This window comes from Nymphaea colorata, chromosome 5 (genome assembly GCF_008831285.2).
Source record: "Nymphaea colorata isolate Beijing-Zhang1983 chromosome 5, ASM883128v2, whole genome shotgun sequence".
Classification (NCBI taxonomy): Eukaryota; Viridiplantae; Streptophyta; class Magnoliopsida; order Nymphaeales; family Nymphaeaceae; genus Nymphaea; species Nymphaea colorata.
In genome coordinates, this window is record NC_045142.1 from 7569451 (window position 1) to 7620976 (window position 51526).

At 37.7% G+C, this 51526-nt stretch overlaps 4 protein-coding genes across 5 annotated transcripts; 3 read left to right on the forward strand and 1 right to left on the reverse strand.

Moving 5' to 3' along the window:
• The first annotated feature begins 8086 nt into the window (after positions 1–8086).
• Positions 8087–14355, forward strand: LOC116254807 (protein NRT1/ PTR FAMILY 2.6-like). Its single transcript, XM_031630390.2, has 4 exons — positions 8087–8256; positions 8386–8603; positions 12289–12830; positions 13512–14355. The coding sequence occupies exons 1-4, from the start codon at positions 8130–8132 to the stop codon at positions 14323–14325; spliced, it is 1701 nt and encodes a 566-aa protein (XP_031486250.1). The 5' UTR covers positions 8087–8129; the 3' UTR covers positions 14326–14355.
• Positions 14356–21165: 6810 nt separating this feature from the next.
• LOC116253901 (40S ribosomal protein S23-like) lies at positions 21166–25302 on the forward strand. The gene is made up of 4 exons (XM_031628893.2): positions 21166–21328; positions 24493–24648; positions 24745–24871; positions 25008–25302. Exons 1-4 carry the CDS (start codon positions 21324–21326, stop codon positions 25146–25148), a joined length of 429 nt encoding a protein of 142 aa, XP_031484753.1. The 5' UTR covers positions 21166–21323; the 3' UTR covers positions 25149–25302.
• Positions 25303–29872: 4570 nt separating this feature from the next.
• LOC116254786 (cytochrome P450 89A2-like) lies at positions 29873–31612 on the forward strand. Its single transcript, XM_031630359.2, has one exon. It carries the CDS (start codon positions 29944–29946, stop codon positions 31477–31479), a length of 1536 nt encoding a protein of 511 aa, XP_031486219.1. The 5' UTR covers positions 29873–29943; the 3' UTR covers positions 31480–31612.
• Positions 31613–32780: 1168 nt separating this feature from the next.
• Positions 32781–42710, reverse strand: LOC116254092 (putative GPI-anchored protein pfl2). 2 transcript variants are annotated; one of them, XM_031629173.2, is made up of 11 exons: positions 42404–42710; positions 40802–40987; positions 40437–40715; positions 40277–40311; positions 40106–40198; positions 39763–39916; positions 38988–39601; positions 38114–38899; positions 37882–38014; positions 36338–36477; positions 32781–33545 (listed from the first exon to the last, which is right to left on the reverse strand). In XM_031629173.2, the coding sequence occupies exons 1-10, from the start codon at positions 42552–42554 to the stop codon at positions 36380–36382; spliced, it is 2529 nt and encodes an 842-aa protein (XP_031485033.1). In that variant the 5' UTR covers positions 42555–42710; the 3' UTR covers positions 32781–33545; positions 36338–36379. The 2 variants fall into 2 exon arrangements, with proteins under 2 accessions (XP_031485033.1, XP_031485032.1); XM_031629172.2 differs by having other exon boundaries at positions 36338–36483.
• Positions 42711–51526: the final 8816 nt, after the last annotated feature.

The following is a 51526-nucleotide window of genomic DNA, read 5'->3' on the forward strand; positions in this document are numbered from 1 at the left end:
ATATAATATCCATATAATGTTGTCAAAAACGAAAAATAACAACTGAAGTAAATAACAAATGTATAAATAAAGAACAATGTGAAATACTGTTGTCGATACTACATCTTGGGATCCGTGGGCCATACCAAAACAATATATTACTTAGAACACTGTGCAACGAAAATCACATGAATTAATTATAAGTCGGATGAACACACAAACAATGAAAAATAAATAATAAGAACTGCTACTTTTCTTTATAAGCCAATGGGAACAAAATGATCAGCAACAACCCCGCGGGAATAGGCCTCTAACCTTTTATTTCAATAACAAAACATATGTACAACAAAAATTAGCAGTTACTCTACAAAAGGGGCTAGAAGGACGAGCCAAGAAACGAAACCAAACAAAGAGAACACCAAAAGCTGAAGGAACCAAATTTACATTGTTTGGGTTAAAAGAAACAAAATATCATGAGAAGTGACTATAGTTGTTATATCAACTCTGAAAAGGCCAACGTCCTTCAAACATAACCCGAATCAAAATGATCAAAACCAGAATCTAACAAGAGAGAAAGCAAGCTCTGCTAAATGCAAGAATGCCAAGAAAAAACTAATCTTTTCAACAATATGCTAACAAAAATTTTTAAAATGGAAAAGAGAGGGAGAGGTGGTGATCTTTATTTGGAATAAGTATGCAACTAAGAAAGGCAATTGTCAACCCAGAAAGGAGACAAAAAGAGAGAAATGAACTCGTGGAGTAGCCTCACGAGATCCTGATCATTGTCTGGTGGTTAATTGAAAATTTGTTAGTCATATATATTTAGTGTCTTTTAAAAAAAAAAATTCTGACTCCACCGCTGGGTCATTCTCTCATGGGGCCGAGATCGCCACATTGATATTCATGGGAGAGTGGAGAGAGCGTTCCAAGGGACATTTACACGCATTAAAAGTGTTTTCATGTGTGATGTGCTCCGAAGCCCACCCTTAACGCCTCATAGCATGCAACATTGCTCTCGGCCGAGCAAAGTTTTGAAAATTTTCCGAGTCAAGATCGAGTTTCGTTTTTCTAGCGACGGCTTCTTTATAAAAATTGTGCACGTGAGTATGAAATTATCAAAAACACCTCTATTCGAAAGGACAAAAAGAAAAAATGAAATAAAAAAGGTTAAAAATTTAAAATATACATTTCTTTATAAAAATTTTAAAAATACCCCAACCTTCTTTTTCTTTGCTTCTTTTGGGGTGGCGTGTATTGCAGAGAGTAGAAGCTAGCAACCATTATAGAATTTTTAATGGGTTTGTTTTGGACTTCGGTGGGCTTGATAACGGTTTTTTAATGTATATTTTATTATTATTTTTACATATAATTACAATATTTTATTATGATTTTTTATATTTATATATTATTTTATATTAAAAATATATATTTTATAATTTAATCAGGCCGGGCCTAGGCCAAGCTCAAGCCAAGCCCGACCCAAGTTTCGGGTGTTGGGCCTGCCAGCACCCAACTTCTTATCGGTTCAGGCCCACCCAATGCCCAGGCTTAATGGGCTCCATGAATTTGCTGGTTTTTCTAGGTTCCCTATTTTCTGTTTATAGAAGATCACCTTCTGTTTATAGAAGATCCCTATTTTCGTGTTTTTTCGGACATTGTGAAAAATATTTAATTGAAAACTAGCATAAAGGAATTACTTTTCCATGGTTTAAAACCCGGCGTTTGAAGGGCTGGAATTTTTCCATCCCATCCACTTCTGTGCTTCTGTTCAGTGGTGGAGGCAGGTATGGGCATTGTGTGGGCAACTGTCCACACTGACCAACAAAAAATGTTTACTATTATATTGCTACTTCATGATAATTTTTCTTATTGGTGCCTCTTAAAAATGTAAAATTTTATAACTAATGCCCCTCGGCTAGAATTTCTGGCTCCCTTCGGGATTCTGTCCTCCAAACTTTTTGTGCATTATCTTGTTGGATTGACTGCTGGTGTTAATCATGAAGCCATATAATGCATGGGCGATGAGTGAGTTTATGAGGAGTTGTTTCTGTTTAGAGAAAACTTGGACGTGGTCTTTTTTCTTAAAAGAACCATAGGCTGGTTTTAGGAAGTATAGGCTTTGACCCAATTTATTTTGCTTGTGATTGTCCAAGGCAATAGCAGACCTACATATAGGCTAGTGTAGGCAACTTTTCATGCCAGCAACAAAATTTTTATTAATTTTTATATACTTTTACATAAATGTTTTACTTTTATTTACTTATTTATTTTCACGCCAGCAACAAAATTTTTATTAATTTTTATATATTTTTACATAAAACATTTAATTACTTATTTATATATGTTGTCCCTTCAAAAATGAGAATTTCTACAATAATGTCTCATAGCAAAAAAATTTTTGCTTCGGTTGTTAACATATTGTTCACTCAAAAGTAATAAAATGTTCAAACACCATAATTACTAGTAAAATTTGTTTGAGACTATATACATTCAACTTGACACCTCTGGCCATAGTTTGAGACTATATACATTCAACTTGACACCTCTGGCTATAGTAGAGAAACCTGGTTGTATGCACCATACTAGTATTGTTATTGACTAAAATAACTTTAGTTCACACTGAAAAAAAAATCATTTGTAAAGACAAAATTAAAAATGTAAAAAAAAAAAGTAAAAAAACTATGAAGACATTTCTTTTTAATAAATTACCAAAATGTTCTTCCCTCCGTAAAATGTTTATGATCAATGCATGTATCTCCACTCTTCATTTCCATTATAATACTCCCAACTTGTACCCTCAAAGCTAATAATAATAATAATCTAAACATAAATGATGATAAATGAAAATTTTAAATGTAAAGTGTTTAGAAATTAACTTTTTTTCCATGCACATGTTTTGAAAAGTTCAAAATTTTGCATGCCATGTCATTAGTAAAACTCATTTTTTCACGTCCACTTGACAATATGCTGTCAATTAACATACTTCGTTTTGGTTAATTTGTTCATTATTTGACATCAAGGAGGTCATAAACAAGGAGGCAAAAGGGGGTCGAGTAACATGAATGGTCAACAAATAAAAGTTTCGATGGGACTCATAGGGTTGTAGCGCATTGGGTGGTAAGAGGATCTACCTCATAGAGGGACTTATGATTAAATTCTAGGGTAGTCGTTGTCATGTTCCAGTGCAGTCTTCCTTTTGACCATAACATGTTATAGAACAAGTTATGTGAACCTGACGGTAGAAGAGAGAGGGGTAGACAGCAGTGACCTCTCTTAGAGGCGGTGCAATGAACCATTCACTCTTTAAAAAAAAAAAAAAAAAAAAAAAAAAACTCTTTTAGAGGGTATATGTTATTGGTAAAAATAACCAAAATGCCCTTTTTGTTAAATGGAAAACCCTTATTTTTCTAAAAGGGCAAAAGTATAATCTTAGAAATTTTTAAAATTACCAAAATACCCTTACAATAAAATGAAGGAACACGTCTTCCCATGTTAACGGCAGAACATATAATGAATGATTGATCAACCTATGCTGCAAACATCGATGCGTATGGAATTGGGGTATCAGCAAAATATGTGTTTTTATTGGCTCTTTCCAGCAACACGGAATGATCTGATTCATACTTTATCAAGAACCGGTTGAACCGGTTGAGGTTGATTAAAGGTGAAGCGACCACACTTAAAGGGGCAGAGCATAGCTAGTTGGGTGGAGACAAAGTGAAAGTTATGTCTTTATTTTGATTTCGATGGAACTGATGCTCCTGGGCCATATAGAGCGGGATGTGATACCTAATTGATGTTACACATTGGTTGGAGGAGCATTAATCCAAAACTTCCATGCTTGAAGGGACATTAATATACACAAATAGACAAATATTTGGAGACAGCAATATAAAAATAAAAGTTTTTTTGAGGCAGTGAGGGCAATTGCCCACACCAGATCACGTTTGGCTCTGCCATTGCGTCTAGATGCCCACACAAGTCAATACTTTGAGGGTAAAAGGGATGCCCTTGAGGGTGTTATGCCTCATGCGCGCAACATAAGTTTTGAAGGAAAAAGAGTGACTTGCTTGAAAAAATTGTTTTAGACTGTCATCTAAACACCACCTAAAATGCTTCTAGATGCTTCTTGAGGACAAGAATGTGCTCAAAGAACTCACTTGGGGGAGAGAGAGAGATAGAGGTGGTGGAATAATTATGCAACTAACAAAGGCAAGTGATTGTCGGACATTGCTAGCCAACAACCACCAACTGAGGAAGGAGACAAAAAGAAAAAAATGCCGATAAAATGGAAATGTATATCAAAATTTGAGAAGAAAAAGACAAAAAAAATGAATGAACTCACTCGGGTGTGAGCCAGAGAGCTTACTCCTTGAAATGTTAATTTAGTGCACATGAGTATGAAATGATCAAAATACTTTTATTGGGTATAAAAAAGTTTTTAAAAAGAATAAAAAATGAAAATATAAAAAGTTAAAAATTTAAAATATACATTTCTTTATGAAAATTTTAAAAATACCCCAACCTCCTTTTTTTTTTTCTTTGTTTCTTTTGGCGTGTATTTGTGCATGCACCGTGTGCCCTGGGCACGCAACTCGACGTCGTTGCAGAGCGTCACCTCGTGTGTTCATTTTAGTAGACGCTAGCGGCTGTATAGAATTTGATGGGTTTATAACTTTATATTCTGTGTTCGGGTGAGCAAGAGGTATTAATCCCACCGCCCGAAAAAAGCCCGAAGGCCCCCCCATTCCCCCTGCCTCCGGGGTCCTGAGCTGCGTCGGTGTCAGCGATAGCAACGGTGCATCCTTCAGCTTAGATGTCGCGCCCTACCGCCTTAAGACACAGGAACATAACGCCCACGGGAATCGAACTAGAGACCTGCCTTAATACAGGCCCCTAGCTCAACCAGCTACGCTATGCCCCTTGAGGCGATATTCTGTGTTATAGGATGTTGCCACCATGAATACGGTGGTTTTTCTAGCCTCTAGGGTTCCTTTTTTTCTGTTTATAGAAGATCGCCTTCTTTGTTATGTGCTTCTTGGGATCATGGTTGATTTGGACGGTTGATGAAGGGATCTTTCCGGCCGACTTGAGTCGGCTTGATGTGAAATTTTGACAGAGATTTAATTGAACTAGCATAAACGAATTACTTTCCATGCTTTAAAACCTGTCGTCGTTTGAATGGCTGGAATTTTTCTGTCCCATGCACTTATGTACTTCTGTTGACGGGCGGAGGCAGTATGGCATTGTGTGGGCAACTGCCCACACTGACCCCAAAAATGTTTATTTTCATATTGATATTTTATGATTTTTTTTTTGTTTAAATATTGATGGCCCTGTCCATGCTTGGGTTGATCTCCCAACTTTTTTTGGATTGACATGAATCATGGTCAAAAAAGGTTACCTCGTGAAGTTGCAGCGTATTAAGCAGTAAGGCAGTCCACTTCTTAAAGGGACTTGGGATTTCAAGGAGACTCGCAGGGCAATGGAAGGAACCACTCACTTTAAAAAAATAATAATAATAAAAAAACTCATTTGGAGGTTAAATGTTATGGACCAAAATGACCAAAATACCCTTTTGTGTTAAATGAAAAACCCCGACTTTTCTACAAGGGCAAAAGTATAATCTTAGAAATTTTCAAAATTACCAAAATACCCTTATGATAAAAGGTGGGAACATAGCTGCCCATGTTAACCGCAGAACATAAAAACGCATGATTGATTAAGCACTGCTGCAAACATCGATGTCTATGGAATTGGCATACCGGTTGATTAAAGATGAAGCGACCACGCTTAAAGGGCAATGCATAGCTAGTTGGGTGGAGATAAAGTGAAAGCCACCTATGGGACCGATGCTCGTGGGCCATATAGAGCGGGATGATACCTAGTTGATGATACACATTGTTCCTGCATCTAAACCGTGGCGGAGCAGATTTTGATTGGAGGAGCACTAATCTAAAACTTTCATGCTTGAAGGGACATTAATATATATATATATATATATATATAAGACGAGTGCCGGCAATTGCCCACACCAGATCACATTTGGATCGGCCATTGCTTCTAAATGCCCACACAAGTCAAGACTTTGGGGGTGAAAGGGATGGAGAATCTCTCATGCCTTTTGAAAACCAGGTTTTTACAAAAATAGTTTTTGAAAAAGCCTGATTTTGGTGTCATGCAAACACTTAAAAAAAAAAAACTGTTTTGAAGGCAAAAGGCTGACTTGCCAAAAAAATTTGTTTTAGAGTGTCATCTAAACACTACCTAAAGTGCTTCTACATGCTCCTAGAGGACAAGAATGTGCTCAAAGAACATGTTGGTTGCACCACCCTAACTTATGCAACACACATGTACCAAAGGGACTTTGGAGCTTTTTAACAATTCCTGAAAATGAAATAGTCTGCTTTTTGGAATTTTAAGTATTTTCTCTAATTTTCCATATTTGTTCTTATAGGGCTTTTCTCACACTTAGATCATTTTGCACCCAAATGCACCAACAAACTAAGTCACTGAACTCTTCTATTTTATTGCCACACCCGAGTCGCATCGAGTCAGGTGCGCACAAGACATGGTGCGGCTCCAACTCATATTCGAGCCCAGTTTGAATGTTATATTACTAAATTACTTATATAATATATGTTGTTCCGATATTTTCCTGTGCAATACAATTAGTCAAGTATGTTATATACATTAATAACTAAATTGTAATAATAATATATACATGTTTATTTTGATATATATATATATATATATATAAAATTTAAAATAATAACAATAATAAAATACCCTGACCTCACTGCCGCACCTAAATTTTTTAGGATGTGCTGCTTGGGCGCCCGCACTCGCACCCCGCACTCTGGTGACATAACCAACAAATATAAACCGAGTATAACCAGATTCAGTATGTTCTTCATGTGTTCGAGGGGCCAGACTGAAATTTTACTTCAGCTGTGGAGGAAAATGGAATTTGTCTAAATCCTGCGGCTGCCATTGTTCACCAACCAAACTCGGGAAAGGTTGGTGGTGAGGATGAATTGCAGATTATTGTAAAACAAGAATGTCCGTAGTATCATTAGGTAATATGTCATTTTCTTCTACTTCAATCATATTTATTTACGGGCATGTACCGTTGCTAGAAATTTGTTTGTCAGCTATTTCTCAAAATGTGTATAGGCGTCGAAAATGAGTTTTTTAAAATCTTACAGGAGCCAAATGAAAATTTTCAAAATTATAACTTTAAAATTTTCTTTTCTTAAAATTTGAAAGGAATACCATGACCCTTGCCTGCCCCTGATGTTATGGTCACTATAACACCATAATGCTCTAAAATGGTTCCCTACTGAACTAAGACATTATTAGATGCCAAAAATTTTGGTTATCTTTTATTGAATGTCACCATTCCACCATTTGCTTCTGATCATGCATGGGTTTTAAGAATGTCAATATATTCACGTTGAATCAAGTATCCAATCAAACCATTTGAAAAATCATATATGGAAAAAAAAATTAACGTCTGATCAGATCGTATTCAATTTTGAATCACATTTAGTTTTAATTAAATATCATATATCCAATGCTCTTACATCTTGAAAACCCGTCATATTCGGTTCAAATTCAGATGTAAATGTCAAAAAAGGATTCAGATTATGAAACCGAATTTTTTTAATTTAGATTCGACTATGATATTTATTTGTTTGTATTTGAGCCTGAATATGTGAATATTGAAAGAAGTTTATATAGTTAAGGTTATATCTAATTCAAATCTAATCCGTTGACATCCTTAATCGGCCCACCAAACTCTTCTGCATGACAGAGCGCCCTTGTAGTTTCCCTCATCCCTGTAAGAGGGCCAACGAATATATATATATATATATATATATATATATATATATATATATAGAGAGAGAGAGAGAGAGAGAGAGAGAGAGTAGCAATAATTTTATTCTTAGATTCAGACTCATTTTGATGATACTGCTTTCGGATTGGAATGTGAGTATTCGACTTTTTTTTTTTTTTGAAACTATGTAAAAGGCAGGCCGCAAATGGGAAATTCTCATAAATCTATGCATGTCACCAGTCATATATATAGATGTCACCAGTCATCCTGCTCCTTCATGAGTTGCGCGCTGTGATCAGCACTTGAAAAAATGACGACCGCGCAGCCCGATTTCTCCGAAGCGGGCCCTGACTCGCTTTTCCTCGAGCCTCCCGGTAATGGCGGTTCGCAGTCCGGCCGGAAAAAGGGTGGGTGGATCACCTTCCCCTTCATCATGGGTGAGTTCACCTCCCATCTTCCTTGTTCTCAGGCAGTAGATCAGTTCGTTGATCAATGCTTGCAACATGCATGTATAAAATATAATTAAGCATATACATGTGGCTGTGTAACTGTGTTGGTGGAAGCAGGAAGCAGTGCGATGCTGGGGCTTGCAGTGAATGGTTCATTTGCAAACCTCATCGTCTACCTCATCCAACAATTCAATGTTGATCGGATCGCTGCAGCGCAGATCTTGAACGTATTTAATGGATCAACCAACATTACGCCTGTTGTTGGTGCCATCATCTCAGATTCCTTCCTCGGGGCCTTCATGGTTATCCTGATATCTTCACTCATTTCCTTCATGGTTAGCCTATTCTATCTCTCTTACACACACACACACACACACACTCTGAGTCTCTCTTTCTCTCTTAAATGGTCGTAGCATAGCTCTGGAGGTGTGTCTCCCATGTTCAGCTCTTCTGATGGTATTAAGAGTTGGATAAATGATTATGGCATAAGATTATTAGTTGTTCCCGTGCTGCGCCGCACCATCACAAATGTCTTTGCTGCTTTAAGATTGATGAACTGACTTAATGGAGTGTTTGATAAGGCCAGAATTGTGGAATTCTAAAATTAAAATTCTCAAAATTTTGATTCCAGAATTATAGGTTTGATCTTTGGAGTTGTGATTCTACCTTTGAGGGTGGGATTAAGATTACAGAAATTTAGAATTTTTCATCTCTCTTTATGACACGTCATAGTGGTTTTCATCAATTCTAAAATTTTAATTCTTTTTTTTATTAACACAACATTTTCAAAATAGAACTGGAGTTTTCATTCCAATTCCAGTTTGAGGTGGAATTTTGTTTTTGGAATTTTAATCATAAAATCAAAATTCAAGGCAGTCAAATGACCCCTGAAAGTCCAATGTCAAAATTATCACTTGGCTTAAGTTAGAAGAGTTCTTATAACAGCCCTCAAAGTCAGGATTACATTTCTCATAATTGGGTGTTGCACATGGGGAGTAATGGCTAACTAGAACTAGAAAGGAATAATCACACAAATATGTTAATTTGTAATGGAAAATATCAAAGTAAATAGAGAACTCTTACTATTGTTTGGCAAATATACCAGCCAGTCTTTATCGACATATATGTACGATACGTAATTCCAATTACTGTAGTAAATCTCAGCTTTGTTCTCGTATTACTTGAACCAAGGAAACCAATGCATACGGGGCGGTAAACATTGACCTCTATCGACCATAGAGTTAAAATCTCAAGTTAATTTTTTACGAAGGAATCGATGCATATCTATCTGCCAATAACGGCCAATGTGGGCAGACTTTGAAATATGTCTGGGTTTGGTTAGATATGTTTGGAATCAGCAAACAAGAGTTGGATCTGGTTTGGTTTCATGGAGGTTGGGGTGGTGTAGGTAAGAAGGAGCAGGAAGTGACTTTCTCACCCTCTTGACAGGGAAACTGTACATTTCATATGGAACTATTTTATGAAGCAAACAGGTTCCAGCCACCAACACCCAATCACTTTCAAAACACACAAATAGTTGGTTAACTTAACTTGTCAATGGCGGACATATGAGATGGAAACATGCATGTAATTGCAATCACCTGCTCTCATGGCTTCTTGTTGTGACATCGATGTCTCCTTTTCCCTTGCTCACCGGTTGTCATGGCTTTCTGTACTCATGCCTCTTCTTATATATATAAGTAAAACAGACAATGAAAAACCCTCTAACAGGACAAAGTTAGAAACTGAATGATTATCTTTTTTGAGAAAGATCGACAAAAACGCCCTTTTAAAACGAAAAAAAAAATACCCAAGAAAAAAAAATGTTTGAGGCTAGTAGCTGAGCTCGCGGTTAGGTGATTCAAGTGCCTCTTAACAAAAAAAAATTCTAGCTTCGCCGCTGCCCTGACACATTACGGATGTACTGGTAATAAATAACTTATATTTAATTAAAAAAATTATTATTATTAATTATATTTATGCATTATTTTATATTTAAAAATATCAATCCAGCCGGATAGGTTCCAAACTGCAGTCACGGGATGTGGCTTGCGCCTACTCTTTATCGGGCCGAGCCGGGTCAGGCCGGCCCTATGCGTTGAACACCCTGTTGACGTTTGAAATGTCTTTTTAATCCATCCTCTTTATTTTATTTTTCAGTATTGTCCATCGTGTAGTAGGACCAACGAGCGCCAATCAAACTTTACCTTAAGGATAAGAATAAGCTAAAAAGGGGCTTTATTTACTCTCTTTTTACGCTTGCCCGTATGAAAGAGATCACACATTGCTTTGAAAATGTGTGTCTCTAACACGTAAAATAGAAGCTTGCAGGGAATCTGTCACAGTTTCGTTGTCAGCTCGAAAACCTTCTCTTGTAACAGCTACTGAAGCATCACATACTCAATTATTACCTTTTTTTCCTTTGTGGTACGAATCATGTTCTTTGATTAGTGAACGTTGGCCGGTGCTTGAATAAGAGGATGCATTTTGATCACCTTCAGGAAGAAGCCATTCGACATTATAGATCTTTTCCTTCTGATGCCCATATATAGGAGGTTACTTCTCATCTTTGAGTGTGCAAAGCTCCAGTCCAAGGAATTCATGATTCATTTTGCTATGTAGATCTGATGTGATGCCTCTCAAACTTCCTTCCTTGTAAAGACGGGCCTCCTCTGAATTTCTTATAGCTTGCATAAGACTCTTATCATGTGGCATCAAGTAGCCAGCCTTGGTCTTCTAATCTTCCCTCATGATTTTAGCGCATTCTTGACAAAGCATCCACAACTGCTTGACCAAAATTTGAAGAGGGTTTGAGTCGTATGTGGGCATGTGTGGATAGTTGCTCATCCATTTTCACAAAATTTGGTTGTTTACACTTCAGTAAGCTTATAAGATTGTTTGTTATGGAATTGATATGTGTGGCAGTGGAACCAGCCACATATAGGCTGGTGTGGGCAGTTGCCCACCCCAGCTTCTCAATTTTCTTTCATTACATTAAGATCGTTGGATATTTACTTGTTTATACAAGTAAGTGCCCCTTTAGGTATGAAAACCTGTGAATCAATGCCTCTCTAGAAAATTTCTCTGGCTCTGCCACTAAGTGCAACATGTTGGGAGGTGGTTCTGGAATTGCACCTTGGTGCCTCTCAATTATATTGGAGTTCTATTTTTTTTTTAATTAGTAGTACCCTTTAGCCAAAAAATTTAGGCTTCGCCACTAGTTGGTTTCGGTCCTAGTAAAGTGAATATGATAGAAGTAAATTTTGAGCATTAAAATGCTAGGTTTTTGCCCGGTAAAGAGAAAATTGCTTCTACCAGTCAACTTGAACCAAGAAGAAGATACTAGCCATCGATCTGATCTGTACTAAATAGGATTATTGTCCCTCACTATGATTATTAGACCAAGTGGAAAAGCAATTCGGATTGAGTAATTCCTCGAAGGTGTTAAATTTGGGATATAAACGGTCACGTAAAACAGAAAAACACCCAAGACAATGCATTGCGTTAAGCTTAATTTGACAATAGCTAAATAAACATCTGAACAATTGATGAAATTAATCTTGTCCAACATGAAGATTACATCTCCCAACCTGGTTCTGCAGAAAAACGCTCATACTAAAACTTTTTAGTCATAAGTTATGTGCAAAACAGTCATTATCTTTTACAAACTGAAGGCTATCTTTTTTGTCAAAGTTAACTGTTCCCATTAATTTAGTCTAGATATATATTAGCCCTTGACTTAAGCTAGACTTGTTCTAGTTAAGTAAAGGTGGCAGATTTATATAGAGAACTTGGAACAAAAAAGATGGCTTTGGAGAATGGCTTCAAAGGTGGATCGTCATGGAAATTAATAGATCTATAACAATATGTTATGCTGGTAACTTCTTTTAATTATGCACGGTGACTACTGCTAGAGAAGTCTTCGGCATTCTTTTACAAGAAGAAACGTTTGCCTGTCAAAGCTAGCTCAATTTGCTTTGAGAACATTTGAATTGTGACCGAACTCTTTGAACTCCACAGGGTCTTATTCCACTGACTCTAACATCTATACTGCCATCACTTCGGCCCTTACCTTGCGCATCAACAAGCAACCAATGTGAAACACCATCGGCGTTGCAGTACACAGTCCTCTACATCTCACTAGCTCTGGTTGGTGTAGGGATTGGAGGCACAAGATTTACAACTGTCGCATTTGGGGCGAACCAATTCGCCGATGAAGCGAGTCGGGATGTTTTTGTTAATTGGTTCTTCTTCTCACTCTATACTGCTAACCTCTTGGCTAGCACAGTTGTTGTGTATGTGCAAGATAATGTGGGATGGGCTTGGGGTTATGGGGTTTGCTTAGTTGCTAATATTATTAGTGTTTTTACCTTCATTATTGGCAAATGGCACTACCAAGATGTGAGGCCTCAGGGAAGTCCATTCACTGGCATTGCTCGCGTTCTCGCCGCAGCCATCCGGAAGAGGAGAGTGGCGCTGTCACCAAATTTTGATGACTACTTTTATCAAGACGACAGTGAGATCGCCAAGAAGGAGCCATGTCTGTTAACTCCCAAGTTCAAGTTAAGGCCACTTTCCTTCACTTTGTTGCATCACGTTCTACTAACTTTGTTTAGTTATACGTAACACTAGTGTAGGCCCTGCAGAAACCCATGATTGTTTGTGGTATTTGTTAAACCACATCATTCAGACGTTTATGCAAAAGTTAATTAGTTAGGGTCCAAATTACAAAATCTTATTTATGTGTATTTTTGGCTAAATATAACATGGATAACATATGTTTCAATTTAGATCAAATTAGGCTTCAAGAGATATAGCATAGCTGCTTAAGGTAGCTGGCTTGAAGATCTCACATTGTCGGTTGGATTTTGGTGGGTGTTTTTGCTCCCGAGTTATATGGGCTGGAGCACTGCACCAACTTGGAGGTGCAATGACTCCATGCTAGGCCTTGATGCAGCCTTGGACTTTCAAGACAAGGAGTTTTCAGCTCTTGTCTATGCACCAAAAAGTTAAATCAAAATAGAAACCAACCATGTTTTAGTATGTAAACTAATGCATTTTATGATATATATATGTGTATGTGTGTGTTTTGGCAAATGGGTCCATGAGGACTGCGTGGGCTTAGGGAAAAATGTGTTCTTCTCCAATGATTGGTGGACATTAAGAACAATAAAGCCACATATTTATAAACTGCCCTCATTGATCTCTTGCTTAATGTTTCTTTTCTGGCATCTGTCATGCAGGTTTCTCAACAAAGCAGCCCTTGTAGAAGAAGGAGACACCCATTCCGGTGGATCAATAGCAAAACCATGGAGGCTATGCACAACTCAACAAGTGGAAGACCTCAAAACGCTCATCAAAATACTACCAATTTGGTCCAGCAACATATTTCTCGGGTTACCCATTGGGGTTCAAGGTAGCTTGGCTATACTTGAAGCCCTCACCATGGACCGCCGCTTGGGCTCCCATTTCTCTATTCCAGCAAGTTCATTCTTGGTCTTCTCCTTCCTTGCTGGAGCCGTCTTCATTGCTCTCTTAGACCGTGTTGTCTACCCATTTCTCCACAAGTTATTGGGGTTGTCGCCGACACTCTTCCAGCGCATTGGTGCCGGCCATTTGATCACTATCATGGGAATGGTAGCGGCAGCTCTAGTCGAGGCCCGGCGACTAAGTATAGCACATAGTCATGGTACCATGGAGCAGTTCAATGCAACTGTACCCATGTCCGCCCTTTGGCTCGTGGCTCCCTTTGCACTGGTAGGTGCTGGAGAAGCGTGCCAACTTCCAGCTCAGGTGAGTTTCTACTTTGAGGAGTTCCCGGCACCGTTAAAGGGCTCGTCGGCGGCGATGATGGCCGTGATCATTGCCATTGGATTTTATCTGAGTGCTGCTGTGGTGAAGATCGTGAAGATCTCAACTAGTTGGTTGCCAAATGATATTAACCATGGGAGAATGGATAATGTATTTTGGATGCTTGCTGTTTTGGGGGCTTTCAACTTCTGTTACTTTGTCATATGTGCCAAATTGTATGAAAGAAAGCCTTCAATCAAACATTAAGTAATTGCCTCTGCAGGAGAGGTGCAAGAAGTGGGAAATATATATGAAGAATAAAATTCTCATCATATTTTCGTATGTCCAAGATATTCCTTAAATGCCAACCAGTAGTAATTAATTAATTCACAATATTCACCATGATTAATGAAACTTTATAAGTTTGTGGCATATGTGCAATAATATTATTTCGTTGAAAATTATGACAAATAATAACACCGTTTAATTATATAATAAGCTCATACTAGAAGAAAACCAAATTGATTATCATCCATAAGGAAGGACAAGAAGACCTAAATGAATAATTTTAAAATTGAATTCAATCAAGAAATAACCGATTCAAATCAAATTGGCAAGAATTCGATCTGATGCACCATACTTGGATGTCTCCATAAATTGGCCTTTCATTTTATGAACTTGATGATTAATTCTGAACTAAGTCAGACATTTACGTTTGATCTGCCCAAGTACCTGTATTGATATGCAGGTACAATGATACGGATACATGGGTACAGCTGGGTATATATGACTGTATTTTAAAATTTTAAAATTTATATTTTCAAACGTAATTTTTTATTTAATTTTGATTTTTTTTCCTTCTTTTATATTCATTCCATCTAGATTCTATATTGTCCTCTCTTTTTTTTTTTAAATTTTGAGATAGGGATTGGTTTCGGCCTTTTCCAGTCTGAATCTGCTACATTCTAGATTCCAATGTGAAATTTACTCACAACTTCGCATGCAAAACATCATTCATGAAATCTTCAGAATATTTCTTTTCATACTCGAAAAATGACAATGGTGTCGGCATAGTGACCAAGAAAACCTATTTGAAGACTCGACATATATATGATACACTATTTTTTTTTTAATATTTATTGCTCAGGCCTTCTTGGTTGAATTTGATTCTGTTGATTCTAGAGTAGAACGTGAGTTCTGCTGTGAGGACAGTTTAGTTGATGAAAATGTTTCCAGGGATGAAGTTTGAAGGTTTTATAGAGGAAGCAGGGATTAATCATTTGGGAAAGCAATGAATGTGAAGATGAAATCAACTTTCGCAACCAACGATCTCCAAATTCTGGTAATCAATGAAATGAAGGTGCAAGATGATGATGTCTGTCGTATGGATATAATATTGTGTCTGTTTTATATATGAATCTGCATCCAAATTTTGAACTGACCCATTTTCAAAATGTAAGTGCATTGGATATATAATATTTATTTAAAACTAAATGTGTTTGAATATGAATCCAATTGGACATTTGTGCATATTTGAATCCGATCGGATGTCATTTATTAAACCTAAATTCGATAAGATTTCTTAATCAGATATTACATTTTTTTCATATCCAATTTTTTGAAACGGTTCAGTTCGATATGTGATTTAAATCTAATATATTCACATCCTTAGGATCAATGCAGGATCAAGAGCTTGTGGATCAACCACACGCTGCTCGATTCAGCATTGCAAAGTGCGGCTTTTCGTCATTTTAAATAACAAGTGAACAAAATTTGTTGCATATATCAACATCCTAATTTTGTAGTGCAACAGTTTAAATCTTGTAAGCATTATGGTGCTAGAGATACATAAAAGAAAACCTAATTTTGAAAACTTTCACTTGGCCCTTATAAGTTTTTTTTTTTTTAAAAAAAACATTTCAAATTTTCAACCCTACAAAATTTTGAAAAATAGTTTAAAAAATATAAAAAAATTCTAACTTGGCCCCTGCTCGCTTGAAACACGAATACTAAAGCTTGCCAGCTATAATGATAGCTGCGTGTAAATAAATATGATTGAAGTGAAAGAAAATGACACATTGCCTAATAACATTCCTGATGACACTTTTCTTTTATAATAATCTGCAATTCATCCTCACTACCAACATTTCCTGAGCCTGGTTGGTGAACTCCAATAGCAGCGGCTGGATTCCATTTTCCTCCACTGCTGAAGTAAATTTATCCTTCTGGCTGGTGACTCGAACACATAAAGAAAGTTACAGGATGCCCAAGTCTACCAAAGTCCAGTTGGTACATGTATGTGTGTTGCATAAGTTAAAGGTGGTGCAACCAATAAGTTCTTTGAACCGTTCTCATCCTCTCGAAGCATTTTAGATAAGCATGGGCACCAAGCCGCCGGTGGGTACCCAGTACCCGGCCCAGTCGAGCCCGGATCTAGGTCGGGAAAACCAGGTCCCGGGCTGGGTTCGAGCCAGCCCAGCCGGCCCGTCCCCCATCCTCCTCCCCCGTCCCCCATCCTCCTCCTCTCCTTCTTCCCCCTTTCTCTCCACCTCCTCCGCCTCTCCTTCTTCCCCCTTTCCCTCCACCTCCTCCCCTCTCCTTCTTCCCCCTCCCCCCCATCGAGCCAGGCCAGGGCCCAGGTTTCGGGCCCAATGGGCTGAGGGCTGGGTATTACCGTATACCCACCCCTAATTTTAGATAGTGTTAGTGTTTGGATTACACTTCAAAACAGATTTATGAAAGCAAAACAGCTTTCTGCCATGATAACAGGTTTACACCGTTTGGATGACAACAAGATCAGGTTTTCTCAAAAATTATGTTTTGAAAACCTGAAGAGCTTTAGGTGTGTCATCTAAAACCCACAAACCAATCTCTTTAAACGATTAAAAAACGATTTTTTCAGAACAGTTGTCACCACTCGTAACTCGGGCACGAGCTCGGCTTGATTAAATTACAAAATATAATAATATATAAATATTATAATTATAATAAAATATTATAATTATATATATATATAATTAATAAATTAAATATTAAAAAACTGTTATTGGGCTCACCTGAATTTATCGAGCCTACTTGGGCTAGTCCGGTAATTTATCAAGGTGGCTCGGTGCCCTTTTTTCAAGACCCAGGCCCGGACCCAAGTCGAGCCAGGTACCTGCCGGTGGCCCGGTCCAATGCCCAGCCTTAAGCAAAATAAAGACATGGCTTTGGCTTTATCTTCACCCAAGTAGCAATTCTCTGCCCCTTTGAGCATGATAGTTTCACGTTCAATCAACCCGTTCTCGACAAATTATGAATCAGATCCTTCCTCTGGCTGGAGAGGGCCAATAAAAATGCATATTTGGCTGATATGCCACTTCCCTGCACATTGATGTTTGAGCATAGCGTATTCGACCATGTGTTCCATGTTATGCCGCTAACATGGGAAGGCAGGTTCCCTTTGGTGTAAGGGCATTTTGGTAATTGTAAAAAATATATATATGATTCTAAGCCCTTGTGGTATGTAGAGGGAAGGGTGCTCCATTTAATAAAAAAGAGTATTTTGTCATTTTTAGTCCATAACATGTGGCCCGTTGTTAAGGGCCATAGTATAATCTCATTTGAGTATTTTTAGGGGAGGAGTGGTTCATTCCACTACGTAAAAGATGTCACTGCCCTCTTCCTTTCCGCTCCTCCTTTTTTCTCTTCTTTCTTCCTCTGTTCCTCTCTGTGAGAGCGGCAGAGAGAGAGAGAGAGAGAAAGGCCGATTCCCAGAGCTTGAATGGCGAGTGCGAGGGAGAGAGGGAGGAGGGACTTAGCGCGAGAGAGAGGAGGCTCTCCCCGTCGCTATTTGTATACATTCGAACCTGCGACCTCTTGTGGTGCCCACTCGTAATCATTTCCTACCTCTCCCCTCGAGGACGTCGTGCGCGCGGCTCTACTCACTCCCCCGGGCGACGCCGTGGACCCCACTATTCGAATACTAAAAGCTACGACTTCACATTCTGCCTTGTTCCTACATAAATTTTCAGCCTTGCCATCCGCGCCGTGAAACGACGTGAGAAGTGCCGTTGTAGCGACTCTCGACCGAAGTGGGCATTGCGTAATTTCGGATCAAAACATGTATTTTCTTATTTTACCTAAAAGTGTCACTGCAGCCAATTGTTTTTTCTTAAATGTTGCTCGAAGGGTGTAGCGTATTGGCTGGCAAGACGGTCTACTCCAAAAGAGGTTCACCCATGTTTACTGTCACAATAAAGTGCACTATTCTCTTACACTATAAAAAGATCTATGAATCGAAAGGATTACGGCCTCCTTTTAGGGTACTGGAGATATAACCACTTACCCAAAATTCAAAAAAAAAAAATTTTACCAAAGAGTTTCAAGTTAAAGGAAGCCTAGACACCAGTAAAAGCTAGGTTTTACTTGTTATTTGTGGTCAAATATTGAAATAAAATTCTAGAAACGTTTTGCCCTTTGGCAATTGAACTTGTATGTTTTCGTTACATTTTCCTGTTTGTAAGACAAGGCCTTCAATGTTTACTTACAAGATTATGCTTTTCAAAAAAAAAAAAAAACTAAAATATGCACAAGATCATTAGGGTTTGCTTCAGGACTTATTATAGTTCGTTGAAAGAAAGTATTGGAACGTGACAGCGACCACTCTAAAATTTAAATACATGTTCGTGAACCGCTTTGTCACCTAAGGCACTACGATCCCTTGGTAACCTCCTCTTAGTTGAGTCTAATCCCGTTGAAAGGCAACAAGAATTAATGTTGACACCAAAATTATTATTTGTTGTAAATCCATGTAATTGGATCTCTTTGGCCTCCTGCTTCAGCCTTCCTTGACATCAAATAGTGAACAAATCAACCAAACGGCGAGAAATTTTTAAGATTGCATGTCGTCAAGGGAACGTGAAAAATGAGTTTTACCAAATGACATGGTACGCAAAGTTTTGAACTTTTCGAAATATGTGCAAGGAAAAAATTAATTTCCAAACTTTTTTTTATTTAAAATTTTCATTTACATAGTCTTGATTATTATTATTATTATTATTATTATTATTATTATTATTATTATTAGCTTTTAGGGTACCAGCTGAAAATATTATAATGGAAATGAAGAGTGGAGGCGCATGGATTAATCATAAAGGTTGTACTCCACGTACCTACTTTCTGCCACGGATTCTAATGTGAAAGGATGAACATTAGTGTTTATGTTTCCTCCAACTAAGGCTGAGCATCGGGCGAGTACTCAGTACCCAGCCGACTCATGCCCGAAAAAAAGACATCGGGCCGGTCCGATAAGTTATCAGGTTGGCTCGACTAAGCCCCTGATAAAAAATTTTTAATACATATTTTATTGATTTTTATATATAATTATAATGTTTTATTACGATTCTTTATATTTATATGTTATTTTATATTAAAAATATTTTTAAAAATTTAATCAGGCTGGGTCTGGATTCGGGTTGTAGGTGTCAGCCCAAACTTGGGCATCAAATCGGCCCGAGCCCGAGCCAGCCCAATGCCTAGGCTTACCTCCAACTTAACTTAACAGCCAGAGTTGTCAAGTTCAATATATGTAGTGTCAAACAAGTTTTGGCCCTGCCTTCGGGGTCCTATGTTGCATCAGCATGGGTGAGCAGTGGAACAATAAAGCACCCCCACTTTTTAGGCCTAGAGAAAGTAGCACCAAACTCTCATTTTCTATTAAATGAGAATTGTGCTACCAAACAAGGTTAATTCTTGAATCAAAATTCCAGAATTGTCATACCACCCTATTGGATAGTATTGTGATTCTAAAATTTTGAAATTTTATCATCTCTCTTTAAGGCACAAGTCATGAAGGTTTTTAATCTATGAACTCAAACATGCCATTTTCAGTTTTGGAATCAAAATTCTATACTATCAAGTACAAAGGGAAAGTAAAACTAGAACTTTTATTCCAATTCCAATTTGATGTGGAATTTTGGTTCTAGAATTGTAATTCTAAAAACAAAATTCAAGGTCATCAAAAGCACCCTTAGATAATCAAAAGCAAAATAGATTGGGTCAGAGCGTAGCACATCTAGGAAACTTAAGAGATCTAAAAGAGTTTAGACCACTCATTCAGTCAACCATAACATGCAGAGCCATGTTCCATGATCACACCTGTCTAACAAGAAGAAATGAGACCAGGGGCGGAGGAAGGGGGGGCGCCTAGGCCATGGCCCCACCCCAGCCAATTTTTTTTTTTTACATTGAAAAAAATAGAAATTTTTAATTGCATAATGTATTTTTTGTATTAGAATTCAGTTTGGCCCTATCTGGATTCAGAGATCGGACTGTCGGCCTGCCCCTAAAGAAAATCTTTGCTCTAATCCTGAATGAGACCACATCCTAGTTTTCTCTAAACAGAAACAACTCTTCATAAGCTCACTCATCACCCAAGCATCATATTGCTTAATGATTTCTACGAAACAAAACTAGATTTAACACCAGCAGTCGATCCAACAAGAAAATGCACAAAAAAGTGAGAGAAAAGCTCTCACTTCTCTTTCTCTCTCTTTCACTTTTAGAATTTTTGTTAGCATATTGTTGAACAGATTAGATTTTCTCTTGGCATTTTTTACATTTAGCATGGTTTGCTTTTTGGCTTGTTAGATTCTGATTTTGATCATCTTGTGTGCTTTCTAGGTAGCCGGCTATAAGAAAGGTAGCAGCAGTCCTTCTCAATGATCATCTTTCATTGTTTGTGTGTTCATTCGACTGAACATAGTACTCTAAATAATTGTTTAGGAGCTCTTTAGGAGCAATGAACCGAGCAATAAACAAAATATGAGAGACATTTTGAAAATTATTTTAAAAATAATGTTTTTTTATTTTTATTTTTATTTTTGTCTTTACAAAAAATTTTCTTTTTTTATTAATCAAAAATATTTTCGTTATTAAATCACGAAAAAATCATACACCACCAGTATGACATAACCAGCTTCGACTACCGTTGCCTTGCGATCAGGCGAATTAGAGTCGGAGCTCGACTCGTTAAACAGTCCGAGTCCGAGTTGATACTTAATACGTGGCATCCGCGTAAATTGGTCGCAAAACGGTCTTCTATGTTAAAACGCCAATGCTGCTGGGCAGGGAGAGCAAAAGGGGGTTCTCTAGGGTTTCTCTCTCTATCCGGAGCAGAGTGCTGGCACTCGTGACTGTGATAAGAGGCCACACCTCCATTTCGTCCTCGCACTTCTCTTCTTCGCCCCTCTCGTTGTTGCAGGGGAGCATCCGGATCAGCAATCATGGGGTCTCTCTCTCTCTCTCTCTCTCTCCCCCTCTCTCTGTAGATATGACAAATAAATTGTTCTTCTTTGCTCTTTAATGTGTTATGAATCTCCTTGTGGCATCTACAGTTTCAGTCTTTTTTTCCTTTCTCGTCTGTTTCTATATCGTCCTCTTCTTGCTCTTCCTTTTCTCATGCTTTAGTGTTGTTATTGATTTCAAATGCAACATGTGGTTGCACAGTGACGGTCGAAGTCGTTTCATGATTCTGTTCATATCGTTCCGTTCCTTCTGTTGCTCCTATTTGGTTCCTAATTGATAGATTGAATTGATTGTCGTTGTGCAATTTCCGTGTGATTCTCTTTTGATTCCTTTTCGGATCAAAGTCTAGTGCATTTCCAACGCAATATCTGGTTTCAGTGAGACGGACATGGTAGCGGCGTTCTTAGTAGACAAATAGTTGCTATGTTCATTGGTTTATTGTCCTCTGGTTTTGGTGTCCTCCGGATGTTTTTATGTTCTAATTTTGATTTTCGCGATGTTGGTCTTCATTTTAGCCTGTGTTTTATTTTGGTTATTGGTCTGGAGGAAGCTACGATTCGTTTCTGTTCTTTTTTATCGTTATTTATATCAAATGCTATGCAGAATAGGAGCATAACTGGTGTGATTTAGGAGCAATCCTAGTTGTTACAAGCGAGCACTTTGTTTCATGGCTCTTTGAAGGGCTTCCCATTTTCAAAGAAAGTTGTATCTAGGATGTGTTGCACATGAGTAGGAACCTGGAGAATAAGGGTAACGAAGACTAGAATGAGTATCAGGGCACAGGTTTCAGTTGGGACTTAATTTTGATGAACTTGATAATGGCAATGGCTGACACAGTATCAGGGTATCAGTTTCAATTATGATTGGTTTCATTGAAGTACTGTGAGGATCGTTGGAAATAGGTGAAGGTTAGCGACAGCTTGAGGGATGACTAAGAATAGTATTTACTAGAGCTACCGAGCAATTATGTTCATTCTTAGCTGCTCAAGTTGCCTATATAGCTCATGAATTTCACTTTGAAGATCCCAGTCCTTAATTCTTATGCTGTCCACTTTGCTCCACATGTAGAACAAGCATTACGGATGTGTAGAAGCTTTTGTCTTGTTTTCATGGGGTCAAACCTTTGTACTTCATGACTGACCATAATAGTTAATTTCCTTTTTTTTATGTGGCTTCTCCTTAATCCTTGTGAACTTGCTTAAGTATACTTTTGCCGAATTGCAACTTCAGTTGTCCACTATTCATTTCATGTCGGTGGCTTAGTGGTGGTAACCTGTTAAGAATATCATATCTCCACAACAATCCTTGTGCAACACACACACACACACACACACACACACACACACACACACACACACATATATATATATATATAGGAAGGCTGGATTTCTGTGGGCAGTGTTTTGACAGGTGGGTGTCCAATTGCGGGAGTCATCCGACTAAAAAAAGCGATTGCTGCCTCCTCTCCTCCCTCCGTCCCTTGATCCCTTCCCAGCTCGGCTCCCATGCCCCTCATGCTCCTCCTTCTCTCCTGCTTCCCTGCTCAGTACCATCCCCTTCTTCTCCCCTCCCACTGCCCCTTTTCCAACTGGTGTTGCTCCCTCTCCCTTTGACGCATTTTGGCGCCATCATTCTTCCCCTTTCCATCCAACCACCACGTTAGTGTTTTTACTTCCGTTCCCCTTTCCTTCCAGTGACCCAAGAGAGGAGAGATTTTTCTAAATCGGTGGGTTGTGGGAACCCAACCTCTATATCTATATTATATACACATATGGGAAATGCTTAATAGTGAGCATTGGATTAGCAGAGGCAGTTATCAATTTGCCTATATACATATAGAGTGTGTGTGTGTGTGTGTGAAAGAGAGAGAGAGAGAGAGAGAGTAACTGACTTTTCGATATGAGTAATTGGTAGATACCAGACCACTTGGGTAAGGGATAAAAATAATACCCTATTAAATTTGTGTTAAAAAGTGTTTTAAACGAAATGTCAACCTCCTAATGTTTTTATGAACACTAATTTATAGAAAACATGTTTTAGTTCAAGTTATCTTTTGTAAAAAAAAATTATCTTTTCTACTATCAAAATTTTGTTGTTAGAAGAGCCGTTCATTTTTTAATTATTAAAAAACCATATTAAAGTAAGAAAAAGTGTTGAACTTAATATATGTCAACAAATCACTTTTAAGATCATATCTATAAGGTCACATTGCAGAAAAAATATTTTAATAATTAATTTAATGAACATGGTTTTCATCCTTTACCCAAGTGGTCTGGTTTTTACTATTCCTATATATATATATATATACACACACACACACTTAGTAGTCAAAGTCCAAAATAACAGTAAATGAAAGAAAAAGATCGGACAACAAGAAAAAGAAGAAGGGATCAAGTGAAAAAAGCGGAAGGAAAAGGTGTAAGAAATGTAAAAGAAGAAGAAGGAAAACAATAAGGATGAAGGTCGCCTACGTGGCCAGCCTACTAGAAAAGGTCAGAACCTAGGCAGTATCTATACGTGTGTGTGTGTGTGTGTGTGTGTGTGTGTACTTTTATGTTTGATGCTTCAGGTTTCTCTTAAATAGTATTTTATGTTATATGTGACTGTACGATATCATACATTACACTACTAAAAACTATCAATATAACACAGCTTTGAAATAGTTTGAGTGGTGTAAATATACTATACCAGGTGTAACTTATGATACACCATATATTTGTACTTACAGTTTGATGCAGGTATACTACACCTTGGAAACTAAATATAAGTTTTTCAAGGCTGAATTTAAGTTCATTGTGAAAGGCTTCCACATTTAAAGTAAAATCTAGGGCTGAATGTCATGCGACAAAATTATAGGATTTTTGTTTTCCAGATTAGAGATTATGCCTGTCCTCCAAAATAAAAAATCGAAGTTTTGTGATCATTAAGTTGTTAAAAAAATAAGAACTTACTTGTTTTGGTACTCATTTTAAGTATTAGGAATATGTGAACATGCTGATAGGTGTTATCTTTCTTTAGTATTCTCATATATTTGGTTGAGACTATCAGTTCATTATCTTTCTTTGCCTGTCTTATTATTTTTGTTGTGAGATTTTGCATTTGAGTCTTATATTTATGGTCTCATCTAATTGTTGACTATTATGCCAGGAAAACTCGTGGTATGGGAGCGGGTCGCAAGCTGAAAACCCATAGGAGGAAGCAGAAGTGGGCCGACAAGTCATACAAAAAGAGCCATCTGGGAAATGAATGGAAAAAGCCTTTTGCCGGTTCTTCACATGCCAAGGGGATTGTTTTGGAGAAAATGTGGGAATGCTTTTTCTTTCCTGTATTTGTTGTTTACTTTTTCCACCTTCTGGTTCAAGTTTACTGAGTCAGGTAACGACTGTTTGCTTCCTACAGTGGGATTGAAGCCAAGCAGCCTAACTCTGCCATTCGAAAGTGTGCTCGAGTTCAGTTGATCAAGAATGGGAAGAAGATTGCTGCCTTTGTTCCTAATGATGGTTGCTTGAACTACATCGAGGAAAACGTGAGTGTCTTTTCATATTTCCATGTACTCCTGCACCCGTCTCTCATTTTTTGTGTTGCAGTTCAGCAGCATTTCTAGCTTGAGTTGTGTGACAGTTATAAGAATTAAGAATAAGTGGGACCAATAATTATTGCAGGATGAAGTATTGATTGCGGGATTTGGACGGAAAGGACATGCCGTGGGAGATATTCCTGGTGTCCGATTCAAGGTGGTGAAAGTGTCTGGTGTGTCTTTGTTGGCCCTCTTCAAGGAGAAGAAGGAGAAGCCGAGGTCTTGAGGTGATCTCCTTTGTTTCTGCATACTTGAAGCAGTCTGGATGTCTTGAGAAGTGAGCTTTTTTGCAGGTCTTCCTTAAAGAAAAGAAAAAGAAACTCTTCTTTGACTGGGATTCTTGCTTCTGCAAAATCTAATACTTACAATCTTCTAGTTGAGCACGCTTGTGCAGTGTGAATGCTATCACAGTTTATTTTGGCGAAGGAAAGAATTTATTTTACAAAATCATGTTCAGCTTTTGAAGGAAAACGAGGGACTTGTCCATGTTTGAAGACCTTTTTGGTATGGTGAGTTTAGCTGCCTGAGTTAGCCAACGGGAAGTCTGTTCGGTTGATGATCTTTTCAAACTTGATCGTGCTTTTGTTAGATCCCCAATACTGGGTTTCCCATTTGTAGGAGTTACAAAAGAAAAAGCCTTCACCAAGAAGGCCCCAGGTTTTCCCTTGCCTCCCTGACGGAGGGAGTCTTTTCATAAAAACACTACTACTGGTGGCTGGCCTCCTACCCTTTTATTAAGCATAGAAGAGAATATTACAGAAGACCAAAAAAAAAAATTATGGTCAGTAGGAGTCTCCATAGCCTCTGTTCATTGGGCTTGTATAGACTGTACACCACCTTCCTTGCAGGAAGGTCAGTACAAACCACTGACTGAGCAGCATCCTGTTAGACAGGTCGAAGGACTCCATGGATTCGAAACTGTAGATCTTATGGCATAAACAGACTGTTTAATTATGTCTGAATAATAAGAAGGTGAGTGAAAAGGTATTTATTTCAGGCTTTGTCTAGTTTGTAGCTGTTTAAACTTTTCACACTCGTTTGAAATAAGATAAGTGATCCTCTTTAGAAGAGAATGTCTTGCAAGGCAAAGAATGATTTGTCTGATTATTAGAAAGATCTTTCGAGCTTTTGGGGAAGCATGTAAGCAAATCAGTGCTTTTCTGTGCAGAGGGAACTTGTTCACAATTAGGTCTCTTGCATTTAATAGGAAACTCGCAGAGGAATGCTAACTTACCAGTGTAGCTGTAACTATACTTGCACAAGGATTAGTAGTGAGAGAGATAAGTACAATATGATAAACGCGGGGAAGTAAAGAAGCTTTCAGCACCCACTAGTTACTAGAGAGGACATGCATGACTGACCAAAAAGATGGTCGTTCTTGATTCACCTAGTTCCAACCATGCAAGTGCATCTCCCTCTCTCTCTCTCTCTCTCTCTCTATATATATATATATATATATATATATATATATATATGTGTGTGTGTGTGTGTGTTAGTCTAGTCTAAAATACGAAAAGCACAAAATTTACACATCAAGAAACATTCAAAAGACTAAGAAGTTGCAAAAAGTGAACAAGCCAATTGCAACTAAAATTGATTATCACGATGGACCCAAATGAGGGGCTGAGGTTAACCATATCTAAGCCATGGCCCCAAAGAATTGAACCTATATCTGGTCAGGGTTAGATTCGAATTACTAAAAAATTAGCAGAGTAGAAGAAGCGGAAGCCCCCAACATTCACCGACACACCGACTGCTCGACCAGTCATGGTAAGCCCCTGAAGATGATATGAAGTTGAATGGAAGAACACAAACAGAAGGAGTGAGATCAAAGATGAGAATAAGAAGCAAACTAGTGCTGATCAAATGCTTGACTGATGAGATGGTTTCGAAACAAATTTCACAACCGAGACACAAACCAACCTGCACCACTTCAAGTCCAGTGTTGTCCACTCATCACCACACAATGTCATGCGATTGCATGTGCTCATTCCCGGCCCTCTAAAAGCGTCTATTTTGCATAGCAAAAAAGGTGGCTTTGAAGAGTCATGTCATGATGTTAGACAACATCTGAATTTTGGACAAGACGGAAAAGAAAAAAACACGTATTTTAGATATTTAAAATGTGAATAGATAAGCATAGAAGACAACATCGATGAGTATCATGAACTAGTTGTACTAAGTTGAATGCCAATAAATTCAAAGAAAATAATTTAGTCATGTGGATTAGTTTTCAGCATCATCACACAAAAAAAGTGTTCTTTAAAATGCGAAAATAAGTCAACCAAATAAAACGACAAAAAAATGCCGTTTGTTTTAAAAAACGCTAAAACGAATGAAACATGTTTAAAACGCACGTCTTTTTCATTTTAGGTTTTTTTTTTCATGTTTTTAACACCAAACTGCTTGTTTTTTTACTTATCTACTTTTTTTTTTATGTTATCCCTAATTTTAAAGATTTATTAATTTTTTAACAAATTATTATATTTTCTTCCTTTTTCTTATTTTTTCAAACTCACCTTATTGTACCCGAAAAAAAAATTTCTGTTTAAAATGCCAAAACAATATTTGTAACTTTTCCACGACATACAACTAGCAAAAAGATACACTTGCAAATTCTACAATCAGTGACCAGCGGGTATATCCGGAATAAGTTTGAATTCGTAGTCATTCTTTATCAAAGACATGCACATGGACACATGCACATGAACAAATTGACGCTAAGGTGACGGAGGGATGGCGACCGGGCTGGATGAGCGAGAGGGGAAGAGAGAAAACGAAGGGTAGGAGAAGTTCTCTACGTTGCTAGATAACGAGTGTATGCCAAATATAAACCCTACTATCAATGTCTATATTTACTTTAATACTGCATAATGAATATTTTTAATCATATCGATATCTCATACTTCTATCATTATCTCATACTTTTGTCATTATTTTGTACTTGTGTTGTTATCTTATACACATTATCTCATATGTTGTATGATAATAATATCTCATACTCCTATCTTCATCATACAAGTGTTTTTATCTTATAATTATTGTCTCATACCTCAGTCATTATCTTATACATGTAGGGATTTAAGATAATGACAAAAGTATAAGATAATATATATAAGATAACCACAGATATATGGGATAATGACAGATGTACAAGATAACGCTATGAAATGGATAAAAAAAAAAAACAAAGGCACATTTTTTGTCGTCCAAAGTGGTATATTGGTCATAACTCTATGCATGCTGACAAGTTATACCTTTATTGAATTTCAAAATCTTCTTTTTGCAATTTTTTTTTGTCTTTATAAAAGTATTTTTTGTATTGAAAATAGATATTTTTTGTAATTAACATGGCACACGAAGAAAAATTCATACACAGCATGGCGTGTATAACCAGATTTGAGAGGGCAATGGTTCTGAATTGCATTTGGCATTAGCATTGTACATTGTTATTTCATCCAAATGGGTCTAGCAAGTGTGATCCCGTTATCAGTAAACAGTAGCTAGGGTTTCGCGACTTGACAGATCTTTATTGACTAAATTTTAGTATAAAAATACTTTTGTAATAGGTTCCAAATTCTTTTTTGACTTTAAAAGTCCAGCGTCATTTGTAACTAATGTAAAAGTAATGTTGTTTTTCTGCGTGACTATCAATGTGGATATCATAGCATAGGCTAGATTTTCAAATATATGACTAGATATATGACATGTGAAAGAAGAAAGGAATATTTTATTAAACTATTCTACTCGACCATGGAGTTGCCATATATTTGCATTGAAAGAGACCACTTCTAGTGATTTTTGCTAGATATGCAGTTTATTTTACCTTCACTTGTATCTACTTCTTCACAAATTGAATTATGTGTCACATTTCCTTAAATTTTATTTTTGCATTATTTTTTCAAGAGTTTCAGTATTTTATTAATCTTATTTATTTTACAACATTGATATTGGAACTCATGATTCGATGCCTCGAGGCATAGGCCTTTTCTCATGATAGACTCAACACCTCGTCTTGCGTCAATACCTTCAAGAACATTACTGGTAAATATGTACTTTGAAGAGTCACTTGTTTAATGGTTAATGGAGCGATAACTACATTTTCATAAACCTGTCCCAAAAATTGGAACAAGTTTTTGGTTCCGGTTTCATGAATTTACTTTAAATTTTGGGGTGGGTTCATATATATAGAAATAAAAAGTATGTTACCATTCCATTAACCAAAGGACCCCTTAATAATAATTTTTCTTAATTTTTTCCCTAAACCAAATCAGCCAGGTTCCACTTCACTTAGCGTTTTTAATATATTCTCTCAGATAACTTGGGGTTCAGCTTGAATGAGAGTCAGCAATATGATGTGATGGAGTTCCCCATTGAATTGGGCATACCATGTGATGTACACTGCATGACTATTCTCCTTATGGGTGCTGCCGTACCCATCTTAGTTGACTACCTTATTTGAAATTAATACAGGTCCCAACATTGTTATTTATTATCCTAATGGAACATATAATAAACCGCTCTGTTATATTTGGTAGCAAGGCAGGCTAAAGTAAACGATCTCTACAATATTCTAGGAAGAAACCCCCTATTTATCATCATATATTTATGATTACTTGATTAAGGCATTTGCCCATCATGCGTAGATTCCCAATTTGATATTTAATGAAGCTTTTCCCCTAAAAGTTTAATCTCCTACATAAAATTATGAAGAATTATGAAGCCAAGTGATCGGATATTTGCATTCCTAACTTTTTCTATCAAATTCGAAACGGCTAAGGAAAAAAATGAAGATCCACAAAACAGTAAACCCAAACTTGATTGTTTAATTGTATGAGATTGTTACATTCTATCAAATACGCTATCGTGTTCTTGGCAGCCCCCAACAGTGATGAGCTTCGATGTTAAACAATGGAAGATCTTAACATGAAGTCTATAAATGAACAGACTACCAAAGTAAACGCCGGCCTCATCACTCATGGTCCTGCTGCAAAGAATAGCTGTAACCAAAGGCAGTGGCTATGGCCTCCTGGATCATCTCCTTCCTCTCCCTCTTCACCATCTCAGCCTGTCTCTTCCTTCTCAACCTGTTATATGGAACCAACAAGACGAAGAAGAAGAAAGAACGCCCTCTTCCGCCATGCCCAAGAGGACTCCCCATCATCGGCAACCTACACCAGCTAGGTCTCACCTTCGTGCTCCTTGAGCCCACCTTCCACAAGTTCATAGCCCGCTATGGCCCGATCTTTTGCGTCCGCTTTGGCCCTATGCTGGCTGTGTTCGTCGCCGACCGCAGCCTCGCCCACGAGGCCCTAGTTCAAGACGGCGCCACCTTCGCTGGTCGGCCTCGCTTCCCGGAGTTCGCCCGCATCTTGAACAGCAACCAGCATACCATCAGCTCCGCCGGGTACGGGCCCCTGTGGCGCCTCCTCCGCCGCAATCTCATTGCCGAGACTCTCAGCCCTGCCCGAACTAAGTTCTTTACCAGAGGGCGACAGTGGGCGCTAGCCCTCCTAATAAGCGAGCTGAGGGAAGAAGCTAAGGAAAACGAAGGCATGGTCGTCGTGGGGACGTGTCTCCGGCGTGCTATCCACCGGCTGCTCCTCTTCATGTGCTTTGGTGAGATGCTCGAAGACCATGCAGTCCGAAAGGTTGCAGAAGTGTTGAAAGAGACGCTTGTGGCCACCGAGCGATTCAACATCTTGGGCTTCTTCCCCAAGCTCACCAAGATCTTCTGCCGGCGAAAATGGCGAGAGTTTCTCGATGTCCGGCGGGAGAATGAGGAGGCCCTCCTCCCCCACATCCTAGCCCGGAGGGCCGTCGAGAAGAAGGATGACCGCTTTTGCTACGTAGACTCCCTCATCACTCTGGAGCTTCCGGACGGGAGGAAACTTGATGATGGAGAGATAGTCTCGCTCTGCTTTGAGTTCCTCGGTGCCGGCATCGACACGACGGCGACGGCGCTGGAATGGACGATGGCCAACTTAGTAAAGAACCCCAAGATTCAAACCTTACTTTACGAGGAAATTGCCTGCACTGTGAGCAGTAATGCACAGGCAAGCGAGGAATACCTGGCGCGGATGCCATACCTCAAGGCGGTGATCATGGAGTCACTGAGGCGGCACCCGCCGGGGCACTTCCTCCTGCCTCATGCGGTCGCGGAAGATGACGCAAGCCTCCATGGCTATGCGATACCAAAGAACGCGACCATCAACTTCATGGTGGGGGAGATGGGGTTGGACGAGAGAGTCTGGAAAGATCCACTAGAGTTCAGACCAGAGAGGTTCCTGGCTGGAGGTGAAGGAGAAGATGTGGACATCACGGGGAACAGAGAGATCAAGATGATGCCGTTTGGCGCAGGGAGAAGGGTCTGCCCAGGCATGGGCGTAGCCATGCTGCACCTCCAGTACCTTGTGGCCAACTTGGTCCGTGAGTTGGAGTGGTCCGCCGCCGACGGCGAGCTGGTGGACTTGGCCGAGAAGTGGGAGTTCACTGTTGTGATGAAGAACCCTTTGAAGGCTCGGATCAAACCAAGGAATGGGATTGCTGCTAAGTAATGAAGCATAGCGTTTCGTCGTCTCCGCCACCTGTTTTTCAGAAAAGGAAATAAATAACGGGCGCGATGCATGGACTCACGTTACAGTAATGTTGTATTGGCCAAAGGACAGAATAAGTCTCGACATTTATATACAGAGGGAACGCACTCACCAAGAGGATATCTCACTATTATTTCATGAGAAATTTAAATTTAGTAGTAACCCACTTTCAGGCATGAGAAAAAAGGATATTTTGGTAATTTATTAAAAATATCTTTCCTAATTTTTTTTTACTTTCAACTTTGTCTTCACAAAAAGTTTTCTTTTTAGTATGAACTAAAGTTATTTTAGTGATTAACCATATGAGCACATGAAAAATTGTGCACGCATATGGCGCATATAACCAGGTTTGTTCCTAATTATCCATTTCAAGAAAGTGGTATGGTTGCATGTATGCATATACATGCCAAAATCTTTTCCTTTAAATGATGAAAAACCCTTCAAAAATCTCATGTGTTCTCTTACCGTGGAGCCTTATTACTGTGGAGCCTTATGAAGACAAACATTATATGAAAGCTAAGGCTGCAGATGTTAGGATTGTGACTTCATTTAATGTACTAAAATTCGACCGACGTCCATTATAGCCTTCTTTGTCATCTTTCCGAAGAACCTCTCTTATCATCTTCCACCACCCGTTGATTTTGAATCCAATCTTTTTCAAAATCTCTTAATCAGGGAAGATGTAAAGTGATTCACATTCAAATTCAGATCAATCCATTTCTTTCCAAATCAGCCCCAAGGGGAATAGTGTAACTGATGACCCAGGCCGGTAAAAGTTTAGTCATCAATTGCTACTCCTCTAAACTATATGGGTGTACCACATACCATAATCTCAAATAAGCCTTGAACTAGGCAACTTGAAGGGTTCAACTTCTTCAAGGTATCTCTCCAATCTCCAAATGAACCCCTCCACCCACCTCTCCCCCAGCCACCATCCAAAAAAAAAGTAATTTTCCAATATCATATTTGGGCTTGACTAAAATAAGATTCAAGATTCACATACAGTCATGTCAGATTTTTACAAATGGCGATGAATATTAGACTCATATTTCCATTTGATTATGAAACTATATCCAATTTGTATTCAGATAAAGGCATCTTTGATAGTTAAAGTCAGAAGGATAATCAGATGTGTCTGATCCATTTCCTCTTGTCGAACAAATAAAAAAGAAGTTTGATAAGGGTAGCATTTGAGAAACCACCACCTACATTGCGAGCCACTTACAGAAAGTCGAACTTGTTTCCTGTCATCACAGGTTACGTTTAAAGATGCTGAGAAAAATTAGCTTTATAAAGTTCACATTGTAAACAAGATCCTATAAAGTTATTACAACATACCAAAATAAGTTCCAGAACGTTTGGTGCTTGTGCTTGTAATCACTAGAATAATTTTTTTGCCTACATCAGGTCCCAGCTGTGTTCAATATAAAGGACCTTTGAAGTTAATGCCATTAAAAACCTGATACTGCCATAACCTCCTATGTCACATGGATAGAGCTGAATGTATGGATATGCAACCATTTTTATGAAATTTCAAAATGATTTCTGCATATCGATGTGACAACATCTGTAATTTGCACCTACTCCCACTTAAATGATTAGATGCTACAGCAAAAAAGCGAAGTACTAAACGAGTCTCACGATACACGAAAATTGAAACACTTTATTCTGCAGTTACAAGAGTTGTGCATCACTATATGCAAACTGAAAGGGCAGGTTTGTCTTCCAAAAGCTCTATCATATGGCTATTCAGCACCAGAGGTTTCTACTCCTCCTTGGAACAAATTTCCAGTTGGACTCTATGCATCTGATGAAATCGAAGGCAAGATTTGATCAAACCATCTCTGATGTCCCCATCATCTATACATCAACTGGCAAATGATTAGCAAAGACGGCATTTTTTTTTTCCCTTTGCACACCTATGTTTAATCCAATATGTGAACCCAATCATAGAAAGGATCCAATGCAAATTTTCCATTTGGATCTCAAATCATCTTGAGTCCTTCTCTCAGGGTTCAGGATGGGACCTGTAAAAGCAATTGAATTGTCATGGTTCACAGAGGAGATGAACAACCATTTCTCATAATCTCATTCCAGTAAATGTCCATCAGCTTTTCAGTCGATATGTGCATTACTTTTGCATGTACAGTCAAATGAAAATTAAACAAGAAACCAGCATTGAAAAGCTAATGCAAGAGATTCTTCCCTTTGAAGAAAGCAATTTCTAAGATTGCTGACTGCAGAGAGGAGAAAGTAGCTTCTAAAAAGTAACGAGTGCCCTATAAGTTTATATCTTCTGATGAAGTTGAGTGCTGCAGCAAGAATGCATAAGGCAGCCATAAAAAAATTGATCAAAAGGTTGTCTCTGCGATCAGATGGTTGTTTTTTTATTTTTATTTTGTTGATAAAAAACTATCACAAAAGGTTGCATTCCATTGCTAATTTGCTACAAAACAGTGGCCAAGCAACTGACCATTGCTAATGCATATTTTGCAACAGGTTTTAGCAACATAGAATAAAAAGAACTGCAGACAGAGGCAGTGGGCTGATTTCAATTAGAGAGAGAGAGAAAGAGAGGTGCACACAATTCTTACAGTTTATCAGTTTAATAATGAGAAATATTGAAAGAAACTGTCCTTGATATTTTCTACAATGATAACTAGAATCTATGAGTAGAAAATATCTGATTCTGCGACATATCTCAGATTTTTATGTTCATCTAGAATCCAATTCATATGTGGCTTATGCTTCCTCAAAAGTTTTTGTTATCATTTATATAGTGAAATACCATAATACTTATGAGCTATGACTTAGTTTATGATGAAAAGAATACAGACGTACAGTGGAGAACCGAGAACCTTTAAAAATCTACATACAAATAAACAAATAAATATAAGCATGTCCATATATCTATCTCATAAGAAGTTCCTATATTCTTTGTGCTCATGTAACTATGACTCTGATCTATCTAATATAAAAATTCGCTAGCAAAATGCAGAAAAATTTAAATTTCTTGAAACCATGAAAAGTGGGGAAGTAGAAACGCCTTAATGGTAAAACAAAGTTACAAAAGCCAAAAGGACATTAACCAGAAATATAGTATAGCTTCATGAAATATATTGTTATCCATCAATGAATATTTGTTCTTATCAGTCACATAAAATTTGGTATTGCAACAGCTTAAAATACTGAAGATTCAGATCAATGATTGACAAACAAAAAAGCAAATTTTTATTTTTGTTTCTTTTTGTCTTTTTGTATCTAGGACTGTGGGGGCATTTACAAACATAATATATCATCCATTTTACTCTTCTCTTTCTTCCTCTTCTTCATCAATTTCCAATTTCTCCTTGGAGATTTTCTTTTCTTCCTCAGTTGCTAAAAGTAAAATTCTGGAAAAAGAACCCATTGTATGGGAAATACTTCAAGAAGTTATGCAGGGGCATCCTGTATTGCTAAATAGAGCACCCACTTTGCATAGATTAGGCATACAGGTGTTCCAACCTATTTTAGTGGAGGGACGAGTTCTTTGTTTACATCCATTGGTTTGTAAGGGATTCAATGCAGACTTCCATGGAGATCAAATGGCTGTTCATGTACCTTTATCTTTGGAAGCCCAAACAGAAGCTCATTTACTTATGTTTTCTCATACGAATCTCTTCTCTCCAGCCATTGGGGATCCCATTTCGGTAGTCACTCAAGATATGCTTATGGTCTTCTACGCAGGTTAAGTGATGCATGACAAAGGACAGCTAGTTTACCAGAAAACTCAGTTCTGCTTCATCAGTCATGTTAAGGAAGTAAACTTAAGTCAATCATTGAAAAAAGAAATGAGAAATCATTTTGTGTCAATAAATTATACCCTGATACTGTTTCACATGTCAATTTCCAACATGAAACAAGTTTTTTCATAATAATAAACTAATCTTCCAGCACCAGTACATATTTAAGGTTTTGGGCTGCCATGACATTCACTTCAAGTAGTGCTGACAATTGTTTAACTGCAGTATTTGGGCCAGTAAGCATTTTCATGGCATGTACTCATAAATATTGTTTTCACGTGTTAAACAGCGAGGTTTTTCTCAGGTATAACATGACAGAGTTGCTTTTCTTGGGAAAATTTTGGCAAGTTTTTAAAAAATTAAAAAGGAAAAATCCTAAAAATAACATGTGAAAAATGGCAAAATAAAAATCTGGTAACCAAAAAATGTAAAAAAAAAACAAAAAATTTGAAAAAAACACAAAAAAATGAAAAAACACAAAAAGTGTGCTTTTTCACCTTTTGTCACTTTGGCATTTCCTATAAAAAAACATGTTTTTCCCCCTTTTCAGGTAAATTTTTTTCGTTCAAATAAAATGTACTTTCTATGACAATAGTACTAGTGATCCATGTCAGGATTCAAGGTCTTCAGTAGATGCCTCAACAAACTGTACACATCGAAAAGAAGAAAAACAGGAATATGCATCAATTCAACATATTAAGGTGATATATATTTACTGGAAATAAAACATTTCTGGAATGTCAATGATGTCACTGACTCACTGATGACTTCAAGAGTATCAATTTGAGGTTTGACCCATCATACAATTACCTACATCTTAAGTATATAGCTTAATAGATCATATGACACTAAAGGAGGAAAAGAAGGCATGTACATATCTCATATATTCAATAAATTTGGTGTTATATATTTCCAGGAATGACATTTGATGAACATTCAAGTGGTGTCACTGGTCACTTAAAGAGAGCATCATTTTTAGATTTGATGCATCATGCATAGACCTAGATGTGACATGAAACATTAAGTGGATGTCATACCTCACTAGAGAGAAATTTTGATGAAAGATGGAGAAAAGCTTTTCAATGAGCTTCCTTTGTAACACCTGAATCGTTAAAAGTTATATTGCTGCCTTCCACAGAATTGTGCACAAAAAGGTTCTCCTGACCCAGAAATTCAACTGCAGCTGGACAGCACTAACATGTAAGCATATCTGCAGTGTTATATCATTGTGATCACATTGATTTTACAACAACAGAAACTTCCTTTCTTAGGAAAACTCTAGATGCAGTGTTATATCATCGTCACAAAAACGCGTCTTATTCGAAAAAGACGTGTATAATATGCCAAAACACAGTCAGTCATATAAAACATGAAAAAAATGCATCTTTTTAAAAAAAAACACCAAAAGGTAAAAAAAGTGAAATATGATTTTTTATTTTTTTATAATTTTCAGAATTTATTAAATGTTTTAGATATTTTTTAAATTTGCTGAGATTTTCCTGACCGAGAAATTCTTCGCCGTATAATATCCGTACACGTTTTTTGTGACAATGAGAAAATGATAAGAAAATCCAAGAAAGCTTATTGTCTTCACACAAGTAGAAGAGAATGAAAAATTCATGCATGGAATTAGTCTGTAAACTAATGAATTTCAAAAATGTATATTTTCTTGCTAATAATAGTAATTATTGCAGTGTACCATGAGCTCTAGCCTTCCCAATGTCAAACAACCAATTCACAATTCAAGAAGATGCAAACCATGAAACTGTTGGATTATAACTATATGTTTCTTTCATTCTTCATTGCATCTACAATAGATCCTTCTTGTATACATTTATAAGATATTTTTTCTTGTATAATTTTATCTCATAAAGTAGGTAGTTTGACACTTTGACTATTGAAAATGGGGGTCCTTCTCTGTCTCCCTTAAGATAAAAAAAGGCATGAAACTTAAGCTTAGCACATACTAAAATGCATTTCTTAATTGTGAAATAATGGTGAACCAAGCATCCACCATCTTCATTAATTAGTTATGCAAGTAAATCCTTCCAACAGTGTAAATAAACATTCTAAAGATGTTTGCACTGGTCAAAGCAGTCATTTGTTGGCTAAATATCATGGTTCAGAACCCCAAATATATGAGAGAATGTGTGCTTGTGCATATGTGTATGTCTAACAAGGACACAAGACCATACCAATTTCTCTCTCTGATTGTAGATTGGCTTTACAACATCCATTACGTGTAGTATGCTTGATGGCCAATCGACTTTTTTCAGATTCAAGCTCGTCTTTAGTAGTACATGACTCTAAACGAAGTTTAATAAGAAAGGCATGAAACTTAAGCTTCGCACATACTAAATGAATTTCTTTATTGTGAAATAATGGTGAACCAAGCATGCACCATCTTCATTAATTAGTTATGCAAGTAAATCCTTCCAACAGTGTACATAAACACACTAAAGATGTTCACAATGGTCAAAGCAGTCATTTGTTGGCTAATTTTGTGGTTCAGAACCCCAAGTATGTGAGTGAATGTGTGGTTGTGCATATGTGTACGTCTAATAAGGACACAAGACCATACCAATTTCTCTCTCTGCTTGTAGATTGGCTTCACAACATCCATTACATATAGTATGTTTGCTGGCCAATCGACTTCTTCCAGATTCAAGCTCGCCTTTAGTAGTAGATGGCTCTAAACAAAGTTTTGTCAAGCCCTGCAAATAAAATTGCCTATTGAGAGTCATGATTCCATCCAAGCAGCTAATATAAACTGTTCATATAATAATAAATGGAGAAAGATGAGACAGCTTAACTTGTTCTAGGAGGACCTTCTCTGGACCAATTTCAAGTTTTATGTCACTGATGAGTCCCTTTAGATCCTCAGCATGGTCTTCCTCTAAAGAAATTTGACTGTTACCTTCAAAGAAAGACTCGTTTAAAACTAAATCATGTTGCTCAGCAACATTAAAGAGTGTGGCTTCACTAGCCAGCATGAAAGATGATGCTACTTTTTCATCATTATGATCATCACTTGGCCCACCATCGAATGTTTCTCTGTGTTTTCTAGCTGCGAAATCTAGTGAAACAGCTGCTTGAAGTTGAGATTCTTCAGATAGTGCAGACTGCTTTAGATCAGTTACATCACCCTGATTTTTTGCTTCCAAATCCCTAGCCTGAGTATGCTTTGCCAAGCTAATTGAATTTTCCATAACTTCTAAAGCATTAACCTGGGAATTCCTTTTGCTGCTTGCAATAGATGAAGGCTCCTCAATTTTTGAAGAGCAGGGCTTAGACTCCAAAAGTCTAGTGCATGTCATGGCCCGTGTTTTTGGCACCAAGGACCTTGTGTTTGGAGCAGAGAGATGAGGTGATGCAGATATGTCACAACTTGGTTGCAGCTTTCCGCTCTGCACTACAGTTCTTGCATCTGGAGGTTTATTTAATTTGGCTTTTGTACATTTATCAGAGCCACCAAGTCCAGGAGAATATCTACGCAGATTACTTTTAAATCCAGATTTATTATCCACATTCTTGCAGGAAGTATGAGCAACCAATGACCCAGATAACATGGACATGTTCTGTCCCTGTGGACTATTCGCCTGGAAATAAGATGAACAAATATTAATTAGTTCTATTGGAGATAGGATGTGATGTCAATGCATTTGTATCTTGTGGACAATAACTAACCACATCAAAGAATCCAATCTTTGGTGAGGGTCTTCGTAGGCCAGAAGGCTTGGTACAACCAACCAAAGAATGACTGCGTTGATTGCTTGAAAAATTTGCATGTTTTCTACTTGCAGAAGGAGAACTACCATTGGCTGATGACAAAGAGATATTTCCAGGAGAATCAAGATCACCACGGTATTTCTGAGAAACCGATAGCTTAGGGATTTTGGTGCCACTGGTAGAATTTGCGGACGGGGCACTAACTCCCACCACACCTTTCCACTTTTGTGATATCCCATATGTACATGTCGATGAAGATGAGTCTGATGACATACAATCGATAGAACTTACGGGGGACACACTTGGAGAAAGCTTGGCATGAGAACGAATGTATGCAGACAACGCAGCATTTTTTGACTCACTTTTAGTTCTTGCACCTTTAAGTGGCATATCTACACTTGAATTAGATGAAATGCTAGTTGATCCTTCAAGAGATGAAGCAGAACGTGATGGGAGAGTCTTCCCAGATCTTGGAGACTCTAATGAAGGCCTTGGTGAACGTTTAGCCACAGGAGTGACACTGTGTGAATCTCTTGAACCAAAAACATGGGTTGGTACCTTCATCTCTTTTCCTGCATAAATAAGCAATTTTATTAAAATATAATAAAATGCTGAGGCAGATATGCAAGTTCCATTAGTTTTCATCAAAGAGCTCTGAAAAAGAAAGCGTTGATCCATAAAAAAGAAAGCAATGGGTTTATAGAGTTGTTAGAAACAAGCAAAATTGCATTACCTGGAAAAACCTTTTGGGCATCCTTTTTGAGGGTTTTAGAAGGAACCACACTCTTCTTATTTGATGGAGTTAAGGCTGGAGGGTTACTACCCTTGGCCAAAACCTTGGCAGACTTGGTAGCTGATTTATTTTCCTCTCCACAGCTATTGGCAGGCTAGATTTACATAAGTTATTGAAAAGCAACAGTCAATTGCAAAAACAATGTACTTCTCTGAAATAAGGACTTAAAAAGTCAACGTGCTTTAGAAAGTGTACATCAATAAATTGCAATGAAGATGACTTAGCATTATTTCCTCAGGAAAATGAAAGCCATATAAATCAATATATTTGGGCATGCTACTACCTTTGCCAAGCAAGTAGTGACAATCTCTTTGGAGCATTTATCTGCCTTCTGTTTAGGAACAGCACGAGCTCTCAGGCTAGGTAATTTCTTCACCTGACAGATTACAAAGACTTGTCAACCCAAAAATATAAGACCAACTGAAAAGTAAAATGAAGAATACAAGGAACTTACTTCGGTATTAGCATCCAACTCTACCTTTGTTTCAACTGCAACCAAAGATCAAGACAGCTAGTAAGGATCTCAAGAAAAGATTGTCAGGGGGTGGGGGGGGAGGGAGGTATCACTCCAATCATCATATTAATGCATACCAAACTTAAGGAATCATACTTACGCTCAAAAACGTTTGTTTCCTTGATGGGGCATGAAGTTCTGACATTAAGCGTAGATGGCACATCAGAATCTTGGGTTATTCCATCTCCATGTGTTTCCTTTGAAGTCCGCATTTGCTCAAACAAATCAACTTCCAGATTTTTAAGTGCGCAGCTATCACTTTCTGTAGCAATACTCGACTCAGATGGCCTTTGGTCCTCTTCTTGAATTTCAGCCAAATGCAGTTCAGATCTCTTGAATGTCGTGTTCACGAAAGACAACTCTTCACAGTTAAGGACACCTAGGAAAAAAAAATGGAATTTGAGAAAAATGGTAGATCAAATCCCTGAACAAATAAATAAAGAGACAGGGATGAAGAAAGTATACCTTCATTTGTGAAGAACGCACTATCCCAAGCTAAACTTTGTCGCAAGTTGTACCTGCTAAGTTTCTGTGTTTTAGTTGATTCTGAGGATGCCCAACATATGGGTGATTGCCCACTAGCCTCTGTATTGCTTTCCTTCGGATTGAGAGGGCTAAAGCAACTCGCTTCATCCGAATTGTCTGATCTACCTGGCACGTTAACCCGCAAGAAATAATTCAAGGCATCTTGAACAAGAACATTAGTGCAGAACAAAAAACATACACTCGCACATGCAAACTTAAGCATAACACTCGAGAAGTGGATTCCTCTTATTCATATACCTGCCAATGAGTGAACCATGTTTTTATTATGTAAGTGAAATAAACCGAGCAAAGAATGGTGTCAAAAGCACACTAGACTAGACGGTAAGAAGTTAGATGAATGCAGGCCTTCCCGGTGGTGTCTAGGCAACCTGCACATATGGTAGTGACACATGCATTTCATGAAAATCGTGAGGCCCATTGCCACAAGCGTCCAGAAACGTTATTAAATCATACAGCTTTTCCAGATCAATTCCAAAGGTGTAATGCAAGCAACAACAAAAAATCCCAGAAAAGGCTTGCAAGGTATGACGTACCTCAAAACAGAGAATCAACTTTTTTCTAGTTGAACCACCAGACCTGCCATTCCAAGTAGGATTGTCTCCCCACCCCGACTTAGAGGAATCCTCATGGTTCTGGATCCAATTAAAGAAAGTGCAAAGAGAATCCTTCATATACAGAGACCTCTTGCAATGGCCTCTCCTATGCAGGACATGATCCCCCATGGCTTAATATTTTAAGAAACTTCTGGTATTCCATAGTTGATAAAAGATTTTTGTGTCAATAATGTGGATTAGGGTTGAAAATGGGGAGCACAGGGGAATACTGATACTGCAATGGATGGTGAAAACAAAAGCACTTGGCATTGGTGTCTCCTCTTCCTGATCCACCACTTCCTCTCACACGACTTTATAATAAAAAGGTTCCACAATTATCAAGTCATGGCCATCAATTTAATTAGCCAGAATCATTTCGCCACAACTAATCGACTTTCCACAAAGATACCCTGGCACCACTACCCTTACTACTATCAGGAAAACCACAAAATTAGAGAATCAACAGGAGTCATGTTTGCACAATCTTTCTCCTTATAACAGCCAAACGAGTCTTGGAGCGGACTCTCTCATGAAATAAATCCAACAAAAGGAGTAATCTCTCAAGAAAGAAAATTCGACAAAAGCCAGAGTCTATCGAAGCTTGAATTACACGGAACCTAGAAATCGATGAAAATCTCGACTCCCTTAAACTACCATCGATCCGTGGGCGATGCTCTCGAAATCCTGGAACCAAATCCGAAGACGGCAGCGACGATTTCGATTTCCATGAATCAGCATCCCCATGTCACGTAGAAACAAGAAACACAGGGAAAAAGAAAGAACAAAACTGTCTGATCATCTCACTCATCAAATTCAAGAAGCCAAGGTGCAAAATCGAACATAAAGGAATCGCAAACAAGCATAATTCGCAGAAAATGAGGGTTTGATCCGTTTATGGAAGGCGAAAAAAAATGAATAACGACGTTACCGAAAGGCACAGAGAAGACGAAACCAGAGGAAGGGGATGAGATGAGGCTGTCATCCTCGGAGGAGACATCGATCAGCGAGAGCTTCTCCATCTCCATCCTCCTTTTCCCCTCCTGAACCAGAACCTGCTGCCTCAATCCGCGGGCATCCATCGTCTTCGTGGGTAATCCGATCCCGTGGGAAACTACTTCCGACAACTCCCCATCGGCGAAGGGCCGGAATAGACGAAGAGTGGGCGTCGAGATCGTGAATCCGCCTCGGAAACGGCAAGAGAAGCCCCGGCGGAACGGCTGCAAACAGGGTGTCTATTCAACGGCATCGGACAATTAATGGAGCGTCGCTTCTAGAGAGATATTCAAAACCGAGAGAGAAAGAGCGGGAAAGCGAAAAGAGGATTAAATTTGGAAATTTTAGGAAAGAAAACACCCGGGGAAAAGATAAAAGCTTAAATTATTGAGGTTTTCTAGAAAATTTTCCTCTGTAGCCCACCTATATTCGGAGCGCGTCTAAAATCACATATAAAATTAAAAATATTAAGGAATCGTGCTCTTTATATATTATCTATAAATGTTTTGTATAATTGAAATTATTTTAGGGGGCTTTGATAGTAAGCCCAAATCTCATATATGAGGGGATTTAAGATCATTGGGAATATCAAGTCTGCAGATCTATTGGGTATTTGATGGGACCCGAATTGTATGATTAAAATTTACATTTTTAATGAAATGGGAATTTACATTATCAAACAAAAAACTTTGATTTTAGAATTATAGGCTCGGTTTTTAATCAAAATTCTGTTGTGATTTTGTCGAAGGGGTGGCATTATGATTCCATAATTTTAATTCATCAACTTTAGAATTTCAATTCATACTTATCAAACATGTCATTTTCGGTTCTAGAATCAAAACTCCAAACTATCAAACACAAAGAAAAACCCAAACAGGAATTTTCATTTCAATTCTAGCTTAAAATGGAATTTTGTTTCTATAATTTTCACTACAGAGTCAAAATTCAAGATTGTCAAACACCACTTTAAGGTCAGATCCATCTCCCATTCAACCTTAAATCTAGGTTTTGATCGTAAACTAAAGATATTAAATCCTCTTTTTATAGTAGTAAAATCCGTTGAACATAAAAGTTAAACCGTCTCAATGGGCATATCGTAACTGGTGGGGACAGGAAAATGTAAATTGACAAGTCTTGTGAGCGTTATGTTTTGTGTATTAAGTGGTAGAGCACGATATCTAAGTTAAACGAGTCGAGTTCGAGCTTCACTACTAACTCGAGTTTGTAAATTGAGTCAAGTAAGAGTTGTATGTACTAGAGTTTGAGCTCGACTCATAAGTTAAATAAGTTGTTAACCTCTGGCTTTGCTAAAAATACATGAAGTTAAACTATAACCAAGCTTTATCACTCTAAGCTTAATTTTTTTTTTATTGTAAAAGAATGCTTGTTCGAAAAATTAAATGTAGCTGAAATTTGAAGCTGAAAGTATTGTTCACACTTCATTCGCGATAAAAGGTTAGGTGTTTTGGGCGCGAATAGGTGGATCAGTTACATATTCAGAGCTTGAAATCACCAAAGTAAATGTGTTTTAAAGAGAAAAATCACCCCTTATAAGGGTAAAAATGAAATCAATAAATTTACTTTTTTACTTGACTTGAGCCAGCGCTGTAAGAAGAGAAGGCATGTAGATCCAGCTATTAACTTAATCGGTTGTGAATCATGAAAAATTAACGTTATATTTGTTTTAAAAGAAGGGGAAATATCAAAATAATTCATAAAAAAAAAAAATCCTTAAAACAATTAAAAATAATTTTAAAATGAGCACTGGGTGACACATGGCGGCCTTGTGTTCGGCCAATGAATTGAATCGGTTTGGCACCAATTCAAGACTCAAATCGGCCGAGTCAGGCCGATTCAAACAACACCAACACATAAGAAAGGACAATTTTGATTCATCCTCACTAAACATCAAGTTTAAGTCCAGCTACATGTAGTTGATCACCAAAACATATAAACACAGCTACAGACTCATACATACTTGATTATCAATATGGCTTTCAAAAAATGTCATTTAACTAATCACAAACATGAAGTTCAAAGTGAAGTAGGAAGTAGACCCAAAAAATGTTGATGCATCAAGGTTCACTATGACTGCCAGATACTACATGATCATGAAAATAATGCTGGACAATTGGACTTGTTGTATAGAAATGACATGAAAAGAAGTCTTGAAAAGTGGGTACAGAAAGATTTGAAACAAGTTTTTCTTCTTTGTCAGTACTTGCTGAAATTTTTTTTGGGAAAGGAATCATAGTCTCTGCAAGAATATTTGGTGATAGGAATCAGGAATATTTGTTGTTGGATGGCGACCAACTTTTCTTTTGGTTTTACTCGGCAAGGAACCTGGAGTCGCGTTATCGAAGAACGAAGCTGGTTATATGCACATCTCTGTGAACAAAAAATTGGTGCAAAGGAATAGAAATAACCAAAATAATTCTATTAAAATTAAAAAAAAAACTTTTTAAAAGGTAAAAAAGGATTGTGAAAAAGTTTTAAAAAAAAAAGTACCCATTACTTTGCATGGGATGCATCCATGGGTGACATAGGTTGGCATGGACACTTTGCATGGCCTACATGACATGACACCATATGCATAACAAGTTAGCATCATAGACCTGATGCATGTGAGTTAACTAGTTATTTGAATGCATGAATATTATATGCATGATCAGACGTATGTTAGAATCTTAGTTGATTTTTATTAATGCAATCTCAAGTAATTAAGGTAAGTGTTTAGGAATTAGGTGACACATCATATATACACCAGTAGGGTGCAACCAGGGGAAAGGGGGCGCCTGGGCCATGGTCCGGGTGAGCGCATGATTTTTTTTTTTTTACATTGAAAAAATCAAATTTTTTTAGTTTGGCCCGACCCGCAGACTATTTGGCTCGTCCCTGAAAAAAATCCTAGCTCCGCCCTTAAGTGCAACCACTGGGGTATACGGACTTCCTTATGGAGGCATTTGATTACTTCGCATTTGAAATCCATGGATTTGAAGTAGACATGACATGACATAATTTTGTTGATGTAATAAAAGATTTATGATGAGATCTATGGTTCATCAAACTAAGGATCTTACATCAGATCCACGCTTAAAATCCTTATTTCATTTCTTTGCTGCATTGAGAAAAATGGGATTTAAGATCAGATGGGAGAGTTTATGCATGCATTGGCTATTCCATAAATTCATTAGTTAAGATCAGAAAGTCCAATCCATGGTATAACTTAATTTCCTAACTAAATAAAACATAATCCACGGTAGAATCCAAAATTATCTGACCTAAAAATTAGAAAACAGAAAAAATAATTAAAAGCAAAATCGAGTACATAATTCATGCCATCTATCATGGAGGATGACCTCCATATGGCCGATTTCCATGGTTGTCCACCGGATTCTTGTAAGAACTCCAGCAATGCATATGAAATCCATAACGAAAACTTCATATGCGCTGCATGATGTGAAGCAACAATTTGATACAACGTAGAAGTGATTAAGTAAATATAAAACATCATCGAAATTGATTATGGAGCATGCATGCTGGATGCATGAAACAACAGAAAATCTAGATACGAAAATCAGTCAACTAGATGCAAAGGAAGAAATCGCCGGGTTGCAGAGCTAACCTTTGCTGACTACTTCATGCATAGATCTAGAATCTGAAGACGAAACCATTCATTCCAGCATCAAAAACGAATAAAAATCACTCCGTTAATTTACTGCTGCAGAACAAAACTAGGCCTGCGCGTCGGGCAGAGCCACCACTGGGCCGGTAAAAACCTGGCCAGGGCCGGGCCCGTTTAGATGAAAAAAATAATTTTTTTTTTAAATTTTTTTGTTTTAATAATATATATTTATTATTATTAATTATATTTTATATTTAAATAAATTATTTCATAATTAAAAATTATTTTTAAATTTTAAATAGGTCAGGCCGGGCCTGGGCCGAGACCTGGGCTATCAGGCCGGGCCCGGCACGATGCCCACCCTTAAACAAAACTGCCAGCAAAAACCGCTAGAAAGTATAAGAAAAATTACATTAAGGGCATGAAATTTCTTGCAAAAGTACATCTGTTCACATAAAAGAGACAAGTTTTTGGTAACAAAAAATAAAAAAAAATTGAAATGACTATAAAGGACATGATTTTTTTTTAAATACAAAAATATCTCTCTTACTCTTACTGCATACGTAAGTTATGTGCACACAAAAACACCCACACAACCTTTACTACTTGAAACAAGGAACCATCTATGGGCAATCTCTCTTGAAGGACTGTCCACATTTTTAACAAAGCTCTTCAATAAACTTTTGAATAGTGGCTCCAAAACATTCGAGAAAATTGAGAAAAGAACTCGAGAAGACTTTAATTTCTCAATAACAAGGTGCTTCGCATTTCAATGAAACTTTATCTCCAAAACTCCTGCTTTGGATATTCATCATGAGTTGGGTTTTGGATCTGAGGTCTGGATCCGTGACCTGGTTCACTTGACCTCTTGGATCTGGATCTCTATCTACATCAATTTCGCTCCAAATTAAGCACTAAAGAGTTAATATATCCTGCATTATAGGCCTCACATATAAATTTCTGGTAACACATAAAATAACATAAACACGACTTTAACAAGGTAGAATGCATGAAAAATAAGCTGACAAGATGGTGCATTTTATGCATCATCAGTCAACAAATTGGTGGGCCACAGGAGGAGAACCTCTTTGGTGCGAGGCAGGGGCGGAGCCAAGATTTTTTTTAGAGGCGGGTCGACAGTCCAACCTTTGAATCTGTGTAGGGCCAAATTGAATTCAACTCTAAAAAATACATTACGCACTTAAAAAATTATATTTTTTTAATGTAAAATATTTTTTTTTTCATTTGACAGGATGGGGCCATGGCCTAGGCGGGCCCCCCCTTCCCTCCGCCCCTGGTGCGAGGCCCTTTTAAGCTGGAAGGCTGCCGTACCTATGTCAACATGCCCACACGGGTGTGGCAACACATTTAGACATGGCAAATTTGGAATGAACATGTTTTATTTGTAGAATTTTGTATATTTTTTGTAGAATTTTGAATTTTTTCGTGGTCTTTTCCATTTTCTTTTAGAAGTTTCCATATTTTTGTAGAATTTTTGTATGCATATATACCTTGTCATATCTCAATACTCATAATTTTTAAAATTACCATATCTGTATTAATATATTCATGTACTCATATCCATACTAAGTAATAGCCGATGAACTCCTTCTTTGTTGGGACTCGTTTAGGTGGGATTAGGCCTCGGAAGTCGGGCCGGATCGCCGCCGGTACGGGCTCTGGTCCGGGTACATTTTTTAGATTATTGGGCATTAGCCCGTTGTGCCCAACCCAACCCGACGTCATCATAACGAGCCGAGCCGGGTCCGGGTTAACCTAACTGGCCGTTGGAGCTCGTTAGGGCTTGTAGTTTTTGTGATTTCTCAGTTACCTTACCTTCATGATATCAATGTTTATCAGTTAAAAAAGGGGCCGGGTAGCGGGCCAGCCGGATCCAAATTTGGTTTTTATCGGCGTTTCAAAATCGGGCCGGGCCTTACATGCATGTTTGTTTATGTTACTATGGAGTCGACTATCAGATTAATTGTTATGGCCTTTTGTGTTGTTCCATGCATGTTTGGTTTTTTTTTTTTTGTAATTAATATTTCATAGCAATACGAGCAAGGAAGAGTGCTCACATCCCAACAGCCTTACATCGGAACCTGTAAAATCAAATTCATACTTTGAACACATGATTTTATGTGACAATCAATGTCATGAAAAGCGTACGGCCACTTCTTACAAATATATATAATTATATGGACGGATGTGATAAGATTATAATCTGAGGTTCTTATTCATGTATTTTCAACGTCATATATATATAAAGTTTGTAAAAACTAGACAGGTAGGTGATTCTTTGATTTTGATTTTTAAAATATTTTTTTTTTCAATCTAACCTTATTGATATGGTCTTAAAGAATAGGTTAAGTTGTATGAGCATTTTTCATTAGAACAACTTGAATGCATGTTTATATCAAAATAGTCTTTATAAATATATTAAGATGTTTATATTGTATTTAAAATAGTTTTTGGACAAAAAAAAATCAGTAGGTCTAGTTTTAATCCTGATCTAAGTGCTTAGTTTTTACCAACTTTTATATATATATATTTATATTCAACCTTGGAAGAATGAAAAAGTCAGGAGCATGTGCACTGGCTGTGGTTCAGAACTCTGCGGGACCGTTGGTGATCAGGTGGGAGCACAGTTGCTTTTTTGACTCGCAGTGACAACGGAACTCGTTCGTGTGTGATCATGGACTGTACTGCTGGGAGTCCTTTATAGCATGCTAGGGCCGATGACAGTGGAAGAGGACGCGCTTTTGAACCCTTCGTCTCTCTCTTTCTTTGTCGTCGAAGTGGATTGGCTGCTTCAGCTCCACGACAAAGGCAAAAAACAAGATGAGTTTTCATCAGAGGCCTCATGCTTTCTGTTTTCTTAATACATGCCTTTTTTTCACCACCAACTTCATAAAGCAGCCTCCACTTAAATCATTAAATATTAGATGTGGAAAAATTATTTGTTTCAACATTGTAAGTTTAAAGGCGTTTTTTGATGAATGTTCGTATGAAAAGAAAGCATGTCATAATTCTCACAGCACAATGGTAAGGGCCAGACCCTTTTTTGACAGTTGCTAGTAAAATTAAGGCTTACAATTTCTCTCTCTATCTCTCTCTCTCTCTCTCTATATATATATATATATATATAAATTTAGAACCAAATTAGAATGTAAAAGTCGGCCCAAATCAGAATCAAGATCTAAATAATACTCAATGGGTAGGGATAAAACTCAACCTAATTAAGTAAACCAAGTCAGAGCTGGGTTGGTGTTGAGATTGGTTTGAGACTGAAAGGCACATGTTCTACTTTCATGCCAAATCTTAATCTGGAATCGAATGCAAGTGGTGAGTAATCAAACACAGATCTACAAAGATAATTATTTGGCAAGCTGAGCATGAAGTTGAATCCTCATGCTTTCACTACTTGGCTTCTTGGGGTTGTATCTTTTGTTGGCTCATCATTTGATTCATACTTAGTTCAGTTAACACTTTCCACTTGATGCCACCAAGAAATCCCAGATGTCTTAGCCTTCTGATTTGATAAAGTTCAGTTATTATCGTTGTTGTTACTATTATTAGTATAAAAATTTAGCCTAGAGGGAATAATTGAAGTGATTCCTAGCCCTGGGATAAAATGAGTTCTTCTATATCCATCACTGGCTCTTACATTCAACGGCTTTCAAATGATTTTTTAGGATAATTGTTAAAAGTAAACTTCTAATAAAAAAATCATTTTCTTCACAGTATATAAATAACCTTTAGCATGGGCGCGCAAATTGAGACATGTCAATGAATCTTGCCCTTTCTATATATAGCTTCTTTTCCAATCTTAAATTAGTCCAAGATAGTTATTTTTCTTGTAAACACCACTTCAGGAAATAGGCTGATTACTTCAAGGAGCATAGAATATCGGGTCGTATAGGCGGGTATGTAGGAGGTGCGTCGCTTGTTCGATTATCAAAGATTGTAAATGGTAGAAACACAATACTTTAGTTGACAGGTATATCATTCACACTTAGGTCTCAAGCTGTTTATAATAAACCCACAGAAGAAATTGTGGGTCTTGAAGTCGGGCTAAGAGTCACTAACCTCCTACTCACCGGAAACAGGTCGATCCAATCAGATTGGATACGGCACCGGGTACAACCCAATCATCAATATAATTTAACAAAGATTCACCTTCCATGCTCAAGCCAACAATGATTGCCATCTTGATCAATCCTGAAATCCATGGGTTTTTGATATATATATATATATATATATATATATATATATATATATATATATATATATATATATATATATATAATGGTTGAAATCGTCAATCAAAATTAGCAAGCATGGATTTGTCAAAATATATACCCATGAGCCATAAGTCAGGAACAAGTTTGATAAAAAAAAAGGCAGAATGAAAAAAGCAATAGCATGTTAGATCTGCTTCAGAGAACCAATCCCAATACTGTTTTGTATTCGAACCGAATCGATAGCAATGGCAGGAGACAAGAAAGAAGGGAGAAGAAGGAGCTAGAGAGGGAATGAGCTGGAGGAGAGCCGAGGTTGGGATCATGGGGAGAAGGCCTGTGAGGCCATCGATACGGATTGAGTGAATCCGGAGGCCCCTCTGACAGGCAGGTGACCGACCGAAAAATCTAGGCCGCCGATCATTCTAAAATAATTTAAGGGACTCCCCTTCTGATATAGAGCGCTGCTGCTGCCGCTGCTCGTTCGAGGGCAGCCAACTGCGATGACAGGGAAGAGAATCTTCTAAAAACAAGAGAGGGTCCAAGTCAGTAGCAAATCATTGCAAAAGAGAATATGTTGGGAACGTCGTCCCCAATCTCCTCACATGCATTCTTTATTCTCTCTCTCTCTCTCTTTTTCCGCTTACATCTCCTTTGTTTCATTCTGTTCTTATTTTTAATATTTTCCTTCTGCTTACATCTGCTTTGTTTCATTTTGTTCTTATTTTAATCTTTTCCATGGAATGGATTTCAGATATGATGCAGAACCCGAGAAATAGTCGCCTTGCACTCTTCTCTACTTTGCTAAAATAGGAAAGGAATAATGGTAGGGCAGGAATTTGCAGAGATGGTTTTCTTGGCTTCTGCACACGCACTCTCTTTCTCTCTCTCTCTCTGCTATATATGTAAAGGCTCCGGAGTAGGACGCGTTTGGAGGAGCGTGAAAGCTACACAAGTTCATGAACTTTGCTGTTCACTACTACTACTGTACTGATATTTATAAACTACTAGAGCTAACAAGATTTTTGTGTGCAAAAAAATTGCACGGTTACAGATAGGCAGAGTTGGTGAAGATAATTTGCTGATCACTGTCAGGTTGTTGGAAATGAAATTTCTATCAAAGCATGAGTTTCTATATTCTATTTCTGGAGAAGAAAAAGCTTCTGAAATGTAAATGACATATCATAATTAC

Bases quoted from the DNA above. Each gene is read 5' to 3' on its own strand.
- LOC116253901 (XM_031628893.2), top strand. The intron at 24,649-24,744 runs GTGGGAATGCTT...TGCTTCCTACAG, and splicing joins GGGATTGTTTTGGAGAAAAT to TGGGATTGAAGCCAAGCAGC. The intron at 24,872-25,007 runs GTGAGTGTCTTT...TAATTATTGCAG, and splicing joins TGAACTACATCGAGGAAAAC to GATGAAGTATTGATTGCGGG.
- LOC116254786 (XM_031630359.2), top strand. From the start codon at position 29,944: ATGGCCTCCTGGATCATCTCCTTCCTCTCCCTCTTCACCATCTCAGCC.
- LOC116254807 (XM_031630390.2), top strand. From the start codon at position 8,130: ATGACGACCGCGCAGCCCGATTTCTCCGAAGCGGGCCCTGACTCGCTT. The intron at 8,604-12,288 runs GTTAGCCTATTC...TGAACTCCACAG, and splicing joins CTTCACTCATTTCCTTCATG to GGTCTTATTCCACTGACTCT. The intron at 12,831-13,511 runs GTTAAGGCCACT...TCTGTCATGCAG, and splicing joins CTGTTAACTCCCAAGTTCAA to GTTTCTCAACAAAGCAGCCC.
- LOC116254092 (XM_031629172.2), bottom strand. From the start codon at position 42,554: ATGGATGCCCGCGGATTGAGGCAGCAGGTTCTGGTTCAGGAGGGGAAA. The intron at 40,312-40,436 runs GTAAGTATGATT...CTTTGGTTGCAG, and splicing joins GGAAACAAACGTTTTTGAGC to TTGAAACAAAGGTAGAGTTG. The intron at 39,602-39,762 runs GTAATGCAATTT...TTATTTATGCAG, and splicing joins TGCCCAAAAGGTTTTTCCAG to GAAAAGAGATGAAGGTACCA.